The sequence below is a fragment of the Emydura macquarii genome, unplaced genomic scaffold, assembly GCF_026122565.2.
Source record: "Emydura macquarii macquarii isolate MOO-44397 ecotype Brisbane River unplaced genomic scaffold, CSIRO-AGI_Emac_v2 contig_1790, whole genome shotgun sequence".
Lineage (NCBI taxonomy): Eukaryota > Metazoa > Chordata > Testudines > Chelidae > Emydura > Emydura macquarii.
In genome coordinates this window covers 12,824,442-12,896,530 of record NW_027131927.1, presented here as the reverse complement: position 1 = coordinate 12,896,530, position 72,089 = coordinate 12,824,442, and positions in this window count along the sequence as shown.

Genomic DNA, 72,089 nt, shown 5'->3' with positions numbered 1-72,089 from the left:
ATGCATTTGTAGCCCCAACAGTGGCCAACGCCTATGAGATATTAAATTGCATGTGCAGGTATGGAGAAGACAGGAAAGAGGGTTTGACAGGATGGACTAGATCCGGAGACACCCTGCTGGAACCTCGTGGCTCTGCCTCACCCCAATCCAGAAAAGAGCAGAGGAGAAGTCCTCCCAGCAGCCTAGAGTGGCTGCAGGGGAAGCAGCCAATCAGAGGGGCTGCTGAATCAGAGGCCAAAGAGCCTTCTAAAAAGGAGCAGCAGAGGCAGACCAATCAGTTGCTGCCTGGATCTGGAAGAGAGAGGACTGGGTTCCTTTCGGTCTGGAAGAGAAGCAGGACCACGGACAGCTCAGTGCAGGCAGGACTGAGCCCAGGGAGGGCTGCCGAAGACTGCTGGAGCTAAGGAGGAGAGCCTGGTTGGCTGCTGGCAATGAACAAGGACTGAGACCAGAATTTAGCCAGCCCAAGAAAAGGTACTACAATGGGTCCGATTGGATTATTACAGATGGCAGTGTCTCCTAGGAGGAAGCCTTGGCAGAAGGTAAAGACTGTACTCCCTGGAAAGGGTTTGTTTGTTTGGTTCACCTACAGACAGCATGTGTGACTCGGCCAGAGAGCTGAGTCACTGAAGACTGCCAAAGAAACCATTGACCAGGGGGTCGCGCTTGAGAAGTGGGTGCCATCCTGTCCCAAACAGAGAAAGAGCAGGCTCACACCTGACCAGAAGGGTGCACTCATGAGAGGCGGGTGCCGACCCTATTACAGGGTCATAAATCAACTGTGGAATCCTATTCCCAGAGCTGTGCTGACCTCATGGGTGATTAGGATGCTTAAGGAAGAATACAAAAGAGGCATATGTTAGCACGTGCTCTGTATTGGCCTGATCCAAAGTCCATTGGAATCCATGGAAAGGCTCCCACAGACTATACTGGGCTTTGGACTGAGCCCAGCAAAAAGTGGTCCTCAGACAGCAGGAGATGGATTAAATCATCAGGCGACTCACTATGTAGGGCTGCCTCACATGATGGAGCCAAAACAAAAGCCACCCAGTAATGCTGTCTACAGTAGCTACAATGGGCTGAATTGAGGCTAGTCTTGGTGCAGGAAAATGTTTGCCTCCCTTGCATGTCACTCTGGCATTTGATGGACACAGTAACCATTCTCCTTCTGCTCCTTCAGGGACACCTGTCATCCTATGGTGCATATGGCCCTGTACCCTATGCCAAACCGGCTAGCAGAACTGGCTGGGGTAGAAGGCTAAATTACCCACCAGGACAAGCCTGTGCAGTCCCTCTTTGTATCGACCCCTTCAACAGGAACGGGGCCTCCCTGAGGCAATGGCCTTTCTCAAGCCTCAACCCACCTTCCCCCAGCCAGGCAGTGGCCTAGTTTGGACCTTAACTTGCCTTTTATCTGGAATTTATGTTAACATTTCAGCTGGTCAAAACATTTCCAAGGAAACATTTTTTCATTGGAAAATGCTGACTCATCAAAATCAAAACTTTCTACTCAAAAGGCTTCAAGGAAGGAAGTTCAGAGGGTCATATATGGAGAGCTATAATTTAATAGTACAGTGTTTCTGAGTCTCATAGTATTTGATGTTTTTAATCAAGCCGCAGTCTCGGAGTCATGTGATCATGTCAGAATCCCAGCTTTCATTTAAAAGAAAAAGAAAAGTAAGTTTCTAGCTGTCATGACTGCAGAAAAAAACATGACTCTTAAAAAAACCAGAAAGTAAATAAAAAGATGTCCACATTTTAAAATCTCACTATATTCAGGTCAATCTCATAATTTTTGGAGGCCTGATTCATGATTTTTGTAGGCTTGAGGTTGGCAATATTTTTACTAGACAAAAAAATTCATAGATAGGATAAATTTTAGCAGCTTGTCTTTGTCGCATCCAGTTAGCCACCAGGTGGAGCTGGGGTTATACTTTATAGAATGAGGAATGGAAATAGTCTCTGGAAATGTCTTCAGTGTGCAGTGTAGAGTTGTGTATATATAACCATACACAAACATTACATACAATATAAATATTGAGTAGGACATTTTTAAAAATGCTCAAGAGATTTAGGAAGACAGATCCTGACTTGTGCTTCTAAAACCTTAAGGAACTTTAAAAAATCTTCCTGATATATTATGATGAGCAGCTAAAGTTGCACTAAAAGGTGCCGTTAAAGTGTGGACATATCCTATTGATCTGAGAAAACAAAGCATTTCCTTCCTAATCTCTCACCGCTTTCGAAAGAGACCCGGGCTGAATTTTTGTGAAAGCATTAAGTGATTCAAAAAAGGTTAAAAGTCAGGATCATTTAAACAGTTAAAACACTTCACTGGCTTCAGATTGCTGATTTGGGTCCCTCTAGCTTCAAACTGTTGACACTTAGACATTTCAAACTTGTCACATTTATAGATATTACTAATGTCTCCAGTAAAGTGCATATGCTGAATTCAATATTTATACAATAAAGTATTCATTTATATCATAGCATCCTCCTTTTAGTTTACAACAAGGCATGTTACAATGGACACATTATTAGTAGTAGTAATATTTCAGTATCACCTGGAGACCTTAACTGAAATGGGAGCTCCATTGTACAAGTGTCCTAAGCAGAGCTGGCTGAAAGATAACAATTCCATTTCATGAAGGATTTTGTTTCAAATTGCAACGAATCCTGAAATTTTCAAAATTCTCTGGGAAGGAAAATTCCAAAAAGAAAAATTCATTTTGGATCAATCCCATTGTTTCATTCTGAAAAAACACATTTTTGGTTTTGTTTTTTTTTAGATTTAGACTCCTTTTATTTTATTTAATATTATAGATAATATCATACAAAATTAAGCAAATCTAAGGGACCAAAGTGGCTACAACAAAACACGGCATACAACAATTCTAAACAAACGGTTGTTTCATATAAGAAAAAATCAAAATGTTTCCTTCCAAAAATGTTGATATGGGATGTTTCGACAGCGTTGGAACTGTACAGATATTTCAGGACCACCCTGCAGACCTACAGGTTACCTTACAAACCTAGCAAAGCAGACCACCACTGCTTGCTGGAGAAGACTAAAATGCCTGCTGACTCTGAGTTGAAATCCAAGGAAAAGATTTATTTCAGCATAATTGGAGAATTCCACACCCCAGTGATGTAACAGGACAATGAGCTAGCTGCATATACACAGACAAAGGCAAAGGCTTAAGTCTCAGTACACTCTTTTTATACCCAAGACAACATCCTACTTTTATCCACATCACCTCTTCTGATTCTTTATATAATAATAATTAATAATATTCAAGATTATATGTCAAATTCTGCATTACACACTAGATTATATAACACATTTATCTACTTATTAACAATAACAAAGCTACTAATCTTACTAGACATGAATTTCCCTTGTTTTCCCTGATTGTGTTTGACAGCTCACAATGACTTTTTAATTCTCCTATACCCAACTCAGGGACATTCCTAAAACCAAACAGCAGGATATTTAGTAAGCCAAGGCAATTTTCATTGCAATCCTTCCCAAAAGATTTATTCAAACATTTTAGTGACCACACTAAATTAGGCCAATATTTATATTGTTTATATATTACTTTTGCATTTACTTATACATTACTAGCCAATATATGATCCATTAAACATACTTAGGCTCTTACCTTCTCACATGAGGTAAATTCAGCTTATCACTGTTTCATTTCCTCACAGGAACGTCTTTTAGTTTTTCTCCTAAGCAAAATTTAGGCAAAATCAACATGATTTTGAGAAGTGTTTCAGTTCCAGAGGAACTGCATTTGCTGATAGAAAATGGTTGTCAACATTTTTCCAACCAGCTCTAGTCTTGAACTCCAGTCCAGTACTCTCTCTCTCCATTCGACTACCCTCACGGGACAATGAGTGCATTTTCACGGTAGCTGAAGGAGGTATTTTAATGCAGCAAGGCCCTTCTTTGAATGAGTTTAACCTCTCAGAATTTACAGCTCCTGGAAAAGGTATAAAAACAAGACCCACCTGTGGTCTAGATCCCTGCATCAGCAAGGCAGACAGCTCCAAGGGATGCCCTGGCATCCTGGCCAGAATCCATACCAACCCTTTTGTCCCACTCAATCAGTCACTCGCATTCACCCTGCCCCCCTTTCAAATAACTTCCGTTCAATAATCCAAACGTAAGGCAGGCCAAGCATTAAGGTTCTGTCATCAACAAGGCGCAAGCTGTCCAGCTGGGGACAGGTCGCCTGTGAAATCTCTCTCTCCTTCAGTCTGCTCTATGTTCTCATTAGCCTCAAATACTAGTATGCAATGTTGCTTCTGACTTGGAGCATCCTTTCTCTGCAGTAAGATGCCAAGTGCAATTTGTGGTTGAAGTCATTTTCTGCATAGCACTAAATCATGGCTGCAAATAAAGGCAATGTGGAGGATACATCCTTTATTTATTTTTATTTTTTTAGAAAGTAGCAGTGGAGTAGGCCTCACGTGTCTCCAGGAAGAGTTTATCCTTCTGCTTTCTCTCAGTGAAGGAGCCTGACCTGATCCCAGCCACTGCTGGGATACCCAGCACGGGCTATTCTTGCAGCTTGCTGGGGGTAGGAGGTTCTCCATTTTTTGCATCAGCATCTGGCTAGCAGATGTTATGGAGATGCTAGAAAGAATAAGCAGCTATTTTGGTCTAATTTGCCCTCTCTAGAGCCTCCACTGTTGTGAAGAAGGGAGAGAGGAATAAAGTCCTTGCTACTTTACTCCTTCCTGTTGCAAGCTTTGGGATACTTCCGTGGGGAGACAGAGGTCTCTGTTACCCTACGCATCTTCTGCTTGCTCCAAGATTGGGAGGGTCTCCACTACTTTACTCTTCTCCTAGCTTCTGTTTTGATTAGGTCCTTCTTGCCTAGTGCTTACCTGTGCTGTAGTGGGCTTTTTAAAGGTGGATAAGAGAGTTAGGGACCCAGCTTCCACAGAGTGGCAGTTCGGTGCCTAATTCCTTTAGGCTCTTTTGAAAATCCCAGCCCTAGTGAATGTATGAGAAGACTAAGGACTGGTTCACACTGACCGTGCGATTCGGCGGCTGTCGATGGAAGTTACGCAAACTACTCAGAGTAGTTTGTGTAACTGACGTCGACTGCTCAGCTTCCCTTCTGCGCGCTGTTCACACTGTGCTGAGCCGACGAGAACAGCGTTCCCATCGACTCGGCGCTATGCTACTTGAGGGGGTGGACTTACTCAGTCGACTTCCTGATTGATTGAGCGGGTCTCACTGACTGCTCAATCGATCCTGAAAGATCGATCTGGCGGCGGCGATTTTGCCGCTGTCAGTGTAAACGTAGCCTAAGATTCAGGACTCTTGGGTTCTATTCCCCATTCTGCCCCTGACTTGTGCAAGTCACTTAGGGATTATTTTCAGAAGATTCAGCCTTGAACTAAGGCCTAGTTTATGTACAAATGTTTTGCAGGTATAGCTATACTGGCAGAAGCCACTAACATAGACACAGCATATGCCAGCAAAAGGAGTTTTTCTACCAGTATAGAAATACCATCTCCCTGAACAACATTAGCTATGTGAACAGAAACACTCTTCTGTCTGCATAGCTGTGACTACACAGGGGATTTTGCTGGCATAGCTATGTTGGCTAGGAGGGAAAGTTTTTTCACACAGCCCCACCCACACTTTTGGAATGTAGACCTGGCCTAACTCTGCTGCCATTGCAGTTAATGGGAGTTTTACCACTGTCCAATTAGGCCAATTGCTGAGTGCTTTAAAAAAGCCTACCCCTAATCTCTCCATGCCTCACTTTCTACATCTGTAACATAGTCCTTGGATGGAAGGTACTATATAGATCTTACAATGTGAAAACAGTTTAGATGTGATACAGCCACTGGGCTCGTGAAAAAAGTCTTTTGAGTCTGAATATGATTTTTTAAAAGATAATTTCAAGGGTTGGAAACCTCTTTTGATCACATTGCAGCTCTCAGGAGCCCCTTCCAAAGTATCAGATATAAACTCATCACTCTTCTTGCTGAAGAACTGAGCCATAAATCTTTGGGTTTGAGAATTAGACACTTAGCATGCAAAGTCATTAATTTTCACAACTGCTTTAATGTAAAGTATCACCAACATAACAAACCTAATTACTCCACAATAAACCTGGATATGGTTGGTGCACATTCCTCTCACATAAATAGGAAGAAACCGTATATAAAAATCCGGGTACCTGTATGGCTAATCCACTGCATTCCAAATCATGAGTCAAATGAGATTTAAAAAACAAACAAACTTGTGGTGGTTTTAATTTGTTTTCTGAGCCTTTAGGGTTCACATTTTGAAGCTGTTCTCCATAATGAAGAGGATAGAAACTTTAAAAAAAATAATAATAATTGAGATTCTCAGTTCATCACTTGACTCCAGTAACTGGGGCTTTAAGAAAAACACCAAATATCACATGAGATGTGACAAAATCACAAGAGTTGGCAGCACTGGTACTACATACAAAAGAGCAGGGGAAACTAAGTGCCTGATTCTATCATCATAGCTCATCCCAAACGTCCCCTGAAGACAGTGAAAGAACTAAGGACTTGGTTCGTGATTGCTTTGCTCTAGTTTCAAGCCAGTATCACTCTGTTGATTTGGTGCTGGATCAGGCCCTGGGTGCATAAGAAGTGCAGAGTCAGACCTTTAAGCTAGGAATTGCTATGGGAGTTGGGCACTTAACTCACTTAAGCCCTTCTGAAAGTCCCCAGCCTTCATTTTCAGACATTAGCTGACCCAAAGCAAAGTCCTTCTGAGGTAAAGCTGCTGTGATGCTCTTAAACTGTCTCCACAGTGTAAATGGAGCATGGCACAAATTCTAATGCCCTGAAGAGGTCTGAGATCACCGGCATCAAATTCTATCTTTGAGCTGTTTACTAGGTAACCAACACAGTCCAGAATGGTCTACAAACAGTAGAGATAACCAAACCTTCATTCCTTGCAGCCCTCCAATTAAAACAAAACAAAACTTGTGAACTGTTAAAAACTTTAAAAAGTAACTGTACCAATCCAGTGAAATAGTATTGTGTGAGCTAACTAGGAAATACAGATGGGCTGAATAATGTTACTATCCATAAAGGTTCAAGGGCAACACAGGGGAATGTAGAATAGCATAACACAATGCGATTCATTTTTATATTGCCTCTTTCACGCAAAAGTGTCAAGAAATCTCCAAGCCAATCAGAATCCATGCAGACAAATCCAGATTATATAGACTGCAATAAATACTGGGAGCAAGGTGGCTAGTTTCTGATTTCAGTTACAGCAATTAAATCCAGATTAACTCCACTGCCTTTATTAGAATTGCTCTGGATTCATACCAGTGTAATTGTGATCAGAAGCTGGCCCATAGACCTTTTACGTACGGTGGGGGAAAAGGGTAGAAATGCCTAGTAATGAGACAACTTGAATATTGAGGGAGTACAAGCTTATGATTTGATTAGGTAACATCTCAGGAATCATGGGCTAAGAAGAAAAGTGTTTGGGGGTAGAGCTGGGTAAATAATGGATTTTTCAGTTTGTTAGAAATTCCAAAAATTCAGAAATAAAATTTGTCTCAGGTTGAACCAAAAGCTAAATGTTTCAAAATGTTCAGTTAATTTAAAAGGTGACAAAAAAAATTAATTTGGGGGTCAAAGAAAATGGCCTGTTTCGACAAAATCAAAATGTTTTGGTTTGAGTTTGATCATTTTTAAATGGTGTTGAATTTTTAAAATAAAAATAAAAGAATTTTCAAAATGAGAAGTTGTTTCAAACAAAAAAAAAAAAAAAAAAAAAGCAAAAGGTTGACTTTTTTCGATTTTTTTTCCTAGGACATTTTATTCCCCCACCCCTCAACTGGAACAAATCTGAACCAAACACAAATTTGTGAAATGTTTCAGTGTCACCGAATTTGCATTTTTTACCCCCCGAAAATAAAAATTGTATACAAAAAATTTTACCTAGCTCTAGGCTTATGGATCTTTGAAAAGAAACACCATCTATACTCCAAGCAGAAAACTAGCTTTGACGCAGTGATAAGTATTAGACGTCAAGTATTGAAATGTCAGGAAATGAAGAGTAAATTGAAACATTAATTTTGCCTTCTTAAGTTTATCCCTTAAATGATGGTGGACTGGCGCCTCAGCTAGTGTGAATTGATTTTGTTTCTTTGACTTCACTGGAGTTATGACAATTTATATTAGTTGGGGGACTGCTGTGAGATCCTTCATTCTATCATTAAAATTGTCAATCAATAAAATATATAATATAAATCAAACTGGAATCTTTATACAACCGTACGTATAATACATTCTAGTACAGTAGTACAGTTTATATTCTGGCTGGGCTTGAATTTTATGGCTAAGTGAGATATGTCAAAAGAAAAAAAACCAAAATTTGAAGAAAACTAGTGCAATCATTTAAAATGCACGAACACATTCTGTGAGAGACTGAGCACAAGTAGAAATGTTGCCATTTGCTTTGCAGGCCTGTGAAGCATAAACATTTGTTCTTTTGTTGTCTGTTATTGTTACAAATGACAGATTGTAGGACTTCTCAAAGAAATGAATGGGAGTTTTGTGATTTTCTTCAGTGGAAGCACGATTAAGCCAGACGTGCCAAGAAGTGCACTGTAGGTGTATTTCTGTAGTCCTCAGTGGGGCTAATGGTAGTTGTTTCACACCTAACAATTTTATTATTGGTGTTTGATTCGCAAAGGTATTGATGGAAATTAGGTTGGTAGATTTGACAGGCTCTTTCTGAGAGGCAATGGGGGTAATAGCAGATACTTGATTGTGACACATAGAAGTATGAATACTATTATTATGTCTGCTCATAATGACTATGTGCCCGCTCTCAATTGCTTTTGTATAATGGGTAGGGTGGTGATGCTTTAATTTTTTCTAGAAAAACTTGGATTGCGTAGGGCACAGGATAATTAACATCTGTTGGTAGAAGAAGTTAGGCTTGAATGGCTGGCTTCTAGCCCTGTTCACTTTCCTTTAGGCCAAAGGAGAAGTGGAGGAAAATCCATTTTGGATGTGTCCCATCCATCCAGAAAGGCCATTCTGGTCTGTGTCACTGCTTCAGGAAGCTGGCGAGCATACTTAGTGCAGAGGACACGTTCAGAGATTTTAACAGCAAGACTCTCACAAATTCAATGGTGGCAGTGCAAATGGTGATTTTTTGTAGCTTATGACTTGGCCAAATCTGAATGAATTTTCACTGGTATAGCAAGAGACATATCTCTGATCCCAGGATTATGCCCCAGCTTGATTTCAAGTTCTTGTTACAAAGCAGGGAACCATTGAATCTCTTTGAAAAAAGAAGTGTCAGAAAATAATGGGTTAACATGGACAAAACTATTTTTCCCTAGCCTCATTCTCAGAAATGACAGAACCATTTTTGCTGAATTTTTTTAAATCAAATGGAGGCAGAGATCAACCAAGGAAGTTTTTAGTTTAAATGTTTAAAGTTTATCAACATTATAAGCGACTGAATTTAGGAGATTATAATGGGAAGTGATAGATAATTAGACTGGTCACTACCATTGATTAACAGAAAATACTGCATTTTCCTGAGTCTATGAAGACCTGCATTTCTTTATGTGTGTATATGCATACTGACAAAATAGACTACCTATCCTTTTCTTTCCAAGGATTTCATTACTTTATGTAGAGTCTTGTGCATCTAGAATCTGCAGTCACGGTGCCAGAGAAATTATCTATGAATAATACATCACCACATCACATAAACCTAGGCAATGATTTCTTGAGAGAATGAGGGAATGAAAGATGGCAGTACTTACCAGCTGTTTAGGTCAGACAGTACATTGATAACTAATTTATTTTAATCTTTGTTAAATAAAATATACATTTCATTCATCTCTAGTGTCAGCCACCACACCAAAGCGGGAAAGTGAACTAAAGCCCCCAAATTTTATTAACAGTCTGCACCTCAACTCTGTTGCAGTACAATTAGGAAGGACAATTAAGCAAGTATTTGGTATGCTGTGTCACATTGCAGAAGCTACTGTCCTAAGTTCAGGTTTATCCACATAAAATCTGGGGAGGTGTCGGTATTGCAACAGCCATTGCTCTGTCCTCTAGTGAACAGACACAAGAGAACAGGCCTAATTAGTGGAGTCCTTCCCCACCGTTCAGTGACTGAACACTCCACCAATGTATTTTCGAACAGGTGGGACTGATAGAGGGAACAAAGCAATAGGTTTATTAGACTCCCTTGAATCACACAGGCTCAAATCTTGTCAGCAATGAATGAGAACTTTATCCTTCTGCAGTAAACATAGGGTATAATAAGCATTATTTATTAAGCTTATTCTGTGGTAAGAGCTTTATAAAATTGAGATGCTGTCTGTCCTCTATAGACTTCAAAAAGCTCACAGCATCCTTTCTGTCCACTATCATTTACACGTCAAGATGGCTACCTTTCAGAGGTGTGGGGGAATTTGGGAGTGTGTCGTGTGGTCTCTCTCTCTCTCTCCCATCCCCAAGATTTTCAAAAGCGGTTAATCTTTTTTCCTAGTAGAGACCCTGTAAAGTGGTCCAATCTTCAGAAAGTGCTCAGCACCCATCCTTTGAAAATTAGGCCCCTATAAGATGCCTCATTTTAGGTCCCCCCCAAAAACAAGGAGCCCAGACTAATCAGTTACTTATGAAAATTTGCCCATTTTTTAAATACTGACTGTAAGTTCAACTTCCAGACAGATTTACTGTGAGGAAATGTAGTTTATTTTCCAAATGCAAAATAAAACAGTATTTTTTTTTTCAAAAATAAGAATGCTGTGAACTGAGAACTCCACCAAATTACTCTGGCTTTTAAAAGAACCTGTTTTACGTTAATCATAATTTCACGATGTGAACAATGCTACTGGAAAACAATTGCTTTTTTATGTACTCTGCTTGTTTCTAATTATTTAGTTAGGCTCATTAAAAATAAATCATTGCTTAAAACTTGACAGCCCTTTGGGTCCACTGGGGCTTGAAGCTGTGGTTCTAACCAAGCTTCAAAACTAATTATTATTTATTATTTTTATTGCCATAGCCCCTAGAAGCCTTAGCCACAGACCAGAACCCCATTGTGCTAAGCAATGTACAAAGACAGGACAAAAAGAGACAATCCTTGCCCGGAAGAGTTTACAATTTAAAATCTAGCATTATCAGACAGGGGGCCAGTTAGGTGACTAAATACCAAAATCTGGCCCTGGGTATTTACCCCAAAAGTTAACACTGTACTCTATTCTCTTACACAAGACTAGAGATGTTTTGTTATAAAATACGTTTTAATGTAGGGAAAGCTGCCTTATGTTATAAATTCATAGATTCAAAAGCCAGAAGGGACCTTTGTGATCATCTAGTCTAACCTCCTGTATAAACACAGGTCATAAAACTTCTTCATAATGATTCCTAGAGCAGATCTTTTAGCAAAACATGCAATTTTGATTTAAAAATTGCCAGCAATGGAGAATCCACTGTGACTGTTGGTAAATTGTTTCAGTGGTTAATTACAGTCTGATTCTGTCTAGCTTCAACTTCCAGCCATTGGCTCCTGTTATACCCTTCTCTGATAGATTGAAGTGCTCATTATTAAATATTTGTTCCCCACACAGACACTTATAGACTGTGATCAAGTCACTCTTAACCGTTTCTTTATTAAAATAAACAGATTGAGCTCTTCCAGTCTATCAATGGCTTTGTATTACACATTTCTGCCTAATGCACTTCACATAGTGGGTAGAGCTGGTGGGAAAGTTTCAGCTAAAAAGTTAGTTTGATGAAAAATGGCATTTCAAATAATGTGAAATGTTTTGTATGGTTCAAAATTTTCTGATTCTTTGGCAAACTGTTTCAAAATAAAACATTTCGGTTCTATTTTACTCAATTCAAATCAGGTTTTTGTTTTTTTTCACTATTTGGTTTTGGGGTTTTTTTTCCCTTTGCCTCATTTTATTTCCCCACTGGGAAAGAGGGAGAGAGAAGGGAGAGAAAATACGAAGAAGAAAAAAACCCTGAAAACCAAAGAAACGTTCATTTCAACTTCCTTCAATTAGACTCTAAAAGAAAATATGGCATTTCAAATTGACTCCAAATTTAAAATTTTCATTTCAAATTGTTTCCTCAACAAAATGGGAAAATACATGGAAAAATTCAAATTAATCCCCAATTTTTCATATGATTTGAATTTTTTCACAGAAAAGAATGCCCATTTTTCAGCCAGCCCTCCCAAAAGCTTTGTTTCCCTTTTAACAGCTGAACAAGCCAATGAAATAAAAATAACTGTCCTGTAACTTATTTGCTCAGCAGTCTATATCCTACATCAGAAAGGGGAAGCTTTCAGTCACACATGCACTCTATTCTGAGCTAAGTCAGCCCTCACTTGGCCTTGAAGGTTAACAGTAGGCACACCCAAGTCCCAGAGTCCCTTTGGATCATGATACCCAGGCCTGACACTGACTACTTACAGAAGTTCTAAAGTCTCTGCACCCAAAGCTGCAGTGTACCCGCAATTTACCAGCTTAACTTTTAACTATGCAGCTCGCGTAAACCACCCAGCACTTGTAAGCCCATGTCATGAAACAAAAGCAGGTTTATTTAAGGAATAGAGATTGAACGTGAAACAAGAGAGTGGTGGAAGTAAGCGATTATAATGCAAAACAAAATATTAGCACATACATCCGGATCTACACTTATGAATAGTTACCTTTCCGGTCAAATAAAATAGGTTTTCCCCTAAAGTTCAGCCCACTGCTGAGTTGGCTGGTTCTTCAAAAACCAGGATCCAAACGTTGATAAAAGCAGCATCCTCCACTAGGGTTCTCCTCAGTGAATGGACACAGGGTGTTCTTCCCCTCACTTTATTATACTGAAAACAATCTTTTGTTTCTATTCCCTGATAGGGCAAACCCTGTCTTGGTGTAAGGTTTCTCTTTTTACTTGTAAATGATTTTGACTGTTTGTCATTGCCTCTGATGGTTTCCCATTCAGTGTCTAAACTTTGCATTACAACACTGGCCAAACAGGGCAGGGTGACAGCATCCCCTTGCCCGAATGGGCCATTACCAAGACATCCTGGTGAGTCCAGGGCTTTTACTCCATGTCCCTAAAGCAGAAGCTCCAAAACTGTGGGTTATGACCCAAATGGGATTTCACCATAAGCAGATAGGGTCATGGCAATCCCTAGTGCAGATGAAGTTATTTTGCTCTGTGCAGAGTGATATATAAATGGTGCACGTGAGGTCACAATGCATGAAGGATGCCATTTTGCTCTAAAAAATGGCCTCCTCCATGCTGTCTCAGGGCCTGGGAGGAAATAGTTCATTAAAATGGGGTCATGCCAGCAAAATGTTTGGGAACCACTTCCCTAAAGCATTCTTTCGATACAGATATATCATTGCCTTAGTACTACCCACATATACATTGCGCACTGGTTATGAACCTTGACAAATTGGAGCTTTCTATAGATACCTTATATGTTACTTTTTTGGGATAAATATCCTCCAAAACATGTGTTTGATACAACGAGTTCATCAGGTCGGGGATGAGAATTGTTTGCAAAGAGCAGGGAATCCTCTGCTAAAGGGTCTTTGTTTCACAGGACTGTTAGATCATCCAGTCAGATCTTCCGAAGAGTGCAGGCCATAGAGTTTCACCCAGCTACTTCTGTACTGAGCCGAATAATCTGTTTTACTAAATCTAGAACTTTCTCTTGCTGTTTTTCTGTAACCTCATTAGGGCCCCATATTGGCACAGGGGTCTGTCCTTAGGGCTCCCTTGTAGGAGTGGGGTCTAAATGTTGCTAACAAAGGACTAGATTCTGATCCACACTCAAGATTACACACTCGTGTGGAGGAATAAGGAGAATCAGCCTCCCTTTTACACTACTGCAAGTGCTACCCCTTGCAACTGGGTGGCCACTGGGCAGGTGGGTAATATGTGGGAGAAGAAGGGTGGGTGATGGGCAGAGCCTTGGTTCTAGTATTTCAATACTCTGGCCAGGCTAGGGAAGCAGGCATGAGAGGGAGGGCTTGGCTGTAATTGGATACTGATATAGCCCAGCAGCAAATTATTTCCCCAGAGCAAGGGGGAAGTAGGAAGGAAATTGTGCAGCTGAGGCACGTGTGCATGCCTGGAATTGGGCAGCTGAACATGAAGATGAGGTAAGTGTCTTCACAAGCGATGTGCTGTAAAAAAAAACAACAACACATTTATGGGCAACTGCATTAAGCTGAATGTGAAATTAATCCTCCAAGTAATGAACTCTGGAGTAGCTGTGAATTTACCATGAGCTAAATGATATATAAGGTTTCTTACATATGAGAGATGATTATTATCTTTCGTATGCAACTGTAAGAGACTTACAATCTATGGGCAAGGTAGTTACTAAACTCTGACTGCAAGAGAAAAACAACAGCAATTGCTTTTAACGTTTTATTCAGAAGAAATATTTTATTTTATGTGGAAAAAACTCATCCTGATCTGGGCCATTTCCATTTCACATTATTATTATTTATTGTTCGTATTACTATGTGCATGTAATCTCATTCCTTGTGTATGTAATATTCTCAACCACTATTTCTTAATGAACACACTTCAAATCTTAGGGACTGATTTTCCAACCTTTTCTCCTGGGTGTAATCTGTGTTTATGCAAGTAGTTAATGGCCCAATTTACCCAGAGTCTGATGCAAAGCTCACGGGAGACAGTGTGGCCCAGTAAGTAGCACACTGGACTAAGACTCAGGAGATCTAGGGTCTATTCCTGGTTCTGCCACTGGCCAGGTTGGTGTCAGTGCCTCAGTTTCTCCATTTGTAAAATGGGGATAATGATATTGACCTCCCTTTGAGATCTAATGATAAATGCAGAGAAGAGCTACCAGGCTGTCCATTCCCCTGATTATCCTCTCTCATGAAAGAAGACTAAAGGGTATGTCTACACAGCAAATAGACATCTGTGGCTGACCCATACCAGCCAACTCAGGCTGCGTGGCTGTTTCATTGCTGTGTAGACTGCCAGGAGCTCTGGGACCGTCCCACATTGCAAGGCCCTGGAGCTCAGGCTCCCTCCTGAGCCCTGATGTACAGAGTTGTGAAACAGGCATGCAACCTGAGGCCCACAAGCCAACGTTGGCAGGCGCAAGCCAGCCGCGGGTGTCTATTTGCTGTGTAGACATACCCATAAAGAGTTTGGTTTGTTTAGCCCCTCAAAATGAAGGCTGAGACAGGATCTAATTGCTCTCTATCAATACATCGGGGGGCAAATGCTGAGGAGGGAGAAGAGCTATGTAAGCTAAAGGACAATGTTTTCACAAGAGCAAAGGAGGACCAAGTGGCCATGGAAAAATGGAAGTTGAAAATTAGGAGGAGGAGGAGGAATCAGAGGAGGAAGGTTCTGGAACAGCCTCCCCATAGGAGCAGTGGAGACAAACAACCTAACTAGATTTTAGATGGAGCTTGATAAATTAATGAACAGGATTATGTGACCGCGTAGCCTGTGATAGCAGGAGCCTGGCCTTGATGCCCAGGCGGTCCCTTCCACTCCACTGTCTTACGTTCTGCTCAGAAGTGCTACGTAAGAGCAAAGTATTATTATTGTTATAAATCAGTGGAAGTATTGCCCTTCATTTCAACGGACTTCAGATCAGTCCCACAAACGGGAAGTATTATTTGTAGGAGTAACAGCTGCATGACTGGAGCCCATAATTCATAGTTAGAAGTGTTACACTTTGAAGGTAGTTAAAATAGATGGTTACCTGGGGTCAATTTTTCAAAAGTGGCCTAAGTAACTTAACCTAAATCCCATTTCCAGAAGTGATCTCCCTTTAAAATAAAAAAAAAAAAGGGGGGGACTTCAGCTTCTAAATCACTAAGGCCACTTTTGAAAATGTTATCCTTGGGCAATGCATCTGTGCAAAAGAGCCATGACTACCTAGATCTTGGACTACCTAGGCTCTGCTTACTTACTCCTTCAAGCAGCTGGGCAGGGAGGTTCAGAGAACAGGCCGATAGACCCATTCCTTCTACTCACAGATAAGCCAGCACAGAGGTAAGTGGAAGGAATTTAGTAGAGGTCAGTAAGAAATTACTGCTGTCAGACTCATCACTGGTGTAGGCGATCAGGAAATTTCTATCCTCCGAGCACAGTGGAAGCAGAGGTGGGGGGTATTGCGATTCTGAGGTGTGTATCTAAAGTATAATTCCTCTTGGGGTGGTGAAGTTTACACACCTTCCTTTGCCAAGCCTGTGTCTAAAGTTATAATGTAGCTCTTAATAAGTGCACTACAGGAAAAAGAGAGATGTGTCTCTACTAAAGTTGACTAAACCATGTTGGAGGATGGCTGGAGAAAATGCTAGTGTTATGCTACGGTTTTTCCTTTCCAAGTAGGAAGAGAGTACGTGTGAACATACACTTCATCCATTCCTGGACAGAACTGCAAAACTTTAATGGGAACAGGTGCAGATCCAGGGACAGGGCACATCTAGGTGACCCATGCTTAAATTTTAGAAAGACTTTAAATGTTCTTCTTGCCACGGTATTCCACAGCAGGCTGTTTTTAACTTAGCTGGTTATGATGTAACCTTAAAATAAGCATAACTGGTTTTCCTCAGCTCAGAAATCAAAATGTCGCCAAAAGTCTTTTGAAAATCTAGCCATTAATATTTTATACTAAGTTCCAATGTGGCCAGTGACATGAGGTAAGAACTGAAAACTAGAACACCTTTGTGTGTCTTACATCCTTGGAGTACAAAACAAAAATGTTTGTTATATTAAAATATTTCTACTATTTCAATTTATTATTTCAATTGCATAGGGCTTTTCATCCATAGACTTAAAAGTTCTTTACAAAAGAGACCATTACCATTATTCCAGTTTTACCAATGGGGAAACTGAGGGTACAGGGTAGGAAAGTGATTTGCCTGAGGGCACTCAACAAAACTGGAAGTGCTAGGAATTTAATCCTGGTCCTGTAAGTTACAGCCTAAGTCCTACCCACTGGGGGACACTGCCTCCCTTATTTAACATAAAAAAGTACTTTTATACTCCTCAACTCCTTCAGGGCTAACTGTGTGGGAATGCACTTGATGGAAATCCACAGCACTGATCAGAACATTCCTGAAGATTTTTGTTATGACACAGCTCCTCAGGAATATTGCTCCATGAAAAATCAATTCAAACACATTACGCAGAAGTGTGACATAGTCTGGCCTCTACAGGCTGTACTCAGTCCCCTCAGCTGTCATCTTCTAAATCAATTTCTCTCACTTGGTGCCAACACAGCATATTCGTTTTTAAGTTGCCTTCTCTCTGAATAAGCTGTGGCAAACTGCTGTTTGGCTCGTTACAAAAAAATCTTTAAAAAAGAGCAAAGTAGAGGGAAACACTGAATATCAAGGCTGGGTTTCTGACCACTATATTGCTTTAAAAGTTTCTTAGAACACCCAAAGGAAAGAATTCCTTGTTTAGCTGGTAATGATCGACTCCAGACATAAGGCACTGATAACATGACGTTGGCACCAACAACCTCACAGATTCCTTGCTAATCAACCTAGCACTAAGACCTTATCCACACACAAAAAGTTGTACTGCTTTAAATATACTGGTATAGACACCTCCACTAATGGGAATTCTGCGCCCAAAGGAAGAACAGTCCCACTCCACCCCTTCCACCCCTGGCACCACCCATTATACCTCTGGCCCCACCCCCTCCCCCATTTGGCCCATTCGCCACTGTTTACTTCCCCCCCAATTGCTCGGTCTCCCTCCTCTCTTCCACACTCCCCCTTCCCCCAGGTGGTGAGTGACAGCTGGAGGGGCTGAGCAGGAACACAGCTAAGGGTAGGCCAGGGAGGTGGGCTCGTGGGGAAGGATGCAGCAGCGAATGGGGTGGAGTAGGGGTGGACTGTGGGTGGACCCCACAGGCGGAAGAGGTGGGACAGGGAGTTAGCCTCCCAGAGGGGAAGCTTTCACCCTGCAGCCCATGGCCTGAACTCCCTTTAAAATCACCAGGCCCCCTGAAAATCACCAGGCCCCTGGGCAATTGCCCCTCTTTGCCCCCCATCTGCGGGCCTGAGTAGAGACCAGGCCTTAGAGGGGCTGTTTGGATTGGGAAGGATGCCTTTGGGAAGGTAAATGATCCACAGCCATGGGACTGGCTTGAAACTCAGTTTGGGGGATGTTTCTGTTTACTCCTTGATTAGATCTCTCTATTTGGCTTTTGCAAAAATAAATGGTGGGACATTCGATGGCCTGTGTTATGCGGGAGACCGGACTAGATGATCATGATAATCCTCCCTAGCCCTTGAATAGGATTTTTCAGTGGTAGATCTGATAGCTCTTTACAAAGGAGGTCAGTATCATTATCCCTATTTTAAAGATGGGGAAACTGAGGCACACCAAGGCAAAGTGACTTGTTCCTGGTCACCCAGAAGTCCAGTAGCAGAAATCAGAAATAGAACCAAGTCTCATTAGCCACAGTCCAGCGCACTACCCACTAAACCACAAATTGATAAATTAAACAGTAATCAGTCACCAGGACCAAAGGGTAATTAATCACTCAAAAGTTCTGAAGGAACTCATACATGAAATTGCAGCACTACTAACAGTGGTATGTCACCTATCACTGAAACAAGCTTCTGTACCAGATCACTGAATGTAACATCAATTTTTTAAAAGGGATCCAGTGGTGATCCTGGCAATTACAGGCTCATAAGCCTAACTACAGTACCAGGAAAATAGGTAGAAACTATATTAAGGAACGGAATTATCAGACACATAATGAACATGATTTGCTGGGTAAGAGTCAACCCAGATTTTGTAAAAGGAAGTCATGCCTCACCAATCTAGTAGAATTCTTTGAAGGTGTCAATAAGCATGTGGAAAAGGGTGATATAGCGCAATTGGATTTTCAGAAAGCCTTTGACAAGCTCCCTCACCAAAATCTCTTAAGGAAACTAAGAAGTCATGGGATAAGAGGGAGGGTAGTAGTCTAGGGAGACAATGTCAATCAAATATTGACCCCATTACCCCTGAGATTTAAGGATCCGCCCAATCTTCACCATAAGCCCCTTCTCCAGGATGTTACTTCTGCTGTCAACATGGACATGTTCAGAAGCAACAAGTGGCATGTTACCCCTCTAAGAACTCCTCCCACTGCACTCTAGAAATCAGAGTTGGTTTCAGTCCTGTACGACCTCATCAAGAATAGGTTTGACCAATTGAGGAATGATTAGGGGTTGGAAGAGAGTCATGTGACCCCCCTCTAAGAACTCCTCCCACAGCCCTATACCAATTGGGGTGGCTTTCACTCTGGTATGCCTACCTGGAAGGGAAATATGTACCGGTCACAATAAGTATAGCACGAGGGTCTAGGCCAGAACACTCTTTCTCTGGAGCTCAATGGTTGGCCGGATGGCAGTGCCACCCCAAGAAGCTTCATTACCGCATGGAAGAAGCCATCTTGTTTCAAGAGTGTGTTTCTCAGAAATCATGGAAACACTGAAGGGAAACTTCATCACCCCCATGAGAACTATGGAATTTGTCACCTGCAGAGAAAGCACCACATCAGAGACAGTTCTGAGGTGGAGGAGGTGGGAGCTACCAAGGGGATGCCTTTGGTCCAGCCATTGATGGATATGCCAGAACCTGACCCTGAGATCCAAGCACTCGTCAGGCAGACTGACAAGCATGATGGTTGCCCACTGTCCTCCCCTGTGGAGGAAGGTGACAGCGGTGCACCAGAGATGGATGAGGTGAATGGAGAAGACATTGCTTAGGTAAATAGATGAAAAAAGTATCAGTGCAGTAGGCTAGGAATGGATCCAGGGTTGTGTAAATCTAAAAACAGCAGGCCAACAGCTGCTTCGTTTCTGAAAATCTCTTGACAGCTTGACAACACCTTTCTAGAAGCCTTTTGAGAACCAACACATTGGTAGCCCGGTGGGGGTAAATCTGTCATGTCTCAGCTGTTTTTGCTCATATCTGAGAGACAGATCTCAAGAGAAGATCCTGCATAAGAACAAAAATGGAAGAACGAACCGGCTCAGACCGGCTGAATTGTGAAAGGACCCACCATTCATTTTCCAGAGGCAGCTGAAAAATGGTGTGTTTAAACAAGTTTTATTAATCACCTGGTTTAATTTGTCATTGTTAACATGTCCTCTCTGTACTTGGGTTAGTAAAAAAACGCTACAACTAACAGTCATGTCTACACAGGTGTCTCTGTTAAAGAAAATATATTACAGACCTCTGGAAGTTGAAAGTTTCGGAGAGGTGAAGTCTCTTTTTCAAGCTGTGAAAAGCACAGCAAAACTTCGAAAAGAAGATAGGAATCTGCTTGGCTTTCAGCCCAGGATGTTTGCGCTTTTCACAAACTAGCTTGAATATGGTTAAAAGAAAAAAAGATCATTGTTTGAGATGCAGATGCACAATGGCAGGCAGATTTGGGTGGACATGCTGCAGTTCTCCAAACACACTGGCGGTTTTAAGTACATCTTAACAGCAATACACATTCTATCTAAATATGCCTGGGCCTTAGGCTTAAAAGAGAAGATTGGCAGTGAAGTATCCAAGACCTTCAAAATTATTTTCAGTAAAGGGCATGTGTCTCAAAAATTACAAAGCATGTGGAGAAAATAATTTTTAAACAAACCTTTAAGCACATTTTTAAAGCTGCATGATGTCTGCCATTTTCTTACTAATAAGGGAGTCAAAGCTGGCATTGTGGAGTAGTTTATCAGAACTTTAAAATCTAAGATGTGGAGATAATGTACATCTCAGAACACCTTTCACTACATCAAAGTGTTACCTTAGTTTATAAAGAGGTACAACCAAAGCTTTCACAGAACTATATATACCAGACCCATTGATGTTAACCCCTCAGATTCTCTGAAGGTATGGAAAATGGTTTATGGAGACACTTTTAAAATAGAATGGGTCGTTGTCCCTTTTAGAAAAGGTGACCTCATGAGAGTATTGAAAACCAAAAGAGACTTTGAAGAAGGTTATGAATGAACATTTACCGATGAGATATTCATAGTGGATGAAGCCTTAACCAAGAGACAGAGATCTGTTTAAAAGATTACAGGATTAACTCCCTCCCGACAGCTTGTACCCATAAGTTTTTGCACTTGCTGACACAAACTCCATGATGTACCCACAATTTGGCCACTTCTGTCACATTGCCTGTTTATAAATCCCTGGTACGCCCACATCTTGGAATACTGTGTGCAGATCTGGCCACCCCATCTCAAAAAAGACATATGGAATTCAAAAAGGAACAGAAAAGGGGGAGGGGGGGGAAGGATTAGGGGTATAGAACGGTTTCCATATGAGGAGAGATTAAAATGACTGGGACTATTCAGTTTAGAACAGATGACTAACAGGGGATCTGAGCGAGGTCTATAAAACCATGACTGGTGTGGAGAAAGTAAATAAGGAAGTGTTATTTACTCCTTCTCAAAACACAAGAAGTAGGGGGTCACCAAATGAAATGAATAGGCAGCAGGTTTAAAACGAACAAAAGGAAGTATTTCTTCTCGCTACTCACAGTCAACCTATGGAACTCTTTGACAGAAGATGCTGTGAAGGACAGCTATAACAGGGTCCAAAAAAGAACTAGCTAAGTTCAATGGAGGATAGGTCCATCAATGGCTATTAGCCAGGATAGGCAGGGATTGCTGTTTGTCTGAGGCTGGGAATGGCCAATAGGAGGATCACTTGATGATTACCTGTTCTAGTCATTCCCTCTGAAGCACCTGGCATTGGCCACTGTGGGAAGACAGGCTATTGACCAGATGGACCATTGGTCTGACCCAGGATGGCCATCCCTCAGGCAGTTGGGCTTTATTTAAGAAATCTGCAGGCTTCCTATCTCTTTCTAACATCACCACCTATTCATGCTCCCAGAAGGTCCTGATTACATGCCCTCATCTTTTCATATAATCAGTCTTGAGCTGTGTCTTGTACTAAAGTAACCTAAAAGTCATTCCTGTCATAGGGTTCTGCACTTTTTCACATTAACAGGTGACACTGCCATGGAAAAAAACCCATTAAATCCAAAGACCGTACATTTCCTGTCAATGACAGAGTAACCATCTAGAAAGTAGGGTCCTACCTGTAACTCCCCATCCTGTAATGCATTATGTATCTGGATATTTTCTCTGTGTGCAGTATACAACAGCCGTTGAACAGCCAGGGTAGAATCTCTCTTTTTCTGTCTGTCTGATAGCTGTCTGGAGGGAGAAATGCTACGGCACTGGGCTGCAAAAACATAAATCTGAACATAGCCTTGCAGACGGATGCCAGCGTTATGTACTGGAAAGGATCAATAGACAATTTTACCTCTGTGAATTTCCCAGGACCTTTCTCTGCAATATCACGCATCTCTGTCATTTTCATAATCTCTTCTCTCTACAGGATACAGGCCCGTCTCAGAACCTGCTGACAATAATACGCAAGCTCTTGCTGCGAGTGAAATGTCTTATAATGGTTGTCCCGATACCAGTCTAGAAATTCTATTTTCTCCCCATGCAACATGCTGTAGATGCACCCGCGCTGCACTCCTGGGTAGGCCCCACATAATTTTTTTTTTTTTAAAAGTATTAGTGTGACACTGGTAGGCCAGATGCTAGCTCTTGCCAAGACTGCAGGCGTTAGCTAAGAACTAACAAACTCATAGCTGGAGATCACACCAGTTCAGCTGTATGTTTGTTTTGCTCAAAATAGGTCTTATAAGAATATGTTTAGTCTCTATGAAATGCTTGCAAGTTGTTGCATGCATTAATCTCACGCGTAATGTCGATATTCCATGCTAAAAGAAAATAGGAAAGAGATGTTTTTGTAAAAGAGCACCTCCCCATCCACTGAAGTAAAGTACATTTTTCATAGTTACAGCTGGTCTACACTTGGAATTTCCATTTAGCAGGAATTTTCCACATTTTAAAATATGTTTTTGTTCTGAAAGTTTCAGACTGTTTCATTACAACACATGCAGGAGACACTTTGGTCTAGAAAAGAACAATAGAAATGTATGGCTGGAAGGGACCTTAAGAGGTCATCTAGTCCAGCCACTTGAACTAAGGCAGGACCAAGTACACACAGAAAAGAATAAGAATAAGAGGAGATTGTTTCAATCTGTACTAAGTAGCACCTTCCCTTAATGAGTTTAAAAATAAAAGGAAAGAGAATATTGTGCCATATAATGACATTAGTTATACTAGTGCATATTATGCATCGCTACTGCTCCTGAGTTGTGAAATAATTAAAAAAAAAGAAAAATAGAAAAAATAAACCCATCAAATAAAATTCTAAATACAAGTTTGAAGTTCCAATATGAAATTTTAAAAATGGTATGAAATCAACATTTTCTAAGATAACTTCAAAATAAAAAAAAAGATCTTCTCCCCCGCAGGAATTTACATTGAAGTCAAGAGAATTTCACAAAGAAATTTGTTTTCATCAAAATGAGTTTTTTCTAACAGAAAATTGTTTTGACAAAGAATTCTAACAATTCAAATTGTCTAATTTGACAATTTCTAACCTGCAGTAGTCATCCTGCTACATATCTGTTTATTTACCTGATATATTGCCTAAATCCTGGATTGTGAAGTCTCTAGGAAAGGGACTGTCTTTGTGTTGCTTGTTTGTACAGGTCCTAGCACAATTTAAGCTTAATTACTGTGTGGAGTTCTGTAAACACTGCTGTGCTAATAAATTCATAACAACAGTATAGCCTGAATATCAAACACTGTTTGAGTCTAGTGACTGAAGTTTTTCATTACTACTCCATGAGTATAGGTAAAATCCCCCACTATCTTTGTTTTAATCTCACCCTTACGTCTACTATTTGATGCAATTAACAGTGAGTTTTGGTGAGGCATGAAACAGTTCTACGAAGCTCTGTGTTAGTTCTGGCTGAAACTGTATACCACTCTCCAGCTACATTGGTCCTATACAACACCATAGTGACACTTCTACCATTTCACTACAGGCTTTTGCCAGTGTTTTAGGCTGGAATTTTCAAAGATGCCCAGAGGAGTTAGGCACTCAAATCCCATTGAATCTCCCTTTTAGGCCCCTTTCCCATTAGGTGGCATTAACTGTTGAATCAATGATATTGGCATATGGGAATCGTAGAAGATTAGAGTTGGAAGGGACCTCAGGAGGTCATCTAGTCCAACCCTCTGCTCAAAGCAGGACTAACCTGTTTCCTGTTGCTATGGGCAACGTCTGTCAAGCACTGTCCCTGTTACAGAAGATTCACAGTTTAAAGGGAAAAGGTACTAAATCATTTCTGATAGTGATATTAATGGAAAGGGATCATTTTAGGATTATCTGTCAATGGATCTCTCATGCATGACACTTGTGCATCAGCAGAGTCATCACTATTGTAAACAAGCACAAGACTCAGTTAATGTTTCAGCACTGCCTAAGGGGAAGAGAGGCAAAACAGAAAACTGAGGCTTCAAGCTAATGTGCTCATTAGACATTAATAGCAAAAAGGACTTTTTGCTCATTCAAGGGAAAGCTTGCTTTAAGAACTTTCTTGGCTTAATACACTGGTTTGGTGTAAGTATTGTTGTTTCTAAGGTTCTCAGAGTATGAGGAATACACAGGTAAGGTGCCATCTGAACCTTGCTGTGTGATTTGTCAACCTATCATCTCAACATCTATCTATCTTTTGGACAAGGAAGATTTGGGGCCTGGTTTTCCCCTGCCCTGCCTTTGTGTGATCATATACTCCTGTGCAAAATGGACAGAACATTCTACCAAATCAATGCTGGACCAAGCAAGAGAGGAGTTTGTGGGGAGAGTGAGGGGGGATCTAAATCACCTTTTCACTCACCCATTTTGGAGCCAGCTGGGGCTGAGACAGTCGCCAGAATAAAGTAAAGCAGACTAAGGTCTGCTTTTAATTACACTTGTTAGGGACTTGGCTGAGGATAACCCCCTAAAACCTGACCGCTCTTTGACCCTCCCCACTCCTGACACTCCCTATCTGAACCAAGAAGTGTCAGCTAATGTCTTACAGAGAATTGTGCTGGCTCACCTGTATCATGGCGGACCAACACAAAGGTGATAGAGCTGGAAACCAAGATTTGACCCTGAGACTGAGCTCAGTTAACTGAAACCTCTGCCTTCAGAAGAATGACCTTCCATGTGAGAAACGTGAGACAACAGGTACCAAGAATCTTAAAGGGAGATTGCTGGAGCTGACCTGGGACCATATTAATTAATATCTCATGAAGCAAGGGGCTTTTCCATAGAGGCTTAATATTGTCTGCAGGAACCTGTTGAAAAGGAGTTGCAGAGAAGCTGTTTGTATCAAAAATAAACCAACAATGACAAAATGAAAGACTGCACCATACTAGATATGAGTGAGGGGTCTGCATTCAACTTGAACTTGGGATTTTCTGACTTTTGTCCTCCCTTTAAGGAGAACTCACAGGTTCTCTCTTTGACTTCCAGTGTGACCTAGGATGCATTGCAGAGGGCCAGCTCCTGCATGCACTACTAAACATTATTAATGAGGCTGAATTAAGTTTTGATTGTAAAGCACGTTGAATTTTGAACTTGATGCTCTATTCCATTACACCAGTTTCCTGACAGCACAATTCCACTGAAGTCAATGGATTTATACCAGTATAAAACTGATACAGTGGAATGGACAATTGAGGTCCTACAGTGCTATTTAAGAAGTGCAAAGTATTATAATTCTATTGCAGGTGCTAATTTCCAGAACTAAAATATGACAATATTATAGTTTGCATTGAAGAAAATTGTTTATACGTAAACTTTTTTTTCCTCATTAACTACATGGGGGGAGAGAAAACATATTTGTCTGATAAGATTCCAGGAACCTCACTGACTCTGTGTGTCACTCTGAAACCTATTATATCTGTAGAATCAATGTGAAGCAAATGGAAACAGCTACAAGCATAGGTGAGAACTCTTTTTGTTCAACGTATCACCCATTGAATCATCACTGGGTTTTACGATCTGTTACCATCCATTTTTATCATCCATGTACAACTACACCAAGAGACCTAGACCATTGTGATATCAGCGGTAAATCAACCAATCAGCACCCTAACGCTGTAGTTACTTGTCATGCAACAATTTCATTGGTTATATGAGGGAGTCTGCGCAGATGGTAGATTGTTTAGCCCAACTGTCTTCAAAAACACCTGCACAACAACGCAATCAGTACACACAACAACCTCAAACACACACAACAAAAAGTCAGCACTAATTATTTACTGAGATGAGGATTTGCTTACTTTTAAAAACAGAAATGGGCACAAAACATTTTCAGATTCTTTTAAAGCTCTTCTAACTCAAATATCAGATCAGTATGTTCATAATGGAATGCTGCATGAGGCTATATTTTGTGGATTAACTGCTCTTGATACTTAATAGAATAAATAAAGCAACATTAGACATTCCAGTTATTACACATACATGCTTTAAAAATAAGAATTTGGGATCAATTTCTACTCTGGATTTACAACTGAGTTCTTTCAAATTCAAGAGAGTAGCACAGATTACAGATCAGTGCAGAAATTGGTCCTTGATGTGAACCTATGCAACATAATATGAATGGTTGAAACTGAATTCTCTTAGTGGAGCTAGAGTGGTTGTTACTGTACTTGGAAAGAATGTGTTTTAAGCTCTGTAGACAAAGGATAATCTTATGATTAAGGCACAGTCTTTGGGCTTAGCAGAAGGGGGTTCAATATCTGCTTCTACTAAGAATTCCCTATGAGACCTTTGGAAAATTGGTTACTTTCACCTGGCCTCAGTTCACCTTTAGCAAAACTGGGATGATAATGATTATTCTGTCCACCTTTTGTATGATTTGTCTGCTTTGATTAAAACTCTTTGGATCAGGCACTGTCTCTTACTAAGTGTATGTATTCCAGGAAGCTCGTTAGCAGCTTTCCTATGAATTTGACATAGAAGACTCTCAGATATTGTGGTGATGGGTAGCAGGACAAAACCCTAAAATAAATTAGAGATCAATCGATGAATAGATGAGACAGATAAGTTAGAAAGTGATAAAGAGAGCACCAAGTACACTGAAGCCCTAATCTATCAAGGTGACTTCACGTGGGGAAGCGTCTCAAACAGTGCATTCAGCGGTAAAGGACAGATTCTCAGAAGAACACAGCATGCTAGGTGATGAACTCCTGAAAGTCTGGCAGTAAATGTCACAAAGGGTGATGCTGAATCCTTTGGGAAATCTGGCCTTTATTTTGGTTCTATGACACCCTGTACTCCATGTTCACCACTTTTATAAGGGATACTTTTATACTTCTTTACTATACTTCTATACTATACTTTTATAATATATTTTGTACAAAGTATGCCTTGTGAGGTATCATTTGAAAACTCTTCAATCAGCTGAATATTATCGTCCTGTTAAAATATGTGTAACATCACTTCATGTTAAATTATGAGATTTTGCTATAGGATTGTTACTGAAATATGTTATAGTTCTGGGTAACAGCCACAAACATTTTCTCAGAGACAAAGGCACACTGGCACGCCAGCAAGGTGCTAAAAAGCCATCACCCATTTAACTGTCCATCCACCAGCAGGAGGGATGGTATTAAACAAAGAATTTACATTTCATCCCAGAAACGCTTCAAACCTCACGTACACAGGGGACTGTTTATCTGCACTCCAGTGGGGGTAATCCTCAAAGAAAGGAGGAGGGTATAAAAATAAGACAGTGAACTTCACCTCACCCTTCTCCTTCTTCCATCTCTTTGCTCACGACAACCACGACTCTCAAAGAACTAAACACAAGGGGGATTGGTCCCAGGCTGGCAAGACATGGCCTGTGAAATTTTACTACAGATCATGGTGAGACAAACCCTTTGCTTTTAAGCCTATTAGCCTTAGTAAAGTTTAGGAATTAGCTTGAGTGTTTTCCTTTAATCTCTTTTGAAACCAATTCTGCCTTCTATCTCATCACTTGTAACCACTTACAATCTCTCTCCCTTTAATTATTTTTTTTATTGTTTAAACCAGTGTGTTTGATTGAACAGTTTGAGATAAAAAAGGCTAGTACATAATCATTCCCAGTGTTGGAATGATGCACTATCTTTGAGCTTACACTGTCCAAGAGGACAGTATAAAATGCACATGTCTGGAGAGCAAGGCTGGGACTGGGGAAATGCAGGTGTCACCCTGTATGTAATTCATGGATGGCTAGGCAGAGCATTAATATACTCAGCTAGATGCGACTTTCCATGCTGTTGGCTGTAAGGAAGACACCCCAGGCTGTAAAACTATGGAGACACAGCAGTCCAGCAGTTCACATTGCACCCTGGGGAATGTCACAGGTGCCTAAATGGGTGCTGAGCCTTTTCGAAAATCTGGTTCCAGCTGGGGGTGCTGAATAATTAAAAAATCTGACCCTTGGCATATAAATCATAAAAATTGTATAATTCACTCACCTGAGTTAAACAAAGAGATGGCAAATACCATATCTTGTATAGTTTAACAAAAATCTACATGGCCAGTGAGTACTGCGGTACTACATACTATTAAGGCAACAGCAATAAAAGTAAACTTTATTTCAGTAGGATCCCTCTAACTGGATTGCAGTGAGATTTGCCCTGTTTGAGGTTTATAGCACACAAGTAAGTCAAATGCAATGTAAAATTCTATTCAGCCTGAATTCATTCCATACAAGTGTCCTATATTAAATAATAATAATAGTAATAAAAAACCCCCGGCGTAATGGCAGTGCAGAGTGCAGCCAGTTATAATGCACAGCTGACAGAGTGGGTGAGATAATATCTTTTATTGGACCAATTTCTGTTGGTGAAAGAGAGAAGCTTTTGATCTATGCAGACCTCAAGAGTGGGGTCACTTTATGAATTTGCCAGGATGCCAGTTAGATTTTAAAGCTGAAATCTAACAAATTAGGTTTACCAATATATAATAGAATCCAATAGGATAAGGAACATTAGCTTACTAGTTTAACACTGGGCTCTTTTCAGGTCAACTTTTAACTTGAACAATATTTCTCAAATCAGGATAATTGCTTAGTCAAAAGGCTGTCTTTTTCACCAACAAAAGTTGGTCCAATGAAAGATATTATCTCACCCCTCTTGACTCTCTAATATCCTGGGACCAACATGGCTACAACAACACTGCAAACAATAATGCTCACCTGGCAGAAGAGTATGGATAATAGAAGGAGTAGTTAAACTGTGGAGGAGCTCCAATCATCATCAAAAGGGTACCATTATGTTCCAGGATTATAAGGCTGTATCTCACTCTGTTGTCAGTGGACTGATCACCCATTGATATACTGTTTCATCTTTGAGTGTAAGCATAATTGTAGAATTGTGTAAACAGTAACTGCATTATTTTTTGCTTAACTAATCATTCTTCTTTTGAATAAAGTTTGGTTTTATCATTCAAAGTGCCACCTAAAGGTTGCCTAAATACATTTTCTGTAACTGACCTGCAGGCTCAAACCTAAGTTGGGTTTTCTTGCACCCTTATCTTTAACAACTTAATGTTAATTGAGAATATTTCAACATAAAGGTTAAAAAAGGCTACAATGGGTTGGACCACACAAAAACATTACAACAGGGGAAATATGTAGAAGTGGTGCCAAAAGCTTTACAAAAGCAACTCAGCTTTCTGACATGAAGAGATAACTAATTACCTGATAGCCCAATGCTGATGTCCAACAAAATCATGGCAATGAAGATAAATCCTCAGGCTTTCTGGCATCTGTCTTTAAAGAAATTTGCATAACAGAGGAACAGAAGTGGAAAACCATTCCATGACACCAAATTGCAGCACTGAAAGGAAGCAAAGAAACAAACTAAAACTGGATCCAAGAACAGAGCCCAGGGGGTGCAGGAATTAACAGCTGCAGAAACTGATGTGAAGCAGGTGGAATGATCAGACGTGGATGAGAGTTGAAGAAGCCAAATTAAGGAATATTGTACGCCTGATGTCAAGACAGGAACGAAAGGGCACCAGGGGACAGCGCTTCATTTGTCAGCTTATACCGAATGCAGTCATTTTGCAGACATGTTTAGAATCAGTTTTGATTGTGACAATGAGAATTTCATTTCTTGTATCTTTTTGCTCTTGAGAGAGATGTACGTGGGGGAGGGGAGGACTCACTCCTCCTCTGTTGTTCAAAGTAGCAGCAAATGGGCCGGACAGCATGACCCCTTGGCAAATTTGCTCCAGTACAAATGAATCCCACCCAGTACAAAGATGGCTCTATTGGCCATCCTATCCCTTCCCCCAGAGAGCTGGTGCAGGGAACATTTCAGGGCAGACCTGCACTCCAGCTGTTCCTCAATGAGGCAAGGTCTACGGCGTCTATGGCAGTGGACAGTGCAATTAGCAATAGCAGCATGTGGGATGACCAAGAAGCTTCCCCTGTTGGTATTGGGCCCATAATCTTGATTTGATTTCAGACCTATTGCCACTGCTAGCTCTTCCCCAAAGCCTGCAGCACTCCAACAGGTAAGTTAGTTATACTTACCATTCCTCTGCATGCTGTAGAACAGCTCTTAAGATGGGCATAGCAGGTGGTGGCTTTCTAAGAGCACATAGCAGCAGGACTCCTCCAGAAGAATGAGCGCCTCCACATTGATTGTCACGTGGCTCCATGCAGTTCCAGAGATCTGAGTGGATCACAGGGGCTCTGATGATTTGGGGCTCCTGTTTATTCCCTGTGGGAGTGGGAAGGGGACCCCTATTTCACTGATCATGGATGCACATGATTTTCTGTCCCCTCTGTGGGAGTAGCTGATGCAGAGGACATTTCTGGGTGCTATGTCAAATTGGAACTAGGAGGTAAATTTTGGACTCCTATCTCTTATTGTGCTGATTACTTGGGCAGAGTCTGCCAGTTCAGCTATACTATTTTTTTTAAGGAAGTTGTTACTTTCACTTGACTTTGACCATCACTCATGTCATTTCTATTTATGGATTAGTTTTCTGAAGGACATGGCTCTTGTATCTCAAGCTCTGGTGTCATTTATTGCTTTCAGACCCTGTACGCAAGTCCTGACAGTGATCAGAAATTCACTGACAATCTCCAAGAGAGGATACTGGACCATTCCCTTTCATCTTGGAAGACAAATACTTGCAGTTAAAACTCAGCATTAGAATTCAGACAGAAGGACTATCTAAAAAATGTATAAAATAGCCTCTAAATTTACTGAGTACAAAAACATGCCTGGTTTTAGCCATAATTGTAAATAAATGAATTCTTAGCATTTGCAAAATCACCCTCTCATTCTCTTTTCCTTTGAAATTGATGAGATTGTCTTGCAAAAGACAGTTAAAGGCATGCCCATATGATATCACATCTAGATCTTTCTGCTTTGTTAACTGCAAATCTAGGATTTTCAGCAAAATTTGGTGAGGACTAAGATCTGAGGCTGCCTATAAGCTCTATACTGTGTCAGAAATCAGTTCCAAGGGATCTTCAAACCCTTGGGACTAGATTTTCAAAGCACTCAGCCCCCATTCGCAGCTCTCACTGAGAACAATGGGAGTTCCTGGATGCTGAATCCTCTTCAAAATCTGGTTAAGGTGTCCAAAAGGGAGCTAAACACTTTTGAAAACTTGGTCTGTTTATTCATCAAGTTCAACTATCAGTTCGTTCATTTCTGGTGCGTGTCTACAGTTTGTATTATTTTCAAAGGAATTCTATGTAAAATGTACAAATGGCATCTGCCACAGCTTATAGATCCTCTCTTTATGAAGTGTTGATCTTCTCCCGGTAGATACTAATTATTTCTAGAGAAATGCTGAGCACCCAAGGGTGATGGAGATGCTCAGCTTCTTGAAGGATAAAGGACAAAGAGATAGATCTATTATCACTGAAGTTGGCAGAAGAAGTTTTGCCAGTGGCTTGATTGGGAGCAGGTTGAGTCTCCCATGACTGGAATCACTTCTCCAAATTTTGATGCTCATCTCAATAATGCCATGCACATTGCATTGGGGTGCTCAAATTGACCCCAGTTGACTAGCTCCTGATCCTATCACACATCCAGCTTCCACTGATTAGAAGAGCTGTCCAGACCTCTCGCTTTCTAAACCATGTCAAAGCAAACATGAGGATCCCATTGCACAATGAGCTGCAGAACCCACCAGAGACAAGATTAAAATCCCACAACCCTCTATGGAATGGCATCAAGACCCTGACACTCAACTTTGACACTGAGGCTCAGTGGAGAGCTACACTGAGGCTCAGTGGAGAGCTGCACTGAGAGTTTTGACCACTCAAAAACAAACAGCTTGTCATTGACCCTGCCAAGGAACCATCAGGTTTTGATTTACGTTGGTAAGCCTGGTGCAGATTGAATTGCATCAGGACATCTCATATGGGATGTGGAGAAACCCTCATTAAATGGAAAATGAGGCAAACAGCTGTGTGTGACTGTGGTCACTAGTCACAAACGATGGACCACATCATATCTGTGTCCTCTTCATTCTTTCACCAGGGCCCTGAGGGACATTCACCATCTCACTGCTGCAGCAATGTGCTGGCTGGCTAACAAATCTAGATATACATTTGTAATCGTTGCTACCTACCAAAGCAGACTCCTCCAAATTTACATCTTTGAAGCCAGCTTCTCCAAACCTTTACTCATCTAAGCAGACAGTAATAATGTGAGGAACCTCATTGAGCTAGATTGTGATCTCAGCTTCCCCAGTGCAAATAAAGAGTAGGTCCATTGACTCAGATACAGTTATGCCAGTGTAACTGAGAATGGAATCTGACCCCACTGACTTCGGTGCATCTACTCTTGAGTATAAGGAAAACTGGCACAAGAAGGGTTGAAGGATCAAACCTTTGATATTCCATATCCCATAATGTTTGCCCATAGCTAGAAGTCCTCGTTCATAAGGATTTACCTGTGTCTCCTATGCAATTGTACAGTGAGATACTGTTGTTAATGGAAGCCCCAACTGAGTTCTGTGCCCACTGTGCTAGACCCCATACATACCGTGACAGGGTCAGACTGGGTGGCTACCGGAGAGTGCTACTATTTGAGCCTAGGGTGGGTGGGCGGGCACAAGCCTGCCCACCACTAAAGGCCCCTCCCCCAGCCTAAGGGGAGGAGCCATCGGATCCAGGACTCAACTGAATACGGGGGACAACAAATGAGAAAATAGGAAGGGGTGTGATGGTCAAAGGGTCAAACGGAGGGAACCAGAAAGGAACACCGAGCAGAGAGCCCCGGACAATGCCCACTGCTCCCGGAAGGTGTCAAGGGAGCCAGCGGACGCCGCCCAGAGGAACTCTGCCCAGATGTGGGAGTGCACAAGGGAATGGAAGTAGGCCCCACAGTTGCAGAGTGCCAACCTCCTCTCCCTGGTGTTATAGACGGCCATTTTCACCAGGGCCAGGAGGAGGTTGACGAGGATGTCCCGCGACTTTGTGGGGCCACGGATGGGGTGCGCGGAAATAAACAGGTGTGGGGAAAAGTGCAGCCAGAACCTCAGCAGGAAGTTCTGGAGGAGCTGGAATACCGGAGAGTGCTAGAAGGCCAATATATCAGCCCCAGGATCAGTAAGTCCCTTTTCCCCTGGTAGTTGAGCAAGGGTTACTCCCGGTTAATTAACACACGTGGAGCCAATTGAGGCCCTGCCCAGGACTTGTTAAAAAGCCTCCCCTCCAGAGAAAGGGTATGGCTGGAACTGTGGGAGTGAGGTGAGCTACCAGAGTGTGTGTGAGCAGGCAAGATGCTGTCAAGAGACAGGCAGGTTTAGGAGAAGGAGCAGAACACTGGCAGGAGAGAACTCTGCAAGTAAAAAGATTGGGGGAGGGAAAAATCCTGCCTGAAGAGACCAAAGGACTTTCCCATGCATGGAGGCCTAAGGGAAGAGACACTACCAGAAGGGAAAGTTTGAACTGGAGATTTGGTTTGGGCACTACCATGCTTATGGGGCTGTCAGAGGCCAAGAATCTTCCCTGGCAAAGAAGCAAGGTATGGGCATTAAGTCAAGGGGAACTGGGAAGTAATCCAGGGAAGCCAACAGCTTTCCTGAAGCCACAGTGCGAGGCTGCTGCTTGTAGGGTCCCTGGGTTGGGGCCTGGAGTCGAGGGTGGGACCAGGTCCTCCCCAATCCTCCACCGGCTATTTAGTGGAGGGGTAAGAACCCTACTGAAGAGGCAAGGGCCTAAGAGAATCAAAGGCAGGACCGGGAGCCAGAAGGGAGCAGCCATCTTAGAGCGGCAGCATTACCCTTACCCACCACTAGAAGCTGGGAGAAACACTAAGGGGTGAAGCAAGCAATTGTCTGACCTACCGCTAGAAGGAAGCGTTGGACCCACTGAGGTGACAAAGCTCTTCCTCTACAACTCACATATTAAGAGACAGTTCTTACCCTGGGGGCCTTACAGTCTAAACACTTAGTGTTTACTTGCACAAAGGGTGAGAGTAAAAAAACTATTATCTCCCATCTGAGAGATGGGAAACTGAGGGACAGAGAGATTAAAGCCCAGATCATCAATGGTTTTTAAGTGCCTAACTCTCTTTGAAATCAATGGGAGTTAGGAACTTAAAGACTTTTGAGGATCTGGGCCTAAGTGACTTGCTAATGGTCACACAGGAAAGCTGTGACTTGGCTAGTAAGTGAACCCAAGTTACCTGTTTCACACACTCCAGGGCTTTAACCACCTCTTGCTCAGATCTTCACTATGGTATGTAAATGATCTGCATTTTTTCTCTTTAATCCACAGCACCATTTTTCAGTAACAGTTTTTGAGCACACACGTGCTCAACAAATGATATTAAAGGAATTATTTGGCAGAGGATCTTGGCTTTAAAGCATGACTTACATATGTATTTATGTACATCATTCTTTCTCAACAGCCACAAACAGAAAGACATAAAATGTAAACAGCAGGCCTGATTTAAAGACTTTAAAAAAACATTAAAAATAATAATACTAAACACTTAATACAATGAAGGTTGACAAGAAGGTAGCACACACAGAAATATTTGAATCTAATCCAAAGGCAGCTCTTTGGGGAAAAAAAAATATTGCCTGTTTTAAGAATGGCAATAAATGGTTTTGACAAGAAACAACAGAGAGAAGCAACTCAGTGTAATTTAAAGGCACATCTGTGGAAGTAAATCACCTACCTTGAAGCCACGGTAGATATTTGGCCCTAAGCTATGACAGAAGAGGATCTATAACCCTACCCTGGTGAAAAGCGTCACACACACTTCTGAGCACCTAATTTTCAAACAAATAGTTTCTCGAAGCCAGAACCACCAACAAAATTATTTTCTCCTGAATTACTGTGGGTTTCCTATCCAAAATAATGTTGTAGCTCTTCTTGAACTTTTCAGGGCCACAACTCTGAGCAGAAGTGACTATAGTTCTCTCTCCCAGTATAAATCTTCTAGAACCACAGGTTTTCAAAGCAAACACTCTGCAGTTTTATTACAGGTCTGTCAGAATCCCAGTGCCTAATATAAATGATCCTCCTGTTTAAAAGAGCTACAGCTTGTTGTATCAAAGAAAGAAAATATATAGTCTTTTAAGAATCTATTTTCTTTCTCTTGTGTCCATGTTGGTACTCTGCTAAATCATGATAAAAAAAATCCAAACACTAGCACTTTACTGTGCTCCCCCCTTTATTTATTTTGCTTACTGCCAGTTTCTTCTGAGTAGCATGGGAAATGCCTCTGCTTTTTAAATAACCTCAGAAAATAACATCAATCCATACTTCACAGCATGGAAAGGGATTGGAGGTTGCAGAAAAATTAACTGCATATTCACAATCGTGTAAGCAGGATCAATATACACAGCCAAAGCCTTATTACAGACTCTGTAAAGTCTAAGCCAACATTTTCAAAACATGGGTGCCCAAAGCTATGGGTCACCTCCCTTGTTGTGACTGGAGAACTAACAGCAGGCAACTCCCGAACTCACATCCTTCCATAACAATTTTTTTCCACACAGCAAAATCTCATAACTTTGTATTCAATACTGATATACATATTTTGAGAGAACTGTGAGTTTCAGCAGATAATAACCTTTCATATGATATCTTACATGGCATGCTTTGTATGAAATATCACAACCATATATGAATGATGAATATGGGGTTACGGGGTACTATTTTGAGGTACAGTGTGTCACAACTTACCACACTGAGCCAAGCGGAAGGAATGTAAATAGGTGTGATATCTCAGATAACACAATGCAGTAATGATAAAGGATGACCTTTTAAATGGAGATCTCTGTAACCAGCACTTTGCAGATAGATAAATCTGCTGCTTGTGGAGGTCAGATCTGGGCTCTATCCCTACAAACACTTACACATGGGAGTAATTGTGCATTAAGTCATTCATGTGAATAAGTATTTGCATGATCTGAGCCTGTTTTATTTATTACTTTCATTAATTTGCAGCTGGAGTCCTCCACTGAGATCGGGGCCCCATCGTGCTAGACATTGTACAAACACAACAAAAGATAGTCCCAGTCCCAAAGTGCTTACAGTGTTTAAAGACAGACAAAAAGTATGATGGAAAACAAGGCACAAAACTTGCCCAAGGTCACACAGCAAGTCAGTGACAGAGCTGGAAATGGAATCATGGTATCTTGAGTTCCCAGTGCAGTGCCTTATTCACTGGGTCACTCTGCCTTAGTCTTCATTGAGCGCTTTCTAAAATATCTGTAGGGTGTAAGCATGTTTTTATTTAACATCATGAATGTATTTCTTCCTTCCCACTTTCTAATGGCCTAAATCCAAGGCAGCATGGCCTAAGATTTAAACCACTGGACTGGGATTCAGGTTCTATTCTAGGCTGTTGCTGGTCTGCTACGTGACTTTGGGCAAGTCATTTCCCTGCTTTGTGCCTCAGTTTCCCAATCTGTAAATAGGGATAATGATACTGACCTCCTTGCAAAGCACGTTGAGATCTACAGAATTGAGGAATGCTATGTAAAAGTTGGGTATTATCATTATTAATAAACATTCAAAATGTTTTGCATTCATAGATGGGAATTATCAAGTTAGTAACAGAGTTCAGAATCTTCTTTAGTTCCTATCTCCAGTTCTGTAATATTTTTATAGGATGTCCCTTCAGGCAGAGATACGCAACCTATAGCAGTGAAAATGACTTGTTTAAGGTCTTATAAGAGGTTACTGGCAGAGCTGGGATTAGAGCTCAAGTCTTGACTTGCAGTCCTTTGTTCTTTGCACTAGACCAAAGTGTCTCAATCTGTAGATCATGACAAGTGATGGGTGAAAATTTTCAACCAACATCTTTTTTAAGCACAAAAAAAAAAAAAGAAGATTCGGGTGGACAGAAACATTGTGAATTTTGGTCAATTTTGCCTCATTGTTTTGGTTGGAAAAAAAATACCAAAAAATCAAAATGTTTTGTTTTAGTATTTTCATTTCCAAATGTTTGGTGCTTTCAATTCAAAGCACCTTTTCATTAAGAAATTCTCTTTCATTTTGTTTTTATTAAAGTTAAAGAATGCTCAAAATCAAAATGAAATGTTTTGTCTTGCATCAAATTAAATGTTTTGTTGGACTCAAAAAAAATGTATATATACAGACACACTTTTCAAAGGGGTAGCCGTGTTAGTCTGTATACAGCCAAAACAACGGGTGTCCTGTAGCACCTTAAAGACTAACAAATTTCTGTGGGCATAAGCATTCGTGGGCTGCAACCCACTTTATCAGATGCATGAAGTGGAAATCACAGATAGGAGGTATATATATACATCCAAGGGTAAGAAACAACAATGGGGAGGGCAAGAGCTAACAAAGTTAATTCAGTTAGAGTAGATGAGGCCTATTCACAACTATTGATTAGAGGGTGAGAATGTGTGAACAGTGACAATTACTTCTTGTAATGAGAGAACCATTCCAAGTCCCTATTCAGACCCAGACTGATTTTTTGTGTCAAGTTTGCATGAGTTCCAGCTCTGCAGTTTCTCGCTGAAGTCTGTTTTCGAAAAAAAATTTTTGTTGAAATATGTCAACTTTCAAGTCAGCTACAGAGTGTCCTGGGACACACACACTTTTCAGTTTACCCCAAAATACTTTTTTTAATTGTTTTCTGGTTGACCTAAAATTATTATTATTTGTTTTATTTGTCAAAATTGCCATAAGCCAGAAAATCAGTTATTTGCCCAGTACTAGTAGCAACCCCTAGAGGGGTCATGAAATGCAACCAGTAAGGTCACTTGTTAGTCATTAAAACTTTTATTGGAATCTAAAGCAAAATATATCTTGCTTCCCCCACACACACCTTTACCATTGAAGGTCAAGTGTTCTTTTTCAACCTCTCAAAACAAAAAATTAAATTGTGTAGACTTAACATTATCAATACTTATCAATATACAGGGTCATGAAAGTTTTTCCACTTCAATTAAAGGGTTGCCACGCTGAGAAGATTGTCAAACACTGACATAGACCACACTGCCTCCCAAGTGACAAATTGAAGTGCAAAGTGGTGAGAAAGCAGAACAAGCAGGAATGGAGCCATCAAGAGTTGGTTTCTCCACTTCTGTAGGTGAAGAAAACTTGCTGGAAAATATCCCCCCACACAAACACATGCATAACCACAGCCCCTCCTCCCCATCTCCCCCACACACACATACATCCCAAGAAGGAAGAAAGGCAAGATATTGCATTAAACAAACATTCAGAGGATCAAAAAAAAAAAAAAGAAAAGAAAAGAAAAACCCAAACAATTCTGGCCTGACAATCTGACCTTTAAATGCAGTGTTTGCCCTGTGATGTTACATCAGCGTATATGGTGACACTGACTCAAGATGAGGAAATGTCATGACAAAGACCTTACAATGAAATGTCAGGGTGTCATGCTGTGACCGTGTTGTGGCTTTCTGTGACTGCATTTGATGTCAAATATCAGTGCTTCAGAGCTTTTGAGTAATCGTTTATGCTTAGTGACCTTCTACAGAAGTGTCCTCAGAGAGCAGCTCCATCTCTTTGACGCCAAAATGGGGATTCCTTCCCCATATCATGATCTTGAAGACACCATCCACCTCGTGGTCAGGGTTGTGCAGTAGAAACAGTAGCTGAATGTGTGTTTGTTTTGTGCAAGGATCCTAAATACTGTTAGTGGCTAAGCCTCAAAGGAGGTGGTGAATGGCTGTATACAGGCATTGTTGAGTAGAGAGGTAAAGTAGGACTTAAAGCTAAGAACATTTATTTTATATAGTTAAAATAATTGGTCCTAACCTACACACACATTAAAATCAAACAGACAAGAATCCATCTGATGGGGTTATATGTCAGGTTACATATGCACAGCTCTGGCCATTATGTCTCTAACATTCTTGCCCAGCCTTCTGGTGAAAGAATAAGCTATTCACAGTTTGATGTGAAGAAATCAAAATAATAATTTTAATCCATCCTACCTGATTTGATTTCTTCATCTTTTGTCTAGAATAAATGGACACAGCCAGCCATCAGACCCTAGAGGAAAGTGGATGAGAGATGTAGGGATCTTAGCTCTGTTTAAAGAAAAGTGTTCAGAATATTCATAATTGAATATTTGTGAATGAAGGAGACAACAGAGCACAGTAAGAAGTTATACATAGGAAATATGACAAATATAACAAGTTTCTTAGCCAGGAGACTCCTGCACATTGCCTCAGAAAGGACCACTACAAAAAATGCCAAAAAGATTTAAAGTTAGAAATGGGCCCAAATTAAAACTTCAGATCTGGATCCAAACTTCTTACCTCAATAACAGCCAGAATCTAATCCCTCAATCTACATTTAAACCTCCCAAAACTTCAGTGGGTTTGGATTAAGCCAAAAACAGGGAAACATTCAGTTCTGGACCTAGGATTTGAAGCCAGGGATTTGTTTCTCATAGTTCTCAAAATAGAAATAAAAACTCTGTACTGATTTGAGATAGATCAATAGAAACAACACACTTCTTTTTCTTCCTTTCTTTCTTTCTCTTTCTTTCCTCTTTTTTAAAACTTTATTTGACAACTTCCTTATTAGAAGGGGAGAAAATTTCACTGTTCTTTAACACCTAGTTAAACACCACTTAATGTAATCACTGCGCACTAGACCAATGCATCCCCATTAAGTCAGAATTGATGTTAATACTCTTGTAATTTAGCTGTAGTTTTCAACAGCCAACCTCCACTCCAGGAAAGAACAACTCTTCAGATGGCTTCTCATGGTCTTATCAACTCTCTAAGGCCTCTTATGACAGTCACTTGCTTTGGATCGCTTTGCGTGAGGCTTCTCCATGACCTGGAGATGCAGGAATTCTATCATTTAACAGCTAGGCCTTCCCTCCTAAGAGCAGCAGCAAAACATCAGTACTCCAGACTTAACACAAGACACACACACATTTAAGATAGTGGATAGAGAAATACTCGGGGCCAGATGTTATTAAAAAAAAAAAAATCCAACAACTCAACACCCAACTTCCCTGTCTAGCTGAGCTCTTAGGCCTACATATATCTCACCTTCTCTCCTCTCTTTAATATGCTGAAAACCAATTTTAAATTATGTCAGACTGCAAATTCACAGTTCTTCATGAATTTACAGCTTGAATGGCCTGTTCACACTAGCATAAAAGGTGCTGAATTAAGAGTGTTAGCTAACATACTTTAACATACTTTAAAACCTTAGTGTAGACATGTTACCTGACTCCCTAAGTGGAAAAATTCACACTCCGGAGTGACGTAGCTCTGCCTACTTAACCCCCAGAGGAGATGCAGATAGGTCAATGGAAGAATGCCTCCATCTAACTAGGGCCTTAGAGCGGTACAACTACATCACTCTGGTGCAAAAAATCCATCACTGAACTTATCAGTTAAAATGACCTAACGCTGGGTATAGACAGTGCTAGGACGACAGGAGTAGTCTCCCATTGAACTAGCTACCGCCTCTCAGGGAGGTGAAGTATTTGTGCTGACAGAAGAAGCCCTCCCATCAGTGTAGGTAGCATCTTCACTGAAGTGCTACAGTGGCTGCAGCTTTTTAAGTCTAGACAAGCCCTAGCTATCATCACTTTGGGAGGTGGTATTCCTCCAACTGCTGGAAAAACCTCTTCTATTGGTATAGGCTGCGTATGACACTCTACCTATGATAGTATAGTCCGATAGAGTAGACATGGCTGCAGATTCATCTTGATCAGATAATGTACTCAAATACAACATTTCCTGTCTACACTAAAGATTTCAAAGCATGTTTGTTAAAACGTATAAGCTTGCACTTTTATATCCTACTATGGACAGGTCTCAAGGGTATCAAGATCTAGAGAGATAGATTTTCAAAAGTATATATGGGATTTAGGAGGGCAAGTTCCAGTGACTTTCAATGGGAATGTTGTTCCTAAATCCCTTAGGTAATTTTGAAAATCTCCCCCTTTGAGTTCTGTTGGTGAGTGGTGATTCCTGGCTAATGGATTATTTTCCTCCAGCACATTCATTAAAGATATCCCTTTGAAAATCAAAGTTAAAAAAGCTGCAATAGTAGTAATAGCTGTCTCTCAGATCAATGCGAGCCCTAGACCAAATGGCACCCTCCCGCCCCATTTGTTAAACTTTTGAATACCTTACTTTTTATGACATTTGTAGCCCATTTCAAGACTTGATGCACGGTTTTTGCATGCATGATTTATCCCTGTTATATAAAACAATACATTTGCATGCTAGGATCTGTAAATCTGTATTGAACAACGAAAACAGCACCCCTCGCCAGATGCCCCCTCAAAGCCCAGTGCCCCAGGCAGTCACCTGCCCCTAAATCTGGTCCTGTCTCAGATATCTTCATATTTGTCTCCATAGACATAAAAATTCACTAGGGGCTTCATTCAAACCCTATTAATATTACTTCGAAGTCTCCCATTACTTTCATTGACTTCTGTGGACTTTGGATCAGAAAAAACCCCTAGTGGGTCTAGGGGCACAATGAAATCCCTCTCTCCGCAAAGGGCACAGATCTGCCTGTAGATGCACTACCTGTCAGTCATTTTAGAGAAAAGTATTTTCCTTGCAGGTCATCTATAATAACAAGGCTGGAATTTTAAGAGCCACAGATATTTAGTAAACAGTCGCATTTGTGCTATCATGCATGAGCCCGATTTATGCTTCTTACTTCTGCTGGCTAATCGGCTCTAAAATATGTCATTAAAAAGGAGAGAAAAATCCATGTACAGCATCAACTGATCATTTTGTTGTTTTAATAACAAATTAAACTTTGAAATATATAAGATATTTCCCTGCTCCAGGCAGTGTTTATTTTTCTTTTCAGATAAACCACTATTTTGCACATTGCTTTTACTGCCTCCAAGACATAGCAGATAACTCCGAAGACATTTAATTAATATGTACCACAGCATGACCTCAATGGCTAGAACATCTACCCTAAAGGAGCAGAGCTGTAGGAGGTAATTACAGCACTCCATGACATTTATTACTAATGCTCTTCTAGTGACATTTGCTGTTGATAGGCAGCAAATAAAGTTTGCCATCGTTTGCTTTGACTAATGACGTTATAGGCCTCCCTACCCAAATAGTTACCAAAGATTTTGTTGTCCACTGTAAATTAAAGTCCAAGAGGAGATGGGTGAGATTCTGGCCCCATTGATGTGAGTGACAAAACTTCCATTTACTTGAATAGGGTCAGGTTTTCACCCTCTTCACAATGTGCTTGTGTGTGCTAGGAAGGTTGTTGGTTTTCATTATTGTTTTATTTTACTTTTTCCTATAAAACTCCTGTTTTTAGTCCTGTGAGATCCTGAGATAATTGACCTTTAAGGTTGGGATTTTTTTTTTTTACAGAAAAATCTATCACTCGATCTGACTTTCAGCTGATCCAGTTGAGCAGGTCTATTTTTTGGCGGGGTGGTGCTAGGAGGCTTAGTGCTGGGTGATAGATGAGGGAGTAGATAGATGGGGCTCAGTGCTGGGTGATAGATGAGGTGATAGCTGGCAGATAGATGGGGCTCAGTACTGAGTGATAGATAAGGGAGCAGAGTACAGCTGGGGTGGTCAAAGGTGCATGATACCTTTGTTGGTCACAGTGCTCTGCAATTTCTCACATAAATGTTCATGGAGGTGGAGTTCATGCACATACACCTGGGGTTGTAATTGGGGTAGCTCCATCTCTTCCTTGGTGGAACATTCCCTGATGGCAAAGGGCCATTGTTGTTCTTCTCCAAGGGCACTGTCATATGGCATGCCTCAATGTTCCATCAAACCCACCCTCTATGGGGCTGCTGGTGCGGGGGGGGGGGGGAAGAGTGCTGCAATCTTGGCTGCAGGGCCTTCAGTGTGTACTGTCATTTCCACCCACCCCACTCCATGCGAACGGGATTCCTGGCCCTAGGCTTGGGTGGAGCATGGATGAGTGCAAGCTGGCTGAAATGCCAGCTGGAGAAGGCTGAGGTGATGGTGACTGTCTGGGGAGACCACTCACAAAATATTGGGTTATTATACCTGCCTTTTTATGGATACTATACGCCCCCCCTTTGTTACATGAGTTCTCAGTCTGGGAGGCTCTGTTGGATTCCCCAGCTGCTTTTAAACTGTCACAATCTCCCTCTCCCCACCACATCTGGCTAGGATATTGAAACCACTTCTTTCAGACGCACACCTTGTTGCTGTGACATATGCTCCTGCTAGCACATAACACCGGTGCTCTGGCATCAGCCCAAGATTGCAGGCGAGACTGAAAATTAGGGTTTTATAGGTAAAACACAGTGAAGGCCTGGAACAAATGCCATCTTTGTGGTCAGTGAAGGCGCTTGTATTGAGGCCACCTCAGTGTAAAGGAGAAGGATCTGCTGCCAAGGTGTTCTTTGGCATGGAGGTCTTGGCTTTGGAATCTAATGTCCACCTATTTACGCTAGCTTCTAGGAAGACAGGGGCATGATGGAGGCTAGGGGGTAATATTGTGCTTTGTTGGTGGTGGTTTTGGTTTTTTTTTTAAAATTAACTATGTTTGGTTATTTATGATTTAAGGTGGAAGAGCAGCTGCCAGCTTACGTTGATTTAATATTATTTTATTAGCAGTAAGTGGTGCAGCAGGCAGGGGGAGCAATAAGGAAAATATCTTTATTAAACATGGCATCTGGTAGCAGCCTAGCCCAATTTGCGTTCCCAAGCCACCTAGTGACACACCAAACTAGGTTCTTCCGAAACCTGACCGCTTTTCTCCAGTTGCATTCATACCATGACAATACTATAAACTGAACTCAATGATGGATACTGGATGCTCAAACATTCTCAGGCCCTTTTTTAAGAAACTAAAAATGCACTTGAGAATCTACATTTAGACGCCTTTTAAAAAGAAAAAAATCTTACCCAGAGTTTCTAAAGTTATTCTCTAGGAAAACTTTACAAGGATTTTCCAAAGTCAAACAATCTAAAATCCTGTGTGCTCATGTGCTTTGGTTTGTTGATCTTCTAAAACAACAACTAATTCTTAATCATCTGGAGAATCCCAAAGGGACATAGTTAAAGGATTAGTATAAGAAGAATCATCAGGCTAAAGTGGCACTGTAGCAAGGTAACTGTCAGCGCTTACAGTGTCATGTTAAACTTTTTTTAGGTGAATTTTTCTTAAGGGCCCGAAGTCCACTGCAGTCAATGGGCATCTTTCTATTGACTCCAATGGGCTTCGTCTCCACTCTCAAGTGAAAATGCCTTTAAAATAAAGTTTGCCATGAAAAATGGACTATTCTTCACATATCATCGAAATGATTTTTACTGTCATTGTTTTTCCCCCCAAATCTAACACCAGATTATCCTAAAAAACAAAAGAAAGAAAATAACACACCTGGGAAAAGTCTTCATACTTGCAATTAGCATGTACAGTGGTTTCCTGTAACTAGGACACAATTATACATCTAGCTGTCAACAGGCAATTCTGTCACTCAAATAAAGACAGATTTGGAATTTGTCATAATGAGTTATCCAACGGCGAAGAGAAGTGGGTTCTTGTAATGCTGGAAACAGCTTAGGTCAGGTTCATATTCAAAATATGGGATATAATCATTACCATGAATCCGATCTCCTGTATACACAGTCCATTCTTATTAAAAGTGCTGCAGACAGGAAAATGCTTATGCTATTGGCTCACTGGAATTTAGTGGAAGAAACTATGTCTCCCTTTAAGAGGCTAGGGGCTAGATCCTCTAGTTACTACTGCAGTAAAAAACAAGTCAAAAATAATTTTCTACCACTATTTTACATTTTGAATGTCTGATCTTCCACTTTACATCCAGGTCTAGTAATGAGAGCTGGTCAGGAAACAGTTTTCCCATCCTGTGTCAGAAAAAACAGAGCTTTTGAAATGATCCCCCAAAACCAAGCGAAACTAGTAGGCCTGTGACAACCAATAGATTTCTTCACCAAATTGTCACCCAATCAACAAGATGTGATGCCATTTTAGATTTAGTATTGGCTAGTAATAAGAACCTCCTAGAACAAGTGATTATAAAAGATAACCTTGGTTCCAGTGATCATGAGTTAATTTAGTTTAAAGTAAATGGAAGGATGAACAAAAAGAAGTCTACAGCTAAGATTCTTGATTTCAAAAGGGCAAACCTTTTTTTTTCTTTTTTTTTTTTTTTTTGTAAAGGAAATTAGGGAAGTGGACTGGACTGAAAAACTCAATGATCTGAATGTGGAGAAGGCTTGGAATCACTTTAAGGAAAACTTGCAGAAACTATCTGGGGCCTGCATCCCAAGTAAGGGGAAAAAAACTCATACGGAAACATTGCAGATCAGACTTGATGAACGAGCATCTCAAGCAGATTTTTAGGAGACAGCGGAAAACCTATAAGGCATGGAAGAAGGGATGGCCATCAAGGAAAGCTACTTTGTGTATAGGTCGATCTGGTTGACTATGAGCTGCCAATGTGATGCAGCCGTGTAAAAGACTAATACATTAGACAAGACATTTCCAGTAGAGGTAGAAAAGTGTTATTACCATTGCACAAGGCACTGATGAGACCTCATCTGGAATACTGTATGCAGTTCTTGTCTCCCAGGTTTAAGAAAGATGAATTCAGAGTGGAATTCATGCAGAGAAGGGCTACTAGGATGATAAGAGGAATGGAAAACCCATCTTACTAGAGGACATCAATCATCCTGACATCTGCTGGAAGAGCAATACAGCAGAGCACAAACAATCCAGGAAGTTTTTGGATAGTGTTGCAGACAACTTCCTAGTGCAAGTGCTGGAGCAACCAACTAGGGGCCGTGCTTCTCTTGACCTGCTGCTCACAAACAGGGAAGATTTGGTAGGGGAAGTAGAAGTGGGTGGCAATCTAGGCACCAGTGACCATGAGATGGTCGGGTTCAGGATCCTGACAAAAGGAAGAAAGGAGAACAGCAGGATACGAACCATGGACTTCAGAAAAGCAGACTTTGACTTCCTCGGGGAGCTGATGGGCAGGATCCCCTGGGAGGCTAATATGAGGGGGAAAGGAATCCAAGAGAGCTGGCTATATTTTAAAGAAACCTTATTGAGGGCACAGGAACAAACCATCCCGATGTGCAGAAAGAATAGCAAATATGGTAGGCGTCCAGCTTGGATTAACAAAGAAGTCTTTGGTGAACTTAAACACAAAAAGAAGCCCACAAGAAGTGGAAGCTTGGTCAGATGACTAGGGAGGAGTATAAAAATGCTGCTCAAACATGAAGGAATGAAATCAGGAAGGCCAAAGCACAATTGGAGTTGCAGTTAGCAAGGGACGTGAAGGGAACAAGAAGGGTTTCTACAGGTATGTTACCAACAAGAGGAAGATTAGGGAAAGTGTGGGCCCCTTACAGAATGGGGGAGGCAACCTAGTGACAGAGGATGTGGAGAAAGCTGAGGTACTCAATGCCTTTTTTGCCTCTGTCTTCACAGACAAGGTCAGCTCCCAGACTACTGCACTGGGCAGCACAGAATGGGAAGGAGGTGAACATCCGCAGTGCTGAAGGAACAGGTCCAAGACTATTTAGAAAGATTGGACATACACAAGTCCACGAGGCCAGATGCAATGCACTCAAGGGCGCTGAGGGAGTTGGCTGATGTGATTTCAGAGCCATTGGTTATTATCTTTGAAAGCTTGTGGCAATTGGGGGAGGTGCCTGATGACTGGAAAAAAGCAAATATAGTGCCCATCTTCAAGAAAGGGAGGAAAGAGGATCCAGGGAACTACAGACCGGTCAGCCTCACCTCAATCCCTGGAAAAATCATGGGGCAGGTCCTCAAGGAATCCATTTTCAGGCACTTGGAAGAGAGGAAGGTGATCAGGAACAGTCAACATGGATTCACCAAAGGAAAGTCATGCCTGACCAACCTGATTGCTTTCTATGAAGAGGTGAATGGCTCTGTGGATGTGGGGAAAGTGGTGGATGTGATATACCTTGACTTTAGCAAGCTTTTGGTATGGTCTCTCACAGTATTCTTATCAGCAAGTTAAAGAAGTATGGGTTGGATGAATGGACTATAAAATGGATAGAGAACTGGCTAGAGCATAGGGCTCAACGAGTAGTGATCAATGGCTCCATGTCTAGCTGGCAGCCAGTCACAAGCGGAGTGCCCCAGGGGTGGGTCCTGGGGCCGGTTTTGTACAACATCTTCATTAATGCTCTAGAGGATGGGGTAGATTTCACTCTCAGCAAGTTTGCAGATAACACTAAGTTAGGGGGAGTGGTAGATACCCTGGAGGATAGGGATAGGATACAGAAGGACCTAAACAAACTTGAGGATTGGGCTAAAAGAAATCTGATGAGGTTCAACAAGGACAAGTGCAGAGTCCTGCACTTTGGATGGAAGAATCCCATACACAGCTACATACTGGGGAACGACGAGCTAGGCAGCAGTTCTGCAGAAAAGGACCTGGGGGTTGCAGTGGATAAGAAGCTGGATATGAGTCAGCAGTGTGCCCTGGTTGCCAAGAAGGCTAATAGGATATTGGGCTGCATTAGTAGGAGCATTGCCAGCAGATCGTGGGAAGTGATTTTTCCCCTCTATTCGGCATTGGTGAGGCCGCATTTGGAGTATTGTGTCCAATTTTGGGCCCCCCACTACAAAAAGGATGTGGAGAAGTTGGAGAGAGGGCAACAAAAACTATTAGGGGGCTGGAGCACAAGACTTATGAGGTGAGGCTGAAAAAACTAAGCTTGTTTAATCTGCAGAAGAGAAGAATGAGGGGGGATTTGATAGCAGCCTTTAACTACCTGAAAGGGGGTTCCAGGGAGGATGGAGCTAGGCTGTTCTCAATGGTAGTAGATGACAGAACAAGGAGCAATGATTTCAGGTTGCAGTGGGGGAGGTGTAGGTTGGATATTAGGAAAAGCTTTTTCCTAGGAGGGTGGTGAAGCACTGGAATGGGTTACCAAGAAAGGTGGTGGAATCTCCATCTTTAGAGGTTTTTAAGATGTGGCTTGACAAAACCCTCACTGGGATTATTTAGCTGAGGTTAGTCCTGCTTTGAGCAGGGGATTGGACTAGATGACCTCCTGAGGTCCCTTCCAACTCTATGATTCTATTCTATGAGCTTGCCAGCAGGATTATGTTTTTCATGAGGCTCCATGGCAGTTGCGACCCCCATGACATACCTTGGGGTCTCAGCAAGGGGGAAGACCAAAGTACACAGTGACAGATTTAACTCAGCCAGGAGAGTGGGGTCATGAGGCATTCCGACTGCAACCCTCCATGAGACACGGCAGCAGCTGAGGGGACACACCTCAGCTTTGAACTTATCTGAAATGGAATATTTTGATTTGGGAAGGCCAAAGTGCGTTGATATTTTTCAATTGAAATGTTCAGTTTTCCGCTAAAATGCTTCAGTTTTCAGGTGTTCGCTGAAAAGTAACATTTTGCCATGAAAAATAGTTACTGTCAGTGAAAAAATACATATTGGCCAGATAGCAAAACAATCCTGTATCTTAAAGTAGTTGCAATGGGAAATATTCAATCAGCCCAAGTTATTATTTTATATTTACACTGCGGAAGAAATTAGAAGCCCCACTGCACCGGGCCCTGCATACACATGTAACAAAAAGAACAGTTGAGTGCTGAGGGCTTTTGAAAGTCTGGCCCTACATATGTTTAACAAAAATCTATTAAGTTTCCCTGAGATTTTACATATATACAATTTTTTAAAATGTAAAACATGTACTAATAACGATTTTATGGGACAGCTGGTTTTGGAGCTACGTTACTTCCCCTTTTAAATTAAGAAAACACACTGAAAGCTGAATGACAGCATAGGATATATCATCATCTTTCTCTTAATGGATTCCAAGGAGGAAAACAAACACCGCAACCCTTTGATCCTCTACCTTCACTGCTCTCTTTGAAGCTAGCCTGTATCCTGTGCCCCGTACTCCCGGAAACACAAAGCTAATACAGAATTGAGCTGATTATACTCAGCTTGTCATGGTTGGGTCCTGCATTAGATTTCAACTAAATTCAATTACACAGTGTTCTCCTTGCTGCCATGAGATGAATGGCAGGAGAAAGATGAATGAACACAAGTGCTGAAATTGATTGATCCCAACATGCAGGCAGGTTGATTAAAGTGTCCAAAAGCAAAATGAGGAATAGTATTCATCTGTAACTACTGGTTGGGTCTTCAGTTTAAATGCTGTTTTCAACAAATGTCATGAAACAGTCTGAATCCTGTTGATTTTGAAAGAGAACAAGTAGAGCCACACTACAGTATCTAAATAGGACATTAACAAAGCTGAAATTAAACCAATTTTAAATCCTTCATTTGACAGCCTTCTCTTCAATACCTACTTACTACCCAAAATATGTACTCTGAAACATTAAAAAAGTTAATAAAATGCAATTTTAGTTATATACTTTATAAGTGGGTTGAACCACATTGGGTATATTGAGGCAGTGACCGGAAAGATGCTTTTCTCCACTTGCGTTACAACAAAAGGATCTTGAATATTATTAGCCCATTAACTACCATGCTAGAATGGGGTATCTCTGAAATAAATTACATCCTCTGATATCAAGAATGAGTTGGCTCTGGGTTGTAATCTGCAGAAATGCTGCATTCTAGAGGCACTGACTGATGAGAAAAAAAATAAGACGTCTTCTCCAATCAGGGACAAGGTGGGTATTTTGTCTCTGTTCAACTTAGCCATATTCCTGTTTTGTGTCCAGTCAGGGACCATGTACAACATTAACATTAAACATAACTTTGACATCATATCCTCTAATACTGAGGTCAAAGCCCCGGTTATAAGACAATTACATGAAATATTGGCATTACCTTTACAAATCCTCGAGGAATTTCAACAAATTTAACACGTTAAACATGCAAATTCAATAATAAGTCCGATTGACTTTAATGCACATACCTAAGTGTTTTGCTGAATTGGGGCCATGACAACATTAAATATGTTACTGCAAAATAGTAACGCATTGAATTATTTCTGTGGTATTAAAGTCAGATGATGTCAACTGTAGAAAGGAAATTATTCTTCCTAAACTTTAGTTACAAATTCTTCCGAGGTGCGCAGCCCTACAAAGACTTACTCGTGTAAGCTCAATGGGAATATGCATTTTCACATGAGTAAGGTATTCAAGATCATGTCATAGAAATATTAGGGTGAATTCCTGAGCCAATTTAAGTCAATGGCAAAACACCCATTAACTTCCAGGGGACAGGATTTCATGACACATGTTTGCCTATAATGGAGCGACAGAGGTCATTTCCAGATTGGGTAGCCATACCCACGCTAACTCTCATCAAGCTAGCACACTAAACATAGCAGCATAGCTGCAATGGAACAAGCAACTAGAAAGGCTGGCTGCCCTGAGTCCAGGCAATTCGGGAACAGATCCCTAAGTATGCACTCAAGACAGCTAGCCTGTCCCACCACCTATGCAGATAAGGCTATATTGCTGTTTTTAGCACACTAGCTCAATCAAAGCTTGCATGGGTATGTCTGCTTGAGCTGAAAATTAACCCCCCAGCTCCAGTTTAGACATATGCTTAGATTTTTCCGGCGGGGAGAATAATTCCTTCGTCAATAAACTCAGATCAAGTAGGATGTGTATCCCAAGGCAGAGAAAACACTTGCCAGATACTATACTACATGGAAATGGCTACATATATTTCAGAAGGCAGGGCTAAAGGGCAAATGCACAAAGAGACAGAAAAGCCATTATGGAGGGTATATTAGCAGTGCTTCCATTTCACTTTGTCAAAGTTTGGCTTGGGACCAGGCTTTAAACAACAGATTCAAGCTGCACCTGAAAATCTAATTGCCACTTCTGAGAAATTAGCAAATAATATTTGACTCCTTCACTCTGGGATGAAGAATGGAAAACAGCACTGCCATCTCTCCCAATTATTATTGGCAACTGCACTTGAGTCTTTAGTGGAAACTATTTTAAACAACAGCTTTAAATGGCAGTGAAATTAAACCAATGGGAACATTAACTATATTGCTTTATGCAAATGATAACCTGCTTCCATAGTTTGATCTCAGTGACACATTTCCCCCCTTTACTTGGCCTTACAGCATAGGTTTGCTGAATATCTGGTTGCAAGGTTAATTAGGAAGGGGAGAAAAGGGTAATTTAATGGTCTAAATCCCATTCTTTTAAGAAGCAGGATGCAAGAGAATCTTCATTATTTTAGCATTTGGAGCTGATCCTGGCTTGACAAAATAATAAATACAATAAAGCATTTAGGCAAATAAAGCAAAACCCAAGGAAAAACTGAGTTACCGAAGCCAGAGACGGTTTAGTCAAAATAACCAACTGACTAAATAAATTATATTCCATGTTAGCTTCCTCTGGAGATACGCTAATGGGTTATGGAGTGTCACCATGGGTCAATGTTTCTAGAGGAAATCAAAGTCTTTGCTATCTGATGGCTGTTTTGTTACCTGCACTGTGTGAAATAAGTTCTTGGTTTTGGTCAAAATCCTAGTGTCCATGTCATAAATACCACACCCAAACACACATGCTTCTAGCCTCCCACTCACCAGAGCAGGTCAAAAAATTGCATTGAAATATTTTTTTTCAATAGCAAATGACTACATTTTGTCCCCCAAAAGATCTTGTTTTCTTGTCAAAAATGTTCATTTTTTTTTATTAAAAAAAAAAAAACCCAGCAAAGAACATTTTTCAGTGACCCACATTGGGGAGGGGAGGGGAAGTGTTTCAGATTTGTTTTCTCAATAAAAACCACAAAAATATTTCAAACAAAAATATATTTTAATTGAAACTTTTCATGGAGGGAAAATAATCCCCCAACTCATGAACTCAGTAGAGACACCCATTTGATTTCAATAGAGTTATAACTATTTACACCAGGTGCAGATCTGGCCACCTACAAAAGGAGCTACACTGACTTATAGCAATTGAAGAAGTGCTCATGACACCCAGCACAGGGTAGATCAAGTTGGAAAATAGTGAACAACTTCTGGAAAAATGTTCAAACTTTTTTTTTTTTTTTTTTTTAAAGAATGTTGCCAAAAGATTGATTTTTTTTTAAATGGCTCTGCTGGAGAAATGTCAATGAGTGAACAATCATGGAGAATGAAACCCAATGGTAGATCCACAGAGCCCGCAGAAGGCAGCCGCCTAGCCAGGGTCAAGAGATACAGGCTACTGGGGCTAGTGCTCTGTGAAGACAGAGCTTTGATGTTTCGGTTTGGGTTGGAGGTCGAGCTCTGAAGCTGATCCCACTTCCTAGGTTTCAGAGCCTGCGTCACAATTTCAAAGAAGCTATTTTTAGAGTGCTAGCAGGAAGTCCACTCTCATAAGTCTGTCGACCTAAGCTGAGAGGCTCGCTTCTGCGGGCTGTGTAGACATACTCTAATAGACTTGGGCCTAGATTTACAGCGAGATTTAGATGTGGTAACGCCAGTGCCTAATTTTTAGACACCTAGAAAAATCATAGAACCCCACTGCAATTCATAGAGCCTGAGTTAGGCACCCAAGCACCACATATAATGAATGGGGAAAGATAGGCCCCTGAGACACTGATTCACAAAAGCTAGGTGGTAAGCTGATTCAGTGAGAGATGCCGGATGGGACAGGTGTGTGTTAAACTGTGCCCCACCCTTGGAATTTAATGCTTAAGTCTGGACTGCAGGGAGGTGCCTATCTCTGCTAGCGATTCACAGCCAGAAACCCTGTTTGGAGTCAGGCGCCTAAGGCGTCATTTGAAAAATGCCAATGGGGAGGATGCCTTATTGCTTTGGTCCTGTAGTTGGAGTACTCATTCAGTCTGTGGGATATCCTCATTTCATGTCCCTTGTCCACTTCCTGAGGAGAAGGGATTTGAACAGGGTTCAGCCACTGGGCTAAGGCATATTCTGATAAAAGGTGCTCAGTCTCTCCTGTTGAAGCCGTTCTCTACACCTCTTCTGCTCAAATTATTTCTGACAATGTGGCTGATATTACAACTCTTCCTCATGTCAGTAAAACCCATTGACTTCACAGCAGCTACTTCTATGAGAAAGGATTGTAAAGGTATCTGAAACACAGACATATTTTCTTTAAAAAGTTCTTGTCTAGAGCTTGTCAACAAAATGGCATATGAAAAATTTGTCATCTAAATGAAACCTTTTCAGCTCAAGCTGCCAGACCAAGACAAAATTAAAGCCCTGAAAATAAGTTTAAGTATCCTAAACTAAGTTGGCTTCTCCCATTCTTATCTTATTCCTTTATCACAGCAACAGCATGCATAGGCTAGGTCTACACTACAAAGTTTTGTTGGCATAGCTACATTGGCCAGGGGTATACAAAAACCACATTCCTTAGATGACATAGCTATGCTGGCAAAAATCCTGGTGCAGATACAGCTATGCCAACAGAAGAGTACATAGCTAATATCATTCAGGGAGGTGGCATAACTGTGCCTTCTGACAGAATATCCTGCACTTTTTATAGGGGACTTGGCCAGGATAGCTGTATCATCAGGACCTGTGTAGTGTACACAAGGCTACAATTTCAAGACAGGGGCAAGATTTAGGTGAAGGGGTGACTAATGATTTTTATCTAAGAGGAGATGTTGCTTTGTCTTAACTTGAGATATATGAAGTCCTTCCAAGGCTTGGTGAACAGTTGTTCTTTTCATCAACTGGATCATGTGAGGTGCTGAGCACTCAGAGCTCCAACAGCAATCTATATGAGCTGAGAATACTCAGCAACAGAGCTGAGCAGGAACCAGCGGGGAATTCTGCCATTTTGAAACTTTTCCATTCCAAAAAAGAGAATGGAAAATTTAGTCTGAAATTTCTCATGAGACAAAATTGCCTCCATCTCCCAACTTTGTTTCAACTCAACACATTTTGTTTTGGCAAAATTGTTTTGTTTGGTGTTCAATTTTTTTAAAATGTTACATAAAATAAAAATATTGACACAATAAGACATTTTGAAACAGAAAATCAAAACACTCCAGTCTAAAAAGGTTGAAATACTCTATTTTTTCTCAACAAAATTTCATCAAAATTGACACTTCTGCAAAACGTTTTGCTTTCAATGAATATCTATTTTCCAGTGGAAGAACATTTATTTGGAAAAATTTCTGACCATGTCGACTCAACACCTTTCAGAAAACACTCATTTGAGCCCCTTGCAAGATCAGGTCCAACAACAACAAACTATACAGAAAATGCATTTATTTGAACTGGCAAAGATGGCACCTACGGACCAGATCTGGTGGGAATTTTGTCTTCAATGTGATGTAAGAGGCACATTCAAACTACAGAAGCATGGAGGACTTGGAACAACACACTTTACACTGTGAGATAATGGCGAAAATGTCTGCATCATCCATGTTATGTGTGGAAAGAGCTGTGATGCATTCAATCACATTAGTTACTCAGGATACAGGTTCCATTAAAAACAGGGTCTAATTGATTACAATCTGGCAAAATGTCAAAGTTCAAAGACAGAGAAAAGTGCCAACTCAATTAGATTTGACAGAAAAGATAATTTAATCTGTTCCAGTCATAACTCAGCCATAGGTACATGCATAAACCAAAACTAATTTTGACATTTGCCTGAATGTCATAACTATATTTACATCTGAGGGAGACATTATTTATGTGACTGCTAAGTTAGTTCATGTTGCATTTTCAAATGTTAAATTATTTGTACTCATTGGCGACAACTGTTACATTTTCTCCAGCAGCATTATGCTTTTTTTTTTTTTTAAATGATGAAGTAATCTAGCCCAATTTATACAAATTGACAGTGCTGATCTTTTAAAAAAATGTGCTCGTGGTTTTTGAGATATATCAACGAGATAACCTCTGCGTGTCAAGAAAACACTGGTGTGCATGCTACCTCATTTCCATTTTATAGCCTTTGTTACTGACACGGGTACATTATATTTGAGAAATATATCACAAGCAGGCTTATAATTTATCCTTACCTCAATAACCCGAAGCAGAGTCTGAGAGACTTCTACTTAGGGCTATTCTGCAGTGTCACTTTGATAAAATTGACAACCTAGTTTCTGAGTTAAAAATGTATGGGACATGTGACCACATTCAATTGGCAGATAAGTCACGATAAACAGTAGAGAGGGTGTCACATGGAAAACGCCAGTGATAGACTTCGTACATAAGAATTACTAGAGGGGACACACTTTGTTCAGCCTGGCCCTCACTTCTTGGGGCTGGCCACAGAGAGGGCAAAGGGCGCAACTGAGTGAGGTCTGGTTGGACTTTGGGGAGGATAAGAAATTTGCTGCAGCCTCATTTCCATTAAAATCTGGCCCAGAGAATGTTCATTTGGTTGCAAATAGAGGAAGTTCTCTGGTGCTCTAATTCAGCTCCAATCCCGGATATCACTGCCTCACACCTGCATCTAGAGCCTACGTAATCATCACAATTAAAGTAGCGGGCATCAGTCATTTTTCACCAAAATCAGTAGGATTCTTCCCATTCATTCCTAGAATAGACCTTGACATTTTGGAAGTGATTGGATGCAGTTTTAAAAAGTGATCACGTTACAGACAAACAGAAATGCCATCAAGTTGATTACAATCTGGCAAAATGTCAAAGTGCAGAGACAGAGAAAAGTGGCAACTTAATTAGATTTGACAGAAGAGAGGTATAGGAAGTCCTTCCTGGGCTTGGTAAACACTTGTTCTATTCATCAGCCTGACTTTGCCCAGCCAATTATGCATACTTCTGGTCATGACTCAATAGCTAAGGCTGTGTTCTGAAATGCAAATGCAAAGCATTTGTGTAGGCCCCTTGACAGCCACAGAGTCCCAAACTAGGAGACATGCACAACTAATAGTGCTGGGAGGGGGTAGTTTAGGTAAAGCAGTGTGTGGAAAAAGTACAGTTAAGGTGGGGGGCAGAGTTAAGGTGGCTGTACGTGGTCTGTGGTGTGCACTCTGCAGCCCCACTGGAAGGAAGGATCCTTGATTTCACAGAGATCCACAACATCTAATCCAGTTAGGTAGGCCAGGTGCTGCTAAGAAGGTCTGGGTATTGTACAGCTTTTACATTTATCCAACATACGGAAAAGAAATGGAGATATCCAATTTCAAGTCCAGCAGCAAGCAAAACAAATGAGCGCTTACTGAGTTTCTATACGTCACTTCAGAACTATATGTTTGTTGACTGCTGTGTTTAACCGAGATATTACATTACTCACACCTGTAGCTTCTCTCCACTGATACATTATATTAGTAATCTCTTATCACTCAATGTTCAGGCACAGGAAACTGTCGGTCACAAGGCAACCTGTATACGACAGTGTCCTGAGGAGAGGACGCAGGAGCAGAGGATGTTAGATTGCAATACAGTCATCCCCATCCTGAACCCAGAGTTGGCACATGCGATCATCTTTGGCCTTCGTTGTGTGAAAGAAAAAATAAGCCTGTATTTTGTTCTGCTACAGGAGCATGAAGTCAAATGCTGATAATGTCCAATGCTGTTTTTTCATCAGCACTGAAATGTATCTGCTATATATGGGCAGGGCTCTTGTCATGTAAAGCATTTTTAAAGCATTTCTTCCTCACAGAGGGAGCAAACAATTAAACAACAAAATGGAAAATCAGCCTGTATACGACACCTTTGAACAACTGTGAGATCATAATGTGCTTTCAATAAGGTCCTTTGGGCAGTGGTAAGGATCTTGCCTCAAAAGCAAACAATACAACCAGTGGACAGATGGGACTCCAGAGACCTAGATTCTAGTTATGACTCTTCCACTGGCCTGCTGGGCATTGGGTAAGTCACTGCACTGCTCTGCTCATTTCACAGATGGTAAAACTGAGGGAGACACTGACACTAACTTCCCTTGTAAAGTGCTTGGTGATTTACTGATAAAAAGCACTACTTAAAAGCTTGGTATTATTATTTTTATACAAGCTTTAGTGCAAGCAGTGTCAGGAACTATGAAAAATAACCTGCTGTCCTAAATTCACACAGTAGTGGTCGGTGGTACTTTTACCAGCCAGCAGGTTACAATATATACCTGCCTGACTAGGATGTGATGGGGATAAATTAGTGCATATTTGGAAAATACTTTGAAGAGATTAAGGGCTGTAATTAAAATGCCTGGCTTGCACAACGCTGATGCAACAAAACACTTTACACAAAAATAACAATGGACAACTTTTAATATCACTGCTGCCACTTTGAAAGAATGCACGGAGAGGCGAAGGTAATGAACTGTTTTTAATGAGTATGTAACCTGATGGGAAAAAATGCAAAGATATGCTAAAATATTCTGACTGAACAGCATCCAAATATCATACCTAACTCTAAGCAGGAGAGTATTGGGTGGAGAGCTTGGATACCACTCTTAAAAATCTATCTGGGTTTCTATAGGGTCACCTATCATTGTACTAGAGCAGTGGTTCCCAACCTTTTTGAGTGAAAGCCCTGCTAGTTAACACTAGGTAAAACACGTGCCTGCCCACCATCCCCCCCATCAGCCATAAACACATATAACCCCTGTAAACACATATGATAATAACAACATTAAATTACATAATAATAATAATAGACTCTTACCTGAGTAAGAAGATAAGCCTTCCCCAGAGCAGTTGCCACTACACACCACGTATGGCCCCTCCTCTTCCCAGCCCTCAGGGACTGAGGGAATGGATGCGAGCTTTGGCGGGTTGGCTGGGTCTGCTGCAGGCCCTCCCCACTCCCCGGCACATGGCTGCTCCTCTCCGGCCAGGTGCCCAGCCAGTACAGGACTGGGGGCGGTTGCTCCTCCACTCTGGCCAGAGCAAAGTTCAGGAGGCTAAATGACCTCAATATTACTGAAGCCTCATGGACCCCCTGTAATCTTTGGTGCCCCCCCAAGGGGGTCCCACCACCCAGGTTGGGAACCATTGGTCTAGAGATTCCATTTGTAATCAACTGAAGTGAAAGCTCAATGCCCTGATCTTTTGCGATCGTGTGGCATATTGTAACCAAGATGCAGATGAAGTTGAACTCTGCTTCACCAGGGAAGACTTAAAGCCAGCATTCTGTGCCATCCACAGCCTCAGTGGTCAAGAGGTAATCGCTACAAACAGCATCCTTTATGACAGCCTCGGCTGTCTATGTTAATCGGATGACTACATCCTCTCACATTGAACCATCCTCCAGCCATCACTTGCTCAGCCCTGGACAATTTGGTAGTCACTGTGGTTTCAGACCCAGACACTTGTATCTACACAACAATGTTGGATAAAGTGAAGCATGCCTTTTGAAAACTGAAAAACAGACGTGCATCTGGTGCTGATGGCAGCCCCCAGAGTTGCTAAAATGTGCTACTGATCTCATAGCGGATATCACTTCTGGCCATCTTTTGTCTGGTGTGGAGAAATGGAACTTTGCCAACTTTCTGGAAGGACGGTGTTGTGATGTGTCTGTATAAGTGCAAGGGACTGCACAGCGAATGTAAGAGATACAGGCTGATCACCTTGTTCTCCGTGCCAGGGAATGTGTTTGCGCACATCCTGCTGGTGCATTGGGAGCCCCTGCTACATCAGAAGCGTCGCCCCTTACAGTCAGACTTTATGAGGGACAGGTCTACATTAGACGCCACTTGATGTCGGAGATACTCTGTGAGTTCAAGAAGCCCCTGTACATAATGTATGTCAATGTTAAGACTGTGTTTGATTCAGTTGACAAAGTCATGCTATGGAAGGCCTTAAAGGACGTAGGTGTCTCAACCACTCTGTTGGACTTGATTAGCAGGCTGTATGATGGAACCATTATCCATGTACCTCTTGGGAATCGGATGTCAGCACTTTTTAAATCAGTACCTGGTGTCAGGCAGGGCTGTGTCTTAGTCCCTGCACTTTGTCAAGCAATAGATTTCATAATGCAGCATTCCGTCAGGTGCCTGGGTATTAAGATCAGTAATCTCTCGTTCTCAGACCTTGACTATGCTGATGATCTAGTCTTTCTAGTACAGAGCCCCTAAAGGTTTCACAAGGCACTCCAGGAAATGGAGGAGTCAGCCAAGGTTGGCTCCATGTTTCATGGTCAAAAACAAAGCTGCAAAACCTAGGATCAGGTCCACCTATGACTCCAATCCCTTTGAATAATGAAACTTCCAAAGTAATCGCTAGTTCTGCTCTTTGGGTTCTATACTCACCAGTTCCTCCAGTTCTCATATGGAGGTTCTTCAGTGGATTGGCATTGCAGAGTCTGCCATGGGTCATTTACAATGAACATGGAATCAACTTCATCTCAGCACGACAACCAAGTTCAGGATCTATTTGAGCTGCATCATCTCCATACTGCTGTATGGTTGTGACACATGGACAGTATCCTACTTTGACTGGGCAAAGCTGTATTCTTTCCACAAAAAATGTCAGCATTGTAGTATATTAGGCATGAAGTGGAACAACTTTAGTCATAACCCAGAAATTTATGATCGCTCCAGTCTACAGACTATTGGAGCCATTATCCACAGATGGTGTCTTACGCATTTCGGACATGTCTCTAGAATGTCACAAGATGTTCCCGTGAACATCATTCTACACCAACTGAGGATGGAAGTGGCCCAGAAGCAGACCCCCTATTACATGGGTGCATCAAGTCTGTTCCAACAGTGGACTTAGATGACCAAGCTCTTCTGGCTGCATAAGACTGGACCAAATGATGAATGATCAATATGGCCGACCACTTGGTGAAGCATTGAAGAAGAAGAAAGAAGACCCATCATTATGGGATCTGAGCCTCCAGGAATTATGATCAATCACAAGCAGATATAGCCCTTACTACCATGTGACATAGTGATATGAACCTGAAAAATCTGCTTAGGCTAAGTATTGGGCTGAAACATAATTAATATTATAATATACAATAAATAGATTTCAAAATGAAAATTCTAAACAGAATGTTTCCGTCAGATCAAAATGTTTCAATTCAAATATATTTTCCAAATGAAAAGTCATCAAAATCAAAATGTTTTAATTCTGTGTAGGATGTCATATGTAGAATGTATATTTTAGATGCTGGGACATGTGAAAAAAGATACCTGCTTGTCTCTCAAGGAAAGAGAACAGCTAGGTAAACAGCTGAACCAACAGTCTGATCAGGTAAAAAACTGAGTTAGCAAACTAATCTTAGTATTAGGCAGAAAAGTGATTTTACAATATATAATGAATAACTTTGTAACTTTAGTCTGCAAAAGAGAAGAGTGAGGGGGGATTTGATAGCGGCCTTTAACTACCTGAAAGGGGGTTCCAGGGAGGATGGGGCTAGGCTGTTCTTGGTGGTGGCAGATGACAGAACAAGGAGCAACGGTCTCAAGTTGCAGGGCGGGTCTAGGTTGGACATTAGGAAAAAGTTTTTGACTAGGAGGGTGGTGAAGCACTGGAATGGGTTACCTAGGGAGGTGGTGGAATCTCCATCCTTAGAGGTTTTTAAGCTGAGGCTTGACAAAGCCCTGGTTGGGATGTTATAGCTGAGGTTAGTCTTGCTTTGAGCAGGGGGTTGGACTAGATGACCTCCTGAGGTCCCTTCCAACTCTAATATTCTATGATTCTATGAATATATTTAAGAAAAGCATCTGAATGTGGATGTGCACTTGCATTTAATCCTATGCTGTACTCTGTTTCAGTGGGCTAGTCACTCACTGAAATAGCAAATAAATGACATACTTCTTCAGCTCAAGAGTCTGGGTAATGGAGAAAAGCACCAGTCAACATTTTGTCAAATCAACATTTTCCAATGGCAAACTGTTCAATCAGAAAATTTTTGACAAGCTCTATTCAGCTGTTTTAAATTGGAATTGTTTTGACGACTTCACTGGAGCTACACTGATTTACAACAGCTAAGAACCTGGCTTGCAACAATAGACTTTTTTGGCTAGTTATGGAAAAGTTTCAAAGAAAAAATATTACATCCTGAAAAACAGAGGATAAAGGGGTTTTTTTGTTAAGAGAGGGGGGATGTTATAAAGTAAATTATTTACACAATAAGCTTTATTCAGCAGTCAGTCAGTCAGTCTTTGGAGGCAAAGGAAATGGCAAAATAAGCAGAGGATACCTCCACAGACAACTGCCATGTTTTCTTTAGAAAAGAAAAAAACACTTCTCACAAAACACTCCACAAAAAGTGGCATTCAGTAGGACAAAGGACACAGATGGGTCACTAAAGTGAAAAACATTTGTGCACATTTATATTGGACATAGACACACAAACACACAGCGTCAATTGTTATTCACAAATCAAAACATAGAATTTCCAATCCTTTTGACACCTTTAGGAGCAGCAAACTACTCCATCAATCTCCTTTAAAAGCCAAGAACAAGTTTTAGCATCTTCTTCAATTAGTACTTTGATTTTGAGGAGATGAAATTAATTGCTTTGCAATTATTAACTCACATGATGTATGCTTTTCCCCCCTACCCTGATATTTGAATGTAGAACAAAAGCGGTCCTTCATGCTTCTACAGTATCATTAATAAACTAGCACATAAGGCACCTCAGCATGCTCACACCACAGTGTACTGTAATATAATTAGCTCAAATCATCAACTAATTACCTTGAGCAAGCAGGAAAGTCCTGGAGCAGGAAGTATCAGGGTTGCAGATAAACCAGCTCAGTCCCTAGGTTAAGTTGTTCCATTACGTCATTCACACCATTTCCTTGAGACATACCTCTTTTTCATAGACTGCATCTTGAGACAGTTCATAGACTGCAACCGAGACAGCCCAGGGTCCCGCTATAGAATGGAAGTGAATGAGAGAGGGAGTGTGACTATCAGAGCATGTTAGGAGAAACAAGACATAGAAGGAGGGGGAGAGGGGAATCTTCAAAACTGATCCTGAATTAAATTATACGAAGCTAAAATACGCACAGGCACGATTTTGCCACCTTTACTCGTGTTAAGTACATTAGATCCATTGGATAATTGGAGGAATACTCATAGATCTCCTTGGATTGTTGGTAGGTTGTTAAGATGAGTAGTTCCAATCAGATCAATGGGGCTATCCTTGGGAGTCACCGTTCACCACTGTCAGTAAGCAAAGCACAATCTGCCCCAGGATAAGTACCAGGAGCAGAATATAAAGGCAAGTCTACACTACAAAATTAAGTTGAGCTAAGTTACATCACTGTACTGCCCCTGCAGTAATTAAATCACTTTTGCATACCCACATTATGTTCCTTCTATCAGCAGTGCGCGTCTTCACCAGGAGCGCTTGCATTGAATTAACTCTCAGTGTGGGATGGCTTCTGAAAGGTGACAACAGTTGCTGTATGCAATGCAGTGTCTATGCTGACACTGCGTCAACCTAACCACATCAACCTAGACGCTACGCCTCTTGTGGAGGTGGAGTTCTTAAGTCAGTGTCGTGGGAGATTCGCATCTGTAGGAGCTACATTTTAGTGTAGATGATAATAGAGTTCAATTACCGTAAAGCATCTTACAGTGAGTGAATTCAGTTGTGTGGACCAGGCCTAAGTGTGTGTGAATGAAAAAAAGTGTATAAAAAGGTCTGTTTCTGATACTTTTCCTCAGCATTTTCATGAGCAACTCTATTGACTTGAACATTTCTATGAGGTTCTATCCAGTGAAAGTGAATGTGAACGTTAGGGGAAAAACGGTATTTTATATAGAGGAAAACATTTTAAAATAAATAAACATATTACTAATGTTGGTCAATGACAATCAAAATAGTCCAGTTTGAGGAAATTATAGCTCATTCCCATTATAAATTAAATTGTGTGTTTCACCTCAACTATTGTTGTGTGACACCAGCTGTGCTATAAATCCTCTTCGCTTTGAATTCAGCAAGCAGCTTCACTGATTGTGTGTAAAACAATCAACATCTGACTCTCTGATGACATGGCACTTTTCTTTCACTTCCTCCCTACATACCTCCTCCCTTTTTTCCCCCCAGTGAATTTCAACTTTCTCTCAAAATTACCTCTAGAGGATGAAAGCGCTCATACCTAAAAGTGATTTTTTTTTTTTAAGTTTGAAGGAAATGCATTTGACCCTTGCTGAGTTATCAGAGAATGCAAAGCAGCGATTTTCAGCTGTTACAAGAATTAGTCATCTGCTATTTTGCACTGTGATAAAAATAAAATACATTTTCAGGGGTGAAATCCTATCCTGAAGTCAATGGGAATTTGGCCAATGATTTGAATGAAGCCAGGATTTCACCCTTTGGATTAAAAACCTCAGACTTGACATACAAATGTGTCATTTAGAGTTTTCTTACTTTGCATTAATTGTGATCTAAAGAGTATACATTCAACTCTGCCCATACTTGACTGTTACAGGCCATCCTTCAACCCATGTGCTATCATTTCCTACAGCATTTGAGTGTTTTGCTAAGCATTTCAGTGCATCAAGAAGTACAATTTTCTAGCTGCCTGCTGGTGTGTGTAGTGAGTGAAAATGACCAAGTCCCTTCACCACCCATTTATGTGCTCTGCTGACCTAATCAGTTTTACATCCATCCACATCAACATTACAGATCAAAGAATATTGTCTCTCAGAAAGCTCAGTGCTCACCATAACTCAATCCAGCAATGTACTCGAGCATGTTACTAACAACCAATTGGAATCTAATGGAATGCTCACATATTTAAAGTTAGGCCCATATTTAAGTAACTTACAAAGTCAAGCTGCTCTGACATAGTGTCAATTTAGTGGTGTTGTGCGGCGCAGATCGACATTCCCAAGAAATCTGGGGTCATCTTGTAATTGCACACCCCACTAACGCCTTGCTGTGGTACATAGATCTGGAAGCTCTTTTGCAATACAGTGGCTTTCAATAGGTAGAGCAGTAAGGCAAATTCAATCAACAGTATCTCAGTGAAGCATATGATGAACCATAACATAAGAAGTACACTATCTGGTCTGTACCTTGATAACAGCATTCAGTGTAATGAAACAAATGCACACATGAAACAAACACACACACACACACACAGGAAGAGAGAAGAAGAGAACAAATAAGTTTAAATGTTATAATGTTAATGGAGAGACAAATCCTGATTAAAATTACGTCTTTTGGCTCAAAGGCCATTTGCTAGGAGACTAGTGTTCAGAGATTTATTATAGATGAGTTACAGTGATTCATTGCTCTGAGGTAATTAAATTTCTGTTGACACAAAAATCTCATAACTCAAGAGGTTTAGCAATCCCTAGAGTTCCCTTCAAGAGAAAATGAAATTAAGGTATGTTGGATGTACACAAAGGGAAGAGACAAGTCTCATAAATGTGAGCTAATCAAAAAATTGTGCACTACAGACTCATGCACAGTTGGCTACTTCTGTAGTCACTTGATTATTCTAATGGCCTTTGTTTTATAGCTCATCGTGCATCAATTTATGGCCCGCTGCACCAAAATGTCAGCTGTATCAAATGTAAAATTTTATAGTGGAATAGAAAACATGATTACACTTTGCTGCTCCAGACCAAACCAGAGGTGTTATGTTATCTGCAGTATGAGGTGAAGATTACAGTCTGAGAATAAATTGCCATTGGGATTGTTAAACTATTTCTATTGATTTGATTGGTTTTTAACAACATGCATATTATAATATGTCCCTTTGCAAACAACAAAAACCTGTCCATTAAGGTGAAGTTAAGGTTGTGCATACTATTTTGTTGCATTTTTTTTGGAATGCTTATTACCTTTCAAGAACATTGCACCTAAAAATTAAACCTAAGCCACAAATGTTTGTAACTAAGAGTTAGTTTGACATCTCTTTATTCACACTGAGTAGTGCCGTATTCCACAAGTTGCCCCATTGCCTGAGTGTTCATGAACTAAGACGCCACCCAACATGAGTGAAGTGATCACAATCTAGTTCCAAGAAAACACTGAGTTACCCAGTAACAGTTATAAGAGTATTAATCCCCCTCAGGAACCATGAGTGGTTTGCTGACTCCCCCGACCCACTTATGAGCCTGGACTGTCAGTCTTGCAAACCTTTTGATGGAAAAATTGCTAAGTATCTGATTGCACTGCGATTTATCTCTGCAAGGAAAAGGGCTAAATATTGAGCTTGGAATTTTCAAAAATGCTCAGTACTCACCTAACTTTACTCCTATGCTAGTGGATTGGGAGTCTTGACTCCCATGTGAGAGAGTTAAACCAAATCTGAGCATGCTTGAAAATCCTATCCTCCGTGCTTAATCCAAAACCCATAGATTCCAATAGGAGCCTTTTCTTTGTGGACCCTGGAGTAAACCCTTAACGTCTTAAATAAAAGCATAGGTCGCCAGTAGTCATTTGATGTGCTACACAACATCACTGGGGCTGGCGATCTCCACTGATACTCCCAATTTACAAATTATGCTTTAAGCAACACAGCTGTATGCAGAACAGTATATCTGAGTTTGCAGGACTCCCTTGCCTGCACGTAATTTCTATTCTGCTTTCCAGGACCTTTTATTGTGACAAACGTACATTAAAAAGACAGAAAGACAGACCGACAGTTTGAACTCTGGTGAACACCTCAGCAGTGGAAATTGCCATGACTCCATTCGGGTCAATGGACCAGATACCCAGCTGGTGTAACTCCCAGAGCACTACTGAAGTCAGCACAGCTATGCCGATTTCTACCAGCTGAGAATATGGCCTGCAGTATCCCAGTCTGAGCCAATGGATGCAACCGTTAGATTCTGTACCTTTGTTGAGGTGCACTGGAGCTGCTAATTACATGCTTTATGAAAATCAGTGCATTAGTGTTGTCTAATTTCAAAAAGTGTTTTAGCATAGATATACAGGTGTGAAGAGTGGTACAGGACTGGCATATACGTATGTGGAGGACAACATATTATTAAGATTGCATATAAGATTGCAAGTGAATTTCCATTAAAAGCCCACTTTTGACCATCTCTTAACTAGAAGTCAAATCAGCCTCAGACTTGGTAGGGAGAAAGTGAAAAATCTGCAGGCAGTCAAACAAAAGTGTTCCTGAATGATGACATCCTAAAAATAGAGTGCCCAGATCCTCAGCTAGTGTAAATCCCATAGCTACAGGAGTTAACCTGATTTATACTACCTGAGGATCTAACCCTGTGTGTTTGTTTTGCGAATGAAAACTGACTATTGCATAACTGTAGTACTTGCGTTTTAGTGCCTTCCAATTAAATTTATTCCATCAAGTTTTCAAATTGAACTCAAACGAGATTTAAGCTAAAGATTAATTTAAATCAAAACCCTTGGCATGAACAGCCACAAACTTTGAAGAAATTCAGATTTAAATCTGGATCCAAATTTTTTGACTCAGGCCTCTCTCTTTTTAAAATGAATTCCTTTTTGAGTCATTTGAGCACCAGCAAAGTGGTTTTTTTTTAAATGGAAATTATATTTTGGGATAATTGCCAACTTTTTTTTAAGTTTCTACAAAGTAAAATTTGGACACGAGAAATATTAGCCCAAAAAGGGGAAACACACACAAAACACACACCTCCCTACCGGACAATTAGAAATAACTAACAATGAATTTAGAAAGGAATGCCCTTCTCAGTTGTACTATATACCAGGATATTAAAGTACATTTGGAAACACACTATCAGCTTTATACAGTAATTGAGAAAATAGCTTAAACTTTAAGAGCTGACTAAGCCCCTCTCACAAGTGATGTTCATGTTGGGAAATGGTCTATAGATCAGCTAAGGTCTCGTTTAGACTTTTCAAGCCCACATTTCACTCGTGGTTGATCCTTGAGGTTTGTGTTTGGGGTGATCTTGAGGCTGCAGTTGTGTGAAACCTTGAATCCCTAGAATTAAGCCTATGTGAGCACGGCTGCTTTCACAAGCCCATAGTTCCTGAACATTTTCGCAGCCCATAGTGCATAGCCACACTAACACGGGTAATGTGGAATCTATCACAGCAGACTGAAGGGAGAAGGCTGGAATAAGAAAAAAGGAGTATTGCCACACACTGCCTCCCAGAAACCCCCAATGGGTTGTGGATAGAAGCAATGACTTAGACTGGGCAGCCTCTCAAAGAGCATGCTAGGAGAAAATATGAATATAGCCAGCTATGGATAGCATGACTAATCGATGACTACTTGGATGGATAAGAAAAGTTGGAGAGATGCAATTTGACATGCAGTTTACATCCTGGGGCGAAAGGACAGACCAGGGAGGGAGGGAAAGAATGGACCACATGTGACTTGCAGTCATTTCATTTAATGTACTACTGGACAGTGCTCAGACATCACATGGGAGTGGTATAGGAACCAAACCTGGTTGAACAGACAGAAGACATTATCCCTGAGTGGCAGCAGTTTTGTCTAATCCTTCTGGGTATCAGAGAGGGGAGGAACTCAAACCACCAATTCACATTCATTAGACCACATAGACTGATGAATGGAAATGTATCGCCAGAAACAAATCTGGGCCCAAATCCAAAAGAACAAACAGTTTCTAATAAATAATAAATGATCCCCTTGAATGAATGCTTTTTCTTGATCAAGAGAAATCATCTCTACATCCAGATTAAGCCAATTAGGAAAATGAAATTATGCCCCTACCCAAAAGTATCCAAACCAGCTGGGGTGATTGAAATTTGATCAGTCCGCACAAGTGACTTTAAAAGTGTATTTGATAAGGCCGTGGCAAGAATTTTGTCATCCAAAAAGGACAAAGCTCTCTAATGCTTCATCTCTCTAATATCTCCTTTCTTAGGCAATAATACAATGATTACAGCTGAGAAAACATTTGATGTTCCAGTTCAGTGGCTGATAAATCTGAAAAAAAAAAAATCATTTCGGGTCAATCTAAATATTATGCACAACCCGAAACAAAATGCTTTCATATTTTCCATCTCATTTCAATATAGTTTGGGGTGGTTTTTTTACCCTTTAATTTTTTAAAACAAATCTAGCTACGTTACTAAACAAAACTTCTTTTCAAAATGAAAAGTTGAAATGTTTCACTTTATAAGGTCTAAAAAAAAAACATTTCAACATGTTCTGTTTATGTATGTATTTGGCCCAAACTATTCATCGAATTTAACCCAGATTCCCAAATAGTTTTGATTGCCCCAAGTCTGCATTTTAGGTTGAATAAATCATTAGATTGAAAACTTTCACCCAGCTCTTGTGATGACAGCTCAGTTGCCACTCAGTAATATTGTCCTCAAAGACGGGCAGCAAGTCACAAGACCACAATGCCTTACAAAACTCTGCAGAAGGTGCAAGACATCTTCCCAATATTAACCGCATCATTTCCAGAAGAGTTAAAACCCATTCATATCCATCTGCTGCTAAGAATTTCAGAAGCTCCTCAGGGAACTCAGACATACCCGGATCTTCTGCAACATACAACTCCAAGTAATTCTTCATTTTAAGTCTCTGGTTCATTCCAGATGTATTGTTACTTTCGTGCCAATGGTGATTCTAAGAGACTGGTTGATCTTCTGTTTGGCATTTTTTTCCAACCCCACCCAGAAATATAGCTGATTCATCCACTGCATTAAGGCCCTAACCCAGTTAAGTGCACTTTAATCGCATGCAGAATTTTGAACACACAAGTATTCCCAAAGCAGTGGATTTTCCCTGGAGCCTACCAGACTAGCAAAGGTTTTGCAAGCAAAGCCTGATGACCTAAGCCCTAAAAGCAATCAAAGCCACTAACCTTCCTACTCTGAAAAACAGCTTCCCCTCCATACACAGGAACCAGGTTGGTAGGAACCAACAAAAGAGCAGGAAAAAACTCAAGAACCACTCCTCCCAGCCTCACTCTCAAACATACCCTCAATCCCAAAATAGGGATTGAAAGACAGAGGATGGAAGAGCCCTGGAGTTCCTTCTCTGAACCCCTTGAACAGTGATGAGGGAAGAGTAGACCTTTGAGTTCAATGAAGGGAAGTTTCCCTATATGGTAGACACTCAGCTGTGCGTGGTTCCTCTTAGCAGAGCTTTCATTGTACATACAACATGGGTTAAGGACCCTACTTGGGCAGGGTGCTGTAGGGCTGCAGGTGCTCTCTAGGGGGCACACAAATCTTTGTACATCCCATTAAGACATTTGAATGTAAATAGAAACTGATAAAAAAAAACTTTTCTGAAAGTTATTCCGTGCTACTGCAGTTTTCTCCAACAATAACTTGTAAATGAAATGTAGATAAACCTTAATCCTAGTTACCCTTTATTTTAAAGCTTAATTACACTTGAATGAGAGTCTCACAAAATGATAATTACACTTTATTTAAAGAGCAATAAACAAACATTAGGTTTTATTTTCTTACTGAGAAATCTATCTAACCTAATGGACTGATAATAATGCCACTTAATTGTATGCAATCAAAGAAACTGGGTAATTTTTTCAGGTACCATAAAATGGCAATGGCTGCTTTATCACAAGATATTAACATTTTCCAAACACAACAGCCTTTTTTTTTTTTTAATGAATCATCATTCTTGCCTGACTTTATTTGTTTTGGTTGAAAGAAAAGAAAGGCTTCAACTTTCCTCCTAACTCCAAACTGGTCAGAAGGAAAATGAGCAAAACGGGGACCCTCGTTCATCTGTGTGTTCTTCAGTTTCATGCCGGTCTGTTGGTGTACATTTGGATTAAAACTAAGGTGAATATAACTTTGGGCTTGTACCTTTAGAAGATCTCTAGCTGGTGTTAACCAGCAAAGTCAATGACGTTATATTGATTTACACTAGCTGAGATCTGGAACATGCTTCACGACTTTTGTATTGTGAGTTTTGGTGTTCATATGGACTGGTGTTGATCTCAGTCACAATGGAGTAAATCTGTAGAAGATCAATTGGTATCAGTGGAATTATTTCAGATGTACTGTGTATGTAATAACTCCAATGTCTCCTACCTAAAACCCCACTCCTGATTTGAGTCAGTTACAAGTGGTAGCCTGGGCTATCCAGGGATGATACACTCTTCTGCAGGTTTGGCTGTGGTCCTCCTGGCCCAGCATCATGATTCAGCTCACCCCCCAGCACTGAGTGGGCCAGGGCCCCATGAAATGAACTCAGCAAACCTTTGGTAACCTGGACATGGAGTCTGCTCTGCACCTCACCACCAATACCGCTACCACTGGTTCAAGTGGACTTCATGGGGAATCAGCCCCTCATCCTCCTCCTCACAGGTCATAGGGCAAACAAGATACATGGACACAGTTCTTACTCCTATTAAGACAGCTGTCTAATCTCTAGAACAGTAAACTTTTCCCCTCCCCTTTACTGGGCTCAAAGTTCAATAGCCAACTTTAGGTCACATCTTGTAGCCTCAGGGTGACGTTTCACCCACAGCATATTCAGCACACACTCTTTCATTAAGCAATAAAGATAATTGCTTATCATATATGCACATAGAATTTAAACACATTTTAACCAAAGAACAAAAACTTACCCATAATTCTACCCTTTAAAAAAACATCCAAATGAGGCTAGCCAGAGATGGCATTTCCTCTTTTCACTAACAGAGGTAGACAGAGCTCCATATTCTTTTAGCCATGAGGCTTACATTTGCTTCAACCAGAAATAGCATTTTGAACAAGACCTGTTTTGCAATGGTGACCTGTCCAATGTGACTCTCGTGCTTTGTGCAGCATTATTTTACATAGACATACACACATTTTTATTTTCGCTATTTGTGTTTTATTTACACAACACATACACATGATGGAACTGATTCCAATCAAATGATTGGACTTGTTAATTGGTCAAAAACAGAGAGAGTTTATACTAAAGTACAGTACCTTCCATTATAAATATGCATCCCCTCTGCCCCTCCACCCCCCCGTTTTACTCTCATTCATTCTTTACAACCCTATCCAGAAATGGAAATTCGGCAAGAACGTGGTTTCCTAGTGCATTGCTCAGATATGTGCATGGAACTCCTACTGAAGTCAACTGGAAAGGAGTGTGCCTAGTTCAAAGCAAAATTTGGCTTTAATTAAAGTCTGTTCTACTCCATGAGCCTGGGACTTTATGAAAAAGTTGATGCATCTAAATAGCCTTTTGGAGAGAAAAACAATTTGTAAACCTCTCACTCCAATGACCTTAATTTTACATCTTTACTGAAACTACGTTTGGCTAGTTTGCACTATAAGCAGGAAAATGTTTGCCAATGATTTAAGAGGCTAATGCATCCTGTGAGATGAAAGTAAATATTCCTTGACCTATTATACTAACAAGTGGAAGAAAAAATTGTGGGCTTGGCGCATCAGGCCCAAGAAATGTGGTGCCATTTTTATTAAAAAGGAACGACCTACAGGTTTTTGCATCTGGATTAAACTGGCAACAATCTTGCAAAGTAATTGTCACAGAATTGTGCTGGTAATTTGCAGATTTGTTCTGCATCAATAATAATTTTGATTATATTTTCCAAAGATGAGAAAACAAGAGGAGAAAAAATCATACAGCAAGAATTATAATTTTATTATTGCTGCATCTGAAATCATTAAACTTATGGCGCTGCTATCTGTAGAGGCCTCTGCATGGAAATTACCCTGGAATCCAGGTCACAACAAACCACTATTTGATTTCTGATTAACATTCCTATCAAACATTTCATAAAATTGATAATATCAAACTTAACTAACCTTTACCAATATGGTAAGCAATGCTGAATCTTAACTGCAGATAATTACATTATCCATGGGATATATTAGTCAGAGGAATCATT